This window comes from Glycine max, chromosome 13, assembly GCF_000004515.6.
Source record: "Glycine max cultivar Williams 82 chromosome 13, Glycine_max_v4.0, whole genome shotgun sequence".
In the NCBI taxonomy this organism is placed as follows: Eukaryota; Viridiplantae; Streptophyta; class Magnoliopsida; order Fabales; family Fabaceae; genus Glycine; species Glycine max.
In genome coordinates this window covers 35,968,876-36,032,289 of record NC_038249.2, presented here as the reverse complement: position 1 = coordinate 36,032,289, position 63,414 = coordinate 35,968,876, and the positions used below count along the sequence as shown (strand labels likewise).

General features: G+C 31.4%; 9 protein-coding genes and 2 pseudogenes across 12 annotated transcripts; 6 read left to right on the top strand and 5 right to left on the bottom strand.

Annotated features, from left to right (window-relative positions):
- Window positions 1-3,791: 3,791 nt before the first annotated feature.
- LOC100786365 (F-box/FBD/LRR-repeat protein At3g14710) lies at window positions 3,792-6,984 on the bottom strand. Its single transcript, XM_014765868.2, has 3 exons — window positions 5,819-6,984; window positions 5,054-5,197; window positions 3,792-4,923 (listed from the first exon to the last, which is right to left on the bottom strand). The coding sequence occupies exons 1-3, from the start codon at window positions 6,887-6,889 to the stop codon at window positions 4,633-4,635; spliced, it is 1,506 nt and encodes a 501-aa protein (XP_014621354.1). The 5' UTR covers window positions 6,890-6,984; the 3' UTR covers window positions 3,792-4,632.
- Window positions 6,985-11,269: 4,285 nt separating this feature from the next.
- Window positions 11,270-14,597, bottom strand: LOC100785310 (FBD domain-containing protein). Its single transcript, XM_041008390.1, is given in 5 exon segments — window positions 11,270-11,671; window positions 11,790-11,933; window positions 13,172-13,491; window positions 13,494-14,119; window positions 14,467-14,597. Coding segments are annotated over 4 exon segments (1,368 nt in total). The 5' UTR covers window positions 14,107-14,119; window positions 14,467-14,597; the 3' UTR covers window positions 11,270-11,380.
- Window positions 14,598-18,869: 4,272 nt separating this feature from the next.
- LOC100784246 (probable purine permease 11) lies at window positions 18,870-20,009 on the top strand. The gene has a single exon (XM_014765897.3). The coding sequence runs from the start codon at window positions 19,014-19,016 to the stop codon at window positions 20,007-20,009; it is 996 nt and encodes a 331-aa protein (XP_014621383.1). The 5' UTR covers window positions 18,870-19,013.
- Window positions 20,010-21,596: 1,587 nt separating this feature from the next.
- LOC100783713 (receptor-like serine/threonine-protein kinase At1g78530) lies at window positions 21,597-24,318 on the top strand (annotated as a pseudogene).
- Window positions 24,319-24,459: 141 nt separating this feature from the next.
- Window positions 24,460-28,592, bottom strand: CHI3A1 (chalcone isomerase 3A1). 2 transcript variants are annotated; one of them, NM_001251461.2, is made up of 5 exons: window positions 28,188-28,579; window positions 26,253-26,354; window positions 25,306-25,461; window positions 24,991-25,205; window positions 24,460-24,866 (listed from the first exon to the last, which is right to left on the bottom strand). In NM_001251461.2, exons 1-5 carry the CDS (start codon window positions 28,399-28,401, stop codon window positions 24,708-24,710), a joined length of 846 nt encoding a protein of 281 aa, NP_001238390.1. In that variant the 5' UTR covers window positions 28,402-28,579; the 3' UTR covers window positions 24,460-24,707. The 2 variants fall into 2 exon arrangements, with proteins under 2 accessions (NP_001238390.1, XP_006593488.1); XM_006593425.4 differs by having other exon boundaries at window positions 24,469-24,866; window positions 26,253-26,351; window positions 28,188-28,592.
- Window positions 28,593-30,595: 2,003 nt separating this feature from the next.
- Window positions 30,596-32,139, top strand: LOC100784427 (glucan endo-1,3-beta-glucosidase). Its single transcript, XM_003543127.5, has 4 exons — window positions 30,596-30,800; window positions 31,358-31,386; window positions 31,482-31,716; window positions 31,865-32,139. Exons 1-4 carry the CDS (start codon window positions 30,749-30,751, stop codon window positions 31,888-31,890), a joined length of 342 nt encoding a protein of 113 aa, XP_003543175.1. The 5' UTR covers window positions 30,596-30,748; the 3' UTR covers window positions 31,891-32,139.
- Window positions 32,140-36,559: 4,420 nt separating this feature from the next.
- LOC100783538 (solanesyl diphosphate synthase 1, chloroplastic) lies at window positions 36,560-40,953 on the top strand. Its single transcript, XM_003543125.5, has 6 exons — window positions 36,560-37,159; window positions 37,462-37,595; window positions 38,201-38,328; window positions 38,484-38,587; window positions 39,790-39,917; window positions 40,065-40,953. The coding sequence occupies exons 1-6, from the start codon at window positions 36,922-36,924 to the stop codon at window positions 40,611-40,613; spliced, it is 1,281 nt and encodes a 426-aa protein (XP_003543173.1). The 5' UTR covers window positions 36,560-36,921; the 3' UTR covers window positions 40,614-40,953.
- Window positions 40,954-42,533: 1,580 nt separating this feature from the next.
- LOC100782998 (cytochrome P450 72A68) lies at window positions 42,534-46,235 on the top strand. The gene is made up of 5 exons (XM_003543124.5): window positions 42,534-42,957; window positions 44,180-44,397; window positions 44,676-44,920; window positions 45,241-45,628; window positions 45,701-46,235. Exons 1-5 carry the CDS (start codon window positions 42,681-42,683, stop codon window positions 46,130-46,132), a joined length of 1,560 nt encoding a protein of 519 aa, XP_003543172.1. The 5' UTR covers window positions 42,534-42,680; the 3' UTR covers window positions 46,133-46,235.
- Window positions 46,236-47,165: 930 nt separating this feature from the next.
- LOC100782454 (cytochrome P450 72A68) lies at window positions 47,166-53,151 on the top strand. The gene is made up of 5 exons (XM_003543123.3): window positions 47,166-47,576; window positions 51,006-51,223; window positions 51,557-51,801; window positions 52,129-52,513; window positions 52,585-53,151. The coding sequence occupies exons 1-5, from the start codon at window positions 47,243-47,245 to the stop codon at window positions 53,014-53,016; spliced, it is 1,614 nt and encodes a 537-aa protein (XP_003543171.1). The 5' UTR covers window positions 47,166-47,242; the 3' UTR covers window positions 53,017-53,151.
- A 3,250-nt stretch (window positions 53,152-56,401) lies between these two features.
- Window positions 56,402-60,599, bottom strand: LOC100527597 (uncharacterized). 3 transcript variants are annotated; one of them, NM_001251542.2, is made up of 5 exons: window positions 60,291-60,597; window positions 59,972-60,193; window positions 58,269-58,379; window positions 57,699-57,753; window positions 56,402-56,841 (listed from the first exon to the last, which is right to left on the bottom strand). In NM_001251542.2, the coding sequence occupies exons 1-4, from the start codon at window positions 60,417-60,419 to the stop codon at window positions 57,715-57,717; spliced, it is 501 nt and encodes a 166-aa protein (NP_001238471.2). In that variant the 5' UTR covers window positions 60,420-60,597; the 3' UTR covers window positions 56,402-56,841; window positions 57,699-57,714. The 3 variants fall into 3 exon arrangements, 1 of the variants encoding a protein (NP_001238471.2); XR_005887708.1 differs by having other exon boundaries at window positions 56,524-56,841; window positions 57,699-58,379; window positions 60,291-60,599; XR_005887709.1 differs by having other exon boundaries at window positions 56,524-56,841; window positions 57,699-58,379; window positions 59,956-60,193; window positions 60,291-60,598.
- Window positions 60,600-62,012: 1,413 nt separating this feature from the next.
- The window catches only part of LOC100783182 (11-oxo-beta-amyrin 30-oxidase-like), a 2,776-nt pseudogene continuing 1,374 nt past the window's right edge, over window positions 62,013-63,414 (bottom strand).

Sequence of the window (63,414 nt, the reverse complement as noted above, 5' to 3'; positions counted from 1 at the left end):
CTTCCTCCTCCTCCTTTCTTCAATTTGTGAACATTATCATCTTAATAGTGTTTTATTGTGGTAGAAAAAACATGAAGTAAAATTAAAAATTCATTAATTGCACCATTAAAACCCATTATCCTTCTCTTAATAACAAATAAATGTGCATTTAAAATTCACTTCTTGTTAAATGTATTACTAATTAATAAAATTTATTAAATAAATGAAAAATAAAATAATTAAAAGCAATTGTCTAAAGTGCCCTTATTTAATTTGGGAGGGAAAAGCATGCAAAAATTTCATTACTTTATAGGGTTAAATATATTTTTTGTCCTTGCATTTTAATATTTTTTTCATTTTCATCTCTACAAATTTATTTTGATTTAGTCTTTGCTAAATGTTTGTTTTATTTTTCGTCTTTAATAAAATTATCAAACTCGAGAGTTTACGCAGACTCATGAAAATTTCATAAACTCGACTCGTAAGAATCTACTTCATATAAAAATAATAACAAAATATCTATAAATAACATACTAATTAAACATTTCAACCATATAATAAAACAAAACAGTAAATCATAAAGTTTATAATATTTAAATAATCAAGTCTAGTCTAGTAATAATACATCACCACTAGACAATAACTTGTAGAGGTTATAGTAGTGATAGATCATTCTTATTGAAAGTTTGATGTTATTAGATAACAAGGGTATAATATTATTAAAGGTGAGAATTTTGTATTTGAGAATAGCACGATAAATGAAGGTATGTTGAAATGTTAAATAGATAGAAAATAATAATTGAAAAAGAGTTTACTCAAGATTCAACTCGCATAGAACAAGTGAACTCGTAAGAGTTAGTGAATTAACTCGAGAGTTTGATAACTATAGTTCTTAAAAAAAAATTATATTACATTCTTTCACTATTCAAAATAAGTTTTTTACTGTATACAGAATACTATAATGACAAAAAATAAAATAAACACATTTTTCAAGGACTAAAATGATGAAGAGTGCTAGGAACACTTTCTAATACATTCATTCAAAAACACTATCTATGATTGGTTAAAATTTATTAAAAGCTACAAAATTAAGAAAAATAATTATTAAATATCATATTTGCTACCAACAAAATTGTTATTTTCAATCAATTTTAATCAATTAAAAATAGTGTTTAAAACAATTTGTCTTAAAAAATTATCTTTGGCATTTTTTATAGGTACATATTTATATAAATGACACATCATAGATAAAATTAAACAAACAAAACATGATAGATCTATTTCGATTGCTTCCTTAACTTAATTAATCATCATATATAATTGAAATTACTAAATAACTATTTAAGTGGAACAATCCGGTTCAATCCAACTTGAAGCTAAGTGAGTCGAGTTTATTTTGTATGATTGTTGAGAAAAATTTTATTTTTTTGGACGTGAGGAGACGAACCATAACTTGTGTGGTTCATAAATGAGGGCCCATCGGTTGCATATAACTAACTAAGGGCGGGCTTGTAAGTTACCTATGACACGCACGTGTCTCTGTATCAAAAGGGTAATTCATGTTTAAATATGAATGAACTTAAACAAACTAAGTGCTTGGTTCTTTACGTGAGAAATTACGTTTCAAACTTGAGAGTTTAACTTTCATAAATTATCAATATTTTTTTATTTAGTTAACTAATTAAAGATTATTTTAAATATGACTTTTTAAAATATTTATTATAAAAATCAACAATTTTATCATACAAAATAATTTATAATTAAATGATATCATAAAATACTTTTACGGTGTTAAAACATTTTTGATTGAATTGTTAAACTTAAACAATCAAGTTGTAATTGTAATTTGCCAACTCCTATATCTAAACTATTACTTTTTTTTATCAATAACTTCTTTTATTGTTCATATATTGTTATTGTAATATTAAATGAACTTTTAAATATGTTAGAATGATATAATGTTGTGCAAAATATTGTACATGTAATCTATCTAACTTCAGTGCCCATAAAAAGCCAAAAAAAAAAAAACATTTATGAATTGAGCCTTATTCGTTACATCATGTGGAGGAGCCAATAATGTTGACTACTTTCAAACTCAAATGGTTAATGACTGAATGAACCTTCAAGTATTGGACTATTGGGGTGAGACAGTTGTTTGTGAGCATGCTTATGGCTCAGTACACTGACTACACTGAAATAAAGTCACAAGTTGTAGATAGAAGTAAATTAGACCACATATATATACACATACATGATTGTGTTATGAGCTGGAGATTCCGTGTGTGGAGAAATTGAGCTGTGATTGAGACCCTTCTATCTGTTTCTCTCTATTTCACATCTCTTCCCTCTTCATATGGTTTCACTCTCACTGCACACCTTAGAGCCTATAAATATCTAAAGTGTCCAATTTGTTTTTTCATATTTAAATCTTCTTCATCTTTCCCATTCACCTATTACAGGCCATTCACTTAATGTTTGACATGGAATTCAGCACCATGTTCTGCATTTATGCTTCTTTTCTCTTCATAGTTCTTTTCAAGTCATTGCTCACGTCATTCTCTTCCAAACACTAGAAATAGCCACTCCCTCCCGGTTCCATTGGTTGGTCTTTACATTAGAGAAACCTTTCAAATGTGTTCCCAAATAAAAAGGTTCATATCATTTCTTTCACTTGCAAACATACACATGCAATTCCATTATTCATTTCTTGTAAAGTTGCTATTGGTTGTCCATGTGATGCTCTTTTGCATATTCAACGCTACTTAGCAAAAAAATAAGTTATACTTCTTCCATTGTTTGGTAATTTATATTACATGGCAATCACATGAACTAGTTGAAGGATTGGAGAGGTGCTACATAAAGTGGAAAGTGAAAATTTGATATGTAACCTTTTTATTTTTGTGGCAAGGAAAATGTTTGGGTTTCGAGAATACATTTGAAAGGTTTCTCCTATGTAAGGTCGACCTATGGAATCAGGTGGGAACAGCTACTCCAAGGTTTGTAGGGGAAGGATTAAAGCAGTTACTTGAACAGAACAATGAAGAGAAAAGGAGCAAACAAGCAAAACATGGTGCTTAGTTCCATTTCAATATTTAATGTTAGTGGCTTGTGATAGGTGAATAGGGAAGAGGATGAAGCAAAATTGATGATCAGTAAAGTAAAGCTATCAAAATTTCCCTTGTGTAGCAGCAAAAGGCTCCACTTTCTTAATGCAGGAAGATTCATAATGTGGATAAGAGAAAACCTCATCTACTTAAGGGTATTAATCAGCTCAAATATCTTACTTTCATGACAACTTGATCATTTATTACTTGCTTCAAACTTCGGTTATTCTGTTTCCTACTTTCATTTATCATAAAAGTAATAGCCCTTTTGTATAGTTCATACTTTGTGAAATTGTGATACAGCAGCCTTTGCCCTGCAAGAACAGGTGAATATACCATTGTGCAAGCACTGCCATCTCGCTGAAGAGCTTTTCCACTCAGTAGTGTGAATTTAATAGACGTGATTTCTCGTTCAAGGTCACCCTCATTAGAAAAATCTGTTAAATTGTTGGTAGTAATAATCTTAATGGCAGATTTATATGATTCATTTGATTGGGAGTTCCAGATTGCTATGGAAAACCTTTCATCATGTAGAGGTGCAAGTGATGCACGAATTTGGTACCGAGTATCGGATATTATACGATACGAATATGATACGACGATACGTAATTTTTTTAAAATATAGAATACGATACATTTAGGATATGTATTAAAAAAATTAAAATCAGTAATATATTTATTAAACATTAATAAAAATAAGATGGAAATTGCAAATAACTATGATCCAAAAATCTGGAAAGATTAATTAAATCATCAAATATACTTAAGGAAAAATTATATCTTGGTCTTATCAGATATATAAAAAATTGTATCGGGACGATTTTTCCTTTTTGAATTGGTCTAAGACTAGATACGTGTGAGATACGTATTCAAGGCGTATCCGAGCGTATCGATATCGGATACGTATCCGATATTGGTACATTGGCCAAAACAGAATATTCGTGCTTCAGAATGTATACTCATCGTCTGCATAATCACTCACATCCTCTCTAGCTTCAAGCCCTTTGAGAACTGGGAAGCTAATGACCCATGCACTGTTCTGGGATGAATCATAATGACAACTTGTTAAACAAAGAAACTTTGGATACTTCAATTGGCAAGGTGAAGAAGCACTCTGTTTCCAAAACAGAACAAACTATCATTAAATTGTACACCATAGTTTGAATCCCTCTCATTAACATTCTAAAAAAATTAGCAACCAATATTTGTCTATAAAAATAAAATAAAATTAGACACCATTGATATATGCCCAAAAATAAATCTACATTTTTGCTACAGGATTGACCAAGATGCGTTCATGTAATCTGCTAATAATCATGTCATCTACTCCAACCACTGTTTGCACTGTAGGAAGCTGTTTTGTTACATCATCCGAAGTTGGAGCATTTAAATCAATGACTAGGAAAAGCACTTGATACACGATTTGTCACAGTGCTCAATAATTAAATAGAATAGCACACAATGAAATAATGATTCCCCCTTACGTAGAAACAATATTTTTTTGCAATGCTTGTAGTGAAGAGACTAAGGATAGATAACAGTTGTGGCTTCAGGAACCGTTGACATGAGAAAATTCAATCATGACAAAGCTGGAACGCTTTGGAAAAGAGAGTATCTGCTCCTTAACTTTCTCCATGTCAATATCTGAATACTGCAGCCAAAATGCTGTGCTTAAAGTCATTCTTTCCAAGACTGTTGCATTTGCCATCACGAATTTCGCCAGAAGAAGTTCATGCTCATGCACATTAAATCCTTTAAACTGAAAAACTTTGAGGCTAGACAAAAAGCATTGAGGCACTGATGCAGATGTCAACATATCTTCATTTAAGTCAAATACTCCCTGAAATATTTTTTATTTTGTGTAAAATGAGTCATCCATCATTTGTATTATTATATATATGACTAACAGACACATAAACAAGAACTTTAATTGAATTTCAGTGAACCAAAAGCAATAGTTCAAAACTTACATTTTGTAATATAAGAGTATTAAGCATGGGAGAATTGTGGAGTAGGTTCAACAGAGCTTCACCGGTAACCTCATTCAGTAGCAGATAAGTCAACTTTCCAAAAACTGGTAGATGGGTGAAAATATCAGCAGCATGCACTAAAACCTGAGGCAAGGAAAAAATTGTTCAAATTCTCAATATCATCATTTTTTTCTGTTTTTCCTTTTTTTTTTTCTATTGAAAGATTAAAACTAGTTAGGATATAGGTACGTGGCAGGTAGAACGTCGAGCAATTGAGGTTTTCTGGATGTTACCGGCATTTGAACCTAGTCCTTTATGAAATTGTCTTAAGACAATTACCATACAAACCAAGAATACCGTGTCTAGTAATTAACGTTAAATTGTTTGGATATTATGTCAACACATTTTTCACAAAGCAAAAACTTATATTTAAATTGTATAATCTTAATTAACCATAAATAATATAAGAAAATATATCATTGAATAATCTAAATTAAAAATAACCTTTTAAGAGTGTACTGTATAAAAAAATTTACAAACTTGCACAGGAGTCAAACGTGGCAGTATTGATCTTGCCGCAGCCACGACCTTCCTTACATTTGAGGAACTCTCCTTTAAAATTATCGTTATTTTATACTAAATTAACACGTATTGCAATCTCATCATAAAACATGTTAGGCAACAACAGGAAAATAACCATTCCACATTTCCACTCATCTCTCTGCAAATTTCCATTATCATATCATGAAAACAAATTAAGCATACCTTGTACAATAGTAATTTCAATTGTTCCACTTCACAGATTTGTGTGAGAAGCTTATGTACTTGAAACCCAAGTCTTCTCATGCTTTCCTTTCTATCTTCATCAATGACAATCACTACAGAAGCAGTGCGAATTAATAATGTATTTAATAGAATGATTTCCTGTTCAAGATCACCCTTATAAGAGAAATCTGTTAGATGGGGAGAGAAAATCTTGATGGAAGATTTGCATGATTCATTTGATAGGGAGTTCCACATTGCTATGGAAAACCTTTCAAGTAGAGGTACTTGGATACAAAGATTCTGCTTAGTTGACCACTCACATCCTTTAGCTTCAAACACTTTGAGAATTGGGAAGCTAAGAACTAGATCTTTTGAATAAGTGGAGGATTCATGATCACTCACTAACTTGATCCCCGAAAGGCCAAGAGTTTGAAGGTTTGGGAGACATGCAAAGATTGGAACACTAAGAGTGCATCTCATTTGAAGCACCAATTGTACTAAAGAGTTGCAACTAAAGAGGGTATGCGAAGGAAAGAAGATTTTATTAGCATATTGAATTTCAAGCCTTTGGACTCCTCTTTCCAATATAGAAGAGATCCATGCACTGACCTGGGATGACTCATAATGAAAACATGTTAAACAAAGAGAGAAACTTTGGATGCTTAAATTGGCAAGGTGAAGAAGCATTGTGTTTACAAAATACTCATATTGTTCCTTCTGCATCTTCTTCCCAGAACAAATTAGCACACCATCATTCAACTTTAGGTTGGTGATGGATGTCCAAACATCAATCCACCTTGTTGATAACACGCTTGTTTGGACTGCCTCCATCGTTGGAAGGAAAGACAAGATATGACCAAGAATGCTGTCATGTATTTGGCTTATTATGTCTTTTGCTCCATACTTGAGCTGTTTTGTTGTACCATGCATTGTTGCAGCATTTGAATCCATTCCTACTACAAAGAACCTGGTACGTACACGATTTGTGACAATGTTAAACAATTTAATTTTGGATAAAACAAAATGTCTATACCGTATAGAATCATAACTTAAAGCGTGCAAGTGCAACATTTAATATACAATGCAAAGTAACAAGTCTAAAGGACATGTCTGAAAATATAAGCCTGAAAGATTAAGAGAGTTACTCAATTTCTGGGTTGACAAATTTGAATATACGGCTCCTACGTAATTTTGTAGTTAAAATCAACTATCCAATCATCAATATATATAGTTAAAGGAAATAAAGTACCTACTGTTAACTACCTCAGCAAAGATGTCAAAAAGCATGAATATTGGATTGGCAATCGTACCCAAGTGGACGCATTTGGATTATATTTATTAAGTGTTCTAGAAACAGAGTTGATAAGAATGAGATTAACAAAGTCATTAGGCAGATTTCCATGTGATATAAATTCACTGTAATATATTTTTTATACCGAGTTGCTTAATGTCGTTATGCAGAGGCAGATGTTAGTTTTAGGCGAGGGGCCATGCACTTGATTTTTTTATAAAAAAAACATAGTTTAGTATCTATGTTTGATCTATGTAATTTTTTTTTTTACACAGCCAAAAGTAACTACTGGTTGATTTTTAAGAAAATTGATATAAAAATAAATAATCTTAACATACATGTGAGTTTATGATTAAATAATAATATTTTTTACGTTATTAGTACATATACTATTTTTTGTTGAAATTATTTATATCTTTACTTATTATTTAATGATAATATTTTTATGATATTCTTTAAAATTATTTATTTCTAAATTATTAATGAATTTAAGTCATTCAAATAATTAAACAATTTTAATTTGTAGTTATTCAGTCATTTAAAGAACATAGAAGGCTGTTTTTAATTATTCTCTTTATTATTCTTATTATTACAGAAAATTTTAAAAATACCTTAAAATGTGTGTGGCTCATTTTTAATAGGATCGAAATATATACAGAGAATATATAAGTGTGTAAAATAAAGTTATTATTTAATTTTATTATGAAAAATTGAAGTCTTACATAAGTTAGGTATAATATTAAGATTGAATATAAAGGAGAAGATAACTTTCTTTCTATTAATTAATTTTTAAGGTTAAATTAAGTTAAAATTCACATTAAGATGATATTAAAATTTTTTCTTTTTTTATCCGTAAGAATTGAACATAATACCAACTCATATCATGTTCAACCAATTGATAATATATAAAAATATATTTTAAATTTATTAAAAGTGATAGGTCAGAGATAATATTAAAATAAAATATATAAATAAATAATAACTCTTATCTTATGAATTAATTTTTTTGTGAGATAGACTTAAAAAAAAGTATAAGAAATTTCTTTATGAATATCTCTTTAAAAAAAAACTAGTATTAGAAAAGATAGGCAGTCCCTCGTAACACCCAGTGAAAACAATGAGCTTGGGCAGTTTTTTTTGTTTACTTTTGGATAAATTAAGATGAATTTGGACAATTTAGGGAGAGCCACCCGGCACAGAGCATCAACTACAGGTAAAGTGAAAATTTCAATTAACAAAAGCCACCATTACTTGTTTGATTCATGCTTTGTTTCAGTAGAAGACACTCCAGCAGCCTGTCAGCCACCGCTTGACGTTGAATTGAATTGACATTATACAACGGATGATGGACCCTATTCTAAGACGCTGAGTGGACAAACCTGATGCATCAAAAATGAATTATACTAAATTTAGTTAAAAGAAGAAACAAAAAACATCAATTTGGTCTCTAAAATAATACTTTTTATGAATAATTCTTAAACTAAATAAATTATATAACTAAATTTTCAAGTATTAAAAATTACATTAAGTAATTTTTTAAAATATTTTAAAAAAAATAATTAGTCTATAAGTAAAATATATCAATATAAGAATCAAAATTGATAAATATTTAGTCATTTTGATATTTTAATGATTAAATATATAATTTTATTACTTGAGGTAATAAATTAATAGTTTCCTCTATTTACTTTTGAACCCCTACCGAAATGAACGTGGCAATTTAATCCACTTTTAATCCCAAACTAGTACGTTCTTCACCTATACAGTTGTATGGTGGCTTTGTTTCAGAGGAAAAGCAAATAATGATTTCACACTTAAAAAGTGCATTTAGTTGGGGAAAAATTTATGTTTTCCGTTAATCATAGATTATAATTTGTAGTTTCTTATGTTTGATATCAATTTAAAAAAATTACATTTCTAAAAAGAGATATTTTCTTAAAATATTTTTAATTAGTTTCCCATAAAAACTTTCTCATGGGTGAAAATCTTACTTTTTGGAATAATTTTTCTTTTAATATAATAAAAAATATTACCTTATTCTTTTATTAAGTTATTTAATATGATAAAAATATTATATAACTTTTTGATTCATAAAAAATTTATCTTAAAATTCTAATAATTAATCAAACAAATTTTTTTATTTCCAAAAAACATGACTTTTAGGATTTATGATTTCCAAAAATCATGATTTTCGGATATGAAAAAATTTCTCCCTTACCAAATATTCCTTTAATGCTTGATTTGATCTTCACAGGACTACAAAAATAGAACATTAAGGTTGAATCAAAGTAGTTGTATGTCAAAGAATTGTGTTACGTTTGACCTATTTTAGTGAATCTAAATTTCTAAATTCTAATTCACAAGCTGATTGTTTTGAATTTGGGTAAAATACAAAGGATGAACATAAAGGAATTAGAATCCTTAACTACTCTTATCATCATACTTAATATCTTTTAGAAAAGTAGGTACATATTGTTAACAAAAATAATACTAATAAATTCTTTTAAATTATTCTCAATTATATAGTTCATACTTGTACAATATCTAAATCCTTCTTATCTTGGTATATATTTGATTTGTTCCAGTGTCATTCTTGCTGGAAGTCTACCAAGAGTCACTCATTTTTCATGTCTTGTACACGAGTGATTACTCCATGCCCTCCTTAACATCTGTTGCTTAGGTTTTTGAGTAGTCTTTGGACCCTCCAAAGTTCTTTTTTTAAGAGGAACTTGAGTCAATTTCACTAAAAGAGGAAGCATTGCCAAGTTAATCCTTATAATAAAACTCAATTTTAGTAGTCATTGGAAACAATGTTGACATTCCAACCTATACGAAGGAACAAGCCACAAAACTTTGTGGATAAACATCTAAGAAACACAAGGACTCATCTGACGTTAAGGACGTAGACAATCCTATGGAAAGCAAACACCTGAGGCACTAATAGTGAATAAGACATTCTTTGTGAAAAAGTGATGATCAATGCAACTAAAATAAATAATGGATACACCAAGCTCCAAGTAACAATAATTAGATTCTTAACTTCAATTTCGAAGAAGAAATCTATTAGTTCATTAGGGATTCATCTACACCAAAGTGTTCCAGCCATCACTTGAGAAGTTTTACGTTAGGATCTTTCATAATATCATGGAGAATATCTATTTTAATAGGATTCTCTTTGAGACTAGTTTTCATTCAAAGATGAAATCATCATGAGACCTCATAAGATCAGAGTACAGATAAAAGGATTGAAAGGACAATAATCATGCAATCTGTAAAGTCACATGTACTGGGGGCAGGCAAGATTGTGAAATCCAAAAAGATGTCTTCACCAAATTCCCCTAGACACAAAGATTAAATTCCTTCTTCTAAATAATGTCCTATTAGTTTTCCAAGATAGTAAAAATATGTGTTTCCCTCCTTTGTATCTGAACCACCCTTTTTCAAGTCAAGTTGAAGGATCTAATTTCTAGATGTGTGTTTCTTTCTTTCTATCATAGTTTTACTTCGTATCCTTGTAAAATTCAGTAGGTTTATTCTAAAGTTTTTTTGTGTTAATTTGAAGGCCAAAACTGCAAGTAAGGGAAGACTAGTCAATGATATTTTACTCGGGAGATGATGGAATCAAGAAACAAAGTAACCCCAAAGAAGGGTAACTTGAATCATATCCATTAAAAGAATAAGACGACAAAGAACTGATAGGAAGGCAAAGATTTAGTTTGAGATTGTTTTTACATTTTGTCCACAATAAGCGAAATTCTTCTTGTTGAGAAGGATTGTAACATCATAATTTTTTTAAATTTGTGATTAAGTAATTAACAATAATTAATAAATAAAATAAAATTTTCATCCAAGTGAAAATTTAATTAAATAATATGTTATTTTTTGCATGACTTTCAATAGAGACTTTTGCTGAAACTAAGATTGCGTTGCAACTAGCAGTATAAGACTTCGTAAGCAAATAGTTAAATAGCCTGAGAAATTAATTATAATTAATAGAAATCAATTATATTTTTTTTTACTGGAAAATCAATTAAAATTAGGCCTTTGAGAAATTCTGAAAAATCTCAAGGCGGCGATGATTAAAATATTTTTTATTATAATATGAAATTCATCGCTTAACAAACAAAACTTTCCTAAAGTGGATAAGATTTTATCTGTCATTACGAGAATAATTTTGTAGCTATCCAAATTTATTTTTAGGTGTCATCTACACTTAAAAAATTAATTAACATAATTCTCCATGCTAGTCATAATTTAATTACTCACTCTCTTCAGTAACTGTTAACATTAGAACATTGTATCATGACAAAGTTGGAACACTTCGGAAAAGAGAGTATTTGCTCCTTGACTTTCTCCATGTCAATATCAGAATACCGCAGCCAAAAAGCAGAACATATAGTCATTTGCTCCAACATTGCTGCATTTGCCATCACAAATTTCACCAAAAGAAGCTCAAGCTCATGCACATTAAATTCTTTAAACTGAAAAACTTTAAGGCTAGACAAAAAGCACTGAGGCACTGGTGCAGAAGCCAAGACATCTTTGTTTGATTCAGATACCCCCTGAAACATTTTTTAGTGTGTGTACAATCAGTCATCCACCATTTGTATTTTATGCCAAAGAGTTCATAAACAAGCACTTAGAATTTCTGTGAACCAAAAGAAAGAGTCTAAAACTTACATTTTGTAAAACAAGAGTATTAAGAATTGGGGAATTGTGAAGTATGTTCAACAAAGCTTCACCAGTAACCTCATTTAATTGTAGGCATGTCAACCTTCCAAAAGCAGGTGGATGGGTGAAACTATCTCTGGCATGCATTAAAACCTGTACGGACCAAGAAAAACTTGATCAAATTTTCTTAATTCATTGCGTGTAAGGCAGGTTGGTTAGATTATTGAAGTGTGTAACTAAAACTTGATAGGACAGTTCAACAAAAAAATACACAACATGAAAAACTATCTATCTCATAAAACGTGCAATACAGAGGTCATAAGAGAAATGTTGTCTTTTCATGATATATTTTTATTACAGTATTTTATAAAAGATATGAAATAAAATTATATATTTAATATTTTTAAAATATAAAAGAATATGTAATACTTTTTATTTAATATGTAAAAAAAATATTAATAAAATTAGAAAAAAAGTACTTAAATTTATTTTATATCAATCACTTTCGCAAGGAAAAAGCATACATAAGTTAATTAGTTGTCCTTGAAAGATGGAGAGTTTCTTCCAAAAAAAAAGATGGATAGTTAGGTAAGAAGCGTGCGCAAAGCTCCGCCACTTTATTTATACTTACCACTGACTAACTCCCAAGTTTTTTTTTTATATATAGTCTACAACATAGTTTGTATTATAATATTTTAAGAGGAAATCCTGTTTGGTGATCTAAAGTTATATCTATCACTATTTCAAACGTTTTAGTTATCAAATCAGTTACTAAAAAAAATTGCCATCACTTTGGTTCTCTAAAATTTTTGTCACTGAATTAATCTTTCAAAAAAATAATTTTTTTACCAAATTAATTTTTAAAAGATTTTTTTTGTCGCCACTTTATTCCTCTTGAAATATTTAATTTGGTGAAATATAAGATCTTTTGTCTAACACTAAATTAGTAAATTAAACCTTCAAGGATTTCTTTTTCTCATCACTTTAGTCCTATAAAAGGAATAAAAAAAATGATATTTAAGATTTCTAAGAGATTAATATAGTGACAAATTAAGCTTTTCAAAGACCAATTTAGTGGCAAAATGTTTACAGGATTAATACGGTAATTATATAGGACTAATACAATGACTTAATTTTTTAAAAAACTAATGATGTATCATCCTTATAACTTAAGTGGCCAAAATGATTTTTTTAAAAAAAGTTATAAGGGAAAAGCTAACAATCTAAATATTTTTCTCTATAGCATAGCAGGTACCTCTTTCTGCAGTTGAAATCCATTTCCAGACACATGATTCTTATCATAAAAATGTTATTTATGCAATCACAGGCAAATAACTATTTCACACATCTCTGCAAAATTCCTATTCACATATAATGAAATCAAAGCATACCTTGTAAAACAATAGTTTCAATTGCTCCACTTCACGGATTTGTGCAAGAAGATTATGCACTTTAAACCCAACATTTTCCATTCTGTCCTTGTTGTCCTCATCAATAACAACCACAACATATACACTACGAATTGATGAATTCAACAGAATCACATGTTGCTCAAGATCACCCTCGTAAGAGAAATCTGTTAGATTAGGGGCAAAAATCTTGATGGCAGATTTATGTGATTCATTTGATAGAGACCCCCAGATTGCTATGGAAAACTTTTCAAGTAGAGGTGCTTTCATACTAATGTTCTGCTTAGTTAACCACTCACATAAACTGGGAAGTTAAGAATTAGATCTTCTGAATAATTGAAGGATTCACTCACTAACCTGACCCCAGAAATGCTAAGGTTTTGAAGATTTGGGAGAGAAGAAAAGATTGGAACACTAATAGTACATTTCATTTGAAGCACCAATTGTACTAGAGAGATGCAACTAAAGAGTGTATGGGAAGGAAAGTGGACATCATCAGCATACTGAATATGAAGATTATGGACACCCCTTTCAAAGATAGAGGAGATCCATGCACTTATCAAGCTTGAATCATACTGATAGCATGTCAAACAAAGAGAGAAATTTTGGATGCTTGAATTGGCAAGGTGAAGAAGCACCATGTTCACAAAACACACAAACTGTTCCTTTTGCATCTTTTTCCCCAAAGAGTGGAAACTATCAATTAACTGTAGGCCAGTGATGGATTTCTAAGCATCAATCCACCTTTTTGATAACACACTAGTGTGGACTGCTTCCATTGTTGGAAGGAAAGACAGAATGTGGCCAAGAATGCTTTCATGCAACTTGCTAATTATGTCTTCCCCATCAACAGCAGTTTCCTCAGTGGGAAACATTTTTGCTGTTTCATTCTTCTGAGTTGCAATAATTGAATTCATGACTTAGAATCACCTAGTGCACAATGTGTCAAGTTTTCACAAATTGTCTAAATATGAATAATTACAAGGAAATAACACAGATTTATGTACAATTTTTATCATAACTTCAAGCATTCAGAGTAGATGTTTAATTAACATATCAGTAGAGAGACAGAGGAATAAAACTATTGAGCAAATTTTCCCATTCTGGCTTATCTTTAGAATGTGTAAGAAACAGAAGGGTGTATGAGGTGAGATTTAACATATCGTTTGAATTTCCAGGAGCTTACTGCAAACTTTTTCACAATTGAAAAGAAAAAACATACTTCTTGAAGAGAAGAACATGCAATTTGAAGTAGATGAAGAAGACTTAAGACTCACCTTAAAGAAGAAAGGTTAGAGCATTCCAGAAAGTCTGGACTGAGAATAAAATAAAATGAAAACTATTACTTTAAGGTAGAAATAAATGCAACATCCATCTAGCTAAATTTGCTTCTGTAAACCACAAATACATTCTATAAACAAAGAGCTAGCACATCTCTTATACCTTTCTTTCTTTCTTTCGTCTTTTTCTAAATTATATTCACTGGTCCACTTTTTCTTTTCCTCCCCCTTTCATCCTATTTTTTTAACCGAAAATATCTCTCTTATTCTTTCTAACTTTCAATTGCCTTAATTGGATCTTAACTTTCCACACTTCAACCATGAAAAATGTCCATAGACACTTAAATCATAACGGATAAATAGAAAGAGGAATACAGATATAACCTGACAAGAAAAGATAATAAATATTTATAAGACATTTGAAATATAAAAATATTTAGGATATGACTAACTAATATCTTTCTTCAAGGTATTGATCAAAGAATTAAAGAAAACAATATTTATTATAAAAAATATAAAAAATAAATATAAAAACAAATAATAAATAGTATAATTTTACCTATTCTAATAAAATAAAATTATTTTTAATTTACTAACCAATGTCTAATACACCCGTTATCATTAACCAAATATTTTGGTATCATTATTCATTATAATTAAAGCTATATTTGGATTTCTGTTGAAAATATGATACATGAATTTTAAGATAAATTTAATGGTCCAGAAACTCAATTTCATAAAAGAAAGGGTTTAAATGTTTTTACAGATCTTATTTTATCTTAATTTGCAACCGTAAAAGAAACATGGAGGAATTCTGTTTCGTTGATATAATGACTCTTAGACTTGTTTAAACCAAGCCCCGACATTGAGCTTGAACTCAATTCTTCCATTTTCATTAAATTTCTAAATCAACGTATACACCCACATCAAGAAAATGCGGACACAATAACTCGACGTGTTAGTAAATTGACCTCGTTCTGATCACGGACGCATTTAAGCCCTTCAAGCTTGTATGGATTGAATATTATGCCGTGAAAAAAGCTATTCTTCCTAGTTTTTACGTTCATTTTAATTGGCCATGCAAAAGGTACGTAGAGCAACGTGCCTTCTAGTCGGTCAAGCAAACTTGCACTTCAACTTATCATTTTTTTTTCTTCTTAAACAACATTTTTATCCTAAAATAAAATAAGGACTTTGTAATTTTATTTTATTTTAAAAAAATATTTTTAAATTTCATATATTTAAAAGAGTTGATGAAGTCAGAGTAATTGATTAGGGAATTTAAAAATCCAGTTTATAAAAAAAATGTGATTATCCCATCGAATTTCTAAAAAAAAACATGACAAATCAATGGGTTATTAATATTATTGGTATGTTGTCAAACGATTTTTTAAATTTTACAAGAAATAAAATAAAGCAAAAATATATAAAGGGGTAAAATTAAAAACACTATATTTATGAAGACCGATTTTTTTTTTTTACTAAACAAGCATGAGTGTATAAAACTCACGTCATTGGTGAGTCTTTTTTTTTTTCTTTCAAATTCTCAATATCATTTAAATATTCAGTATAAACTTTAAAAAGTGGAATTAAGATTTTTGATAAATTTTTTGAATTGGTTATAAAAAAATATGCACAAGCTTCTTGCACAATTCCGTGAAGTGGAGCAATTGAAATTATTGTTTTACAAGGTATGCTTTGATTTCATGCTATGTGGATAAGTATTTGTAGAGAGACGTGTGGAATAATTATTTTCCTGTGCGGTTGCATAACATGTTTTGTTTATTTATTTATGGAAAGCACTATTTGTTACGAAAACATTTGTCATGTAATTGCACGAAGATGGTATAGATCGAATACCGCCACTTTTGATTTCAACAAAATCAATTTTTTTTATATTACATAAATACTTTTTTGTTTTTTCCTACTCCTATATTAATCTTTTTCAATTTTTCAAAATTATACACAGATATTTTTTTATACATTAAACTAAATTTATTAATGTTTAATAAATAGTGTCATGAATTATTTTAAGAAGAGGTTATTATAAGTGTTAAAAATAAAAATATTTATTTAATTTTACTAAATCTCATAAATGACCAGTATAACTCAGTAAGTGTTTAGTTACTTTCATCTTAAGTTTATTTGAAATAAAAAAAATTAGAAATCAATATAAATTTTACATCTCTATTCTTTATTTTAATTCAAATCATTAATTTCATTTCATCTTTTTTTTTTTACTTTCTTTAAATAAAACAATGAATTAGTGGAATCCGTACTATATGGAAGATAGAGGGCCACGTCTAAACACTAGTTGGTTGCACGGAGGTTGTTAGCACGTGAGTGGACAGAGAAGTGCTGCGTTTGTGGTGTAAAGGTTAGGTTGCAACATAAAATGGTAGAAGACTTCTTAGTTCATACGCTCAACAGAGATATTACTTTTACTCATTCGTCTCTTATAATTATTTTATATAAAATAAATAAATAAATAAAAATAGTATTTACGTATAACATATATTAAGTAAAAAAATCATTAATATTTCATTTAAAATAAATTATATAAGAAACATATTTCTACTATTCGATTCAGTCAAGTTTGTTTGGTGATGAATTGTGTAATTTGTTTTTAAAGTTCATGTAGTGAATTTTTTAATGGCATTATTTTAAATTAATTAGTTCAAAATTTAAAAATTAATGAAACAGTTAATATTTTTAAAGAAAAATAAAAAAAATGAAATGAAACTCTTAAAAATATAAAGCAACAAAGTAAAGACTTTTTTATCCTATAAATACAAAAAAAAAATTACACAAATAATGTAAGTTGAAAACTATTTATCTAAAAATACAAAAACCACTCTTCATGATAAGAAATCAATTTACCAAACCAATTTCTTACCTTTAATTTTTTGTTTTTTACATTGAGAAATCGGCCAATTTTTTTTTTCCAATTGTATGTATATTCTCATTCTTTTTCTAATACTATGATTATTAAATTTTATTGAAAATTATCAATTTTAGTTGCTTTCAGTACTAATTAAATGAGATATATGACCCTTTATAATTGATGGTTTTTAATAAATTTCAAGTTAATCATAAGAGTGTTAAAAAAATGTAACATTTCTCATTTTGAATATTTACCACATAAAACAGTAGTCACAATACTGCATGGATTTAGAATAAGCACTACATCTAAATGAAAGTAAATAACTACATATATTTAACAGCATCAACATTAACATAGGCGAAGAGCAGAGTGATATATACAAACTTTGTAACAGGATTTTCTAATTAACTGCACCTTTCTGCATCAATGGTGCCTAACTTTGCGTTTAAACTTTCTGTCCACTACTTCTCAAACGAACAATTCTTGTTTAGAAACATCCTAAAGCCTCCTCTCAAAAAAAAAAAAAACCAAAAAAATCCTAAAGAACAGAAGGTGAGGCAAATACAGCAAGCAGCCAAATTTAAGAAAATAGGATCAGTAAATCCTTATACAAATAGGAGTTATTTAACCAAAACAAGAATAATTATACATATTTTTTATTTAATAATTATTTTGAACCTCTTCTAATTTCATTTCCCCAACTTTGATTGATGCAGAAAAACTAGAGACATGATCTGCAAACCTACGCCATGCACAAATGTCACATAGATGAAGCACCAAGGGTTGATGAGCTCTTTTAATATCATAATTACATAATACAATTTTAGATCAATAATAAAAGAGGTTTCCTTTAGATTTGAATCTGATTCCAATTTGACACCGTCCAAATGGAAACCTACTCCTTGCCGCCTTAAAGGGGAAAAAAAATCCAAACTTCAGATTCCATTGTGAAACTATGTAGACATCTCTATGCTTAAGTAAAAGAATAAACAATTCAAAACTATGAACATAGAAGGTTCAGTTAGCATTTTAAAAATAGGAATTTGAGCAGTAAAGTTTTCTTCCAATTATGGTTATATCCTATAGATTTAGAGGATCGTTTTATTTTACACCAAGTAAGTGCTCAGACAATAGTGATTCATCATTCGCTATACAGATTTCAATGGCGGATAGAGAAATTGAAGCCTCACCACGCTACCATCCAGGTCACTTTTTTCCCTCATCTACTTCAGTAATTTCCTAGGCTCATGGTGCACAAGGCAGAGCATAATGAGCAGTGTTAAAAAAATAAGACATCAATATTTTAATTGCCATCTTTAATATACCATCTTTAATTTTTCTTTCAATTCATGATCTTTTCAATTTTAATTGCTCAATATTTCACTGAATCCAAATTTTCAGAACGCAAGGACTAATAAGGTTGTATTTGTTTAAGCAATGTGTGTGTTTTCTCAAGCAAATTAATGTTATGTGACAAATTAGAAACGATGTTCTATAATTGGGTATTACAGAACATAACCTTGTTGCAGATAATGATGTCAAAGAATCAATTGCAGTAGGTGTTTCAACCACAACCGATGAAGATGAACCATCATCGCTCTTCCAGCTTAGCCGTTGGAGATGGTGGTTTTTAGTAGTAATCAACATAGCCTTACTCTTGATGGGCCAATCTGGTGCAGTCTTGTTGGGGAGATTCTACTTTGACCAAGGTGGAGAAAGTATATGGATGGCAACACTAGTACAAACTATAGCATTCCCAATCCTTTTCTTCCCACTCTTCTTCTTTCCTCACCCCAAAAACCTTTCTAACACCACTCACCTCACCATGCACTCTTATACTCTCACTCTCATCATGGTTTACTTCCTCTTAGGTATCCTCTTAGCTGGAGATAACATGATGTACACAATAGGCCTTCTATATCTTCCAGTGTCTACCTACTCCCTCATTTGTGCATCACAACTTGCTTTCAATGCCATCTTTTCCTTTTTGATCAATGCTGAGAAACTCACCATGTTAATACTTAACTCAGTGATTCTTCTCACCATATCAGCTTCACTTATAGCACTTCATTCTGACTCCTCAGAGGATAACACTAAGAATGTTACAAAGAACAAGCACATGGTTGGTATTTGGTGCACTCTTGGTGCATCAGCAGGGTATGCCCTTTTGTTGTGCCTCATGCAGCTAACATTTGAGAGGGTCTTGAAGAGGGAAACGTTTTCTGTGGTCCTGGAGATGCAAATTTGGACATCTTTTGTTGCTTCATGTGTTTGCATAGTGGGACTTTTTGCCAGTGGGGAAGGGAAGGGCTTGGAGGATGAAATGAGGAGGTTCAAAGCAGGAAGAGAGGTTTACATGTTGACTCTTGTTGGAACTGCTTTGGCTTGGCAGATTTGTTCTGTTGGAGTTGTGGGGCTAATCTATCTGGTGTCTTCTTTGTTCTCCAATGTTATGAGCATGCTGAGTTTGCCACTTGTTCCTGTTGCTGCAGTGCTTCTTTACCGTGAGCAAATGGATGGTGTCAAGATTGTGGCCATGTTGTTGGCCATCTTGGGTTTTAGTTCTTATATTTATCAAAATTATTTGGACGAAAATAAGCCCAAAGAAACAGCAATTCTTGCTATTGACACCCCAGAAACCTCTATTTCTGGATAGATGTGGAATTTGTTTAGTTTTTCCACTACAGATTGGGGTAAGAAGCTAGAAATGAAAATTTGAAATTCTGTTTGATATACAGACTTCTAAGTGTGAATTTTAGTCTTTAACTTCATAAAATAACATTAAGAATTAGTAAATGTCGTTTTGATGGAAGAAGAAAAAAAAGTAAATTGTAAAGTCAATAATTAAAAACACCTACAATCTCAAACATTAAAGTGAGAATTTACTCTTAATTATTTACTGTACTTTATTAAAGTAAAACATTTATGATGAAAGGATACACGATTAAATTAATGTTTACTCGAATTCACAAAATTTCATATTAGAATTTCAAAAAGGGTGTTCTACAAAGTTTTCATTCAGACTACCGACAGGAATCTTGTGTGACCTTAGGTACAAAATATAGAAGCTTTTATTATAATATTGAAACACACAACAAAAGTTCCTAACCAAAGTAATAGTACGAGCTTGCGGAACTCTTGGAAGCTTATACGCCAATCATTTTCACTAGTGCTTACTCCAATGATGTGTATCTCGTCGGGCTTAACGAATTCTGTGGTCACACCTAGATAGAGAGGTATGTTGAAAGTCACACATGACGGATAGCCATGAGAAAAATGAGACATGTTGAAGTCCTACATAGAATAAAGATAGTGCCGAGATAAATTATATAAGCAGGGAGTAATCCTCATCTTACAAGCCGATTTTGTAAGGTTGAGTTAAGTCCAAACCCATTTTCTGACATATAAGTAGAGAGCAATCCTCACCTTACAAGCTGGGAGTGAAGAAAATAGTGACAGCATAGCCATTCACATGATCATTGAATGTTATAAAACTTTTACCTGATATGTAGCACAACCACCATGCCTACTTTTTTCTTTTTCTGTCCTTTTCATCATACTTTTTATGCTTCAATAGCTGGGAACATTCCCATATTATAATAAAAGTAATATGGTAAGGATATGACAAAATCCATTCACACTGGTTTAGAAAATTTTCCTCTGCCAGCTTTATATAATGTATTATTGACTTTGTTTTGGTGATGCCACAAAAGTCCAAGTGTTTTCACACATTATTTTTTGGTTGAAAAAAAATTAGGGGAGGGAATAATGCCCCCTACCTAAGGTATGAAAAATCACGAGACTCAAAGATCACTTATATAGATACTTACATTTATCTCACCTAAAAAAAGAGTGGAGACTCAAATTTGCGACTTGTCAAATACAAGACCCTGTCATGTTTCACTTGACCAACCCTTCAGGTTTTGTTTTCACACAATAATACAGACATTTTTTACAGGTTTATCCACTTACCTATGTTTTCCATGAAAAACATGCTAGATGGGTGGCATGTCACAACCTTCGAGTCCATAATAGTTTGTTTGGACACGAGAGAGCAGATAATGATGGACAGACAAAAAATAAGGTAGGCCTTCTTCATGTCAAACTTTATTATTAGATATACTTTTTTTCAAAAGTTGCTTCTTCTATTTTTCCTTTCATCATCATCATCTTCAGTGATCTTTCTTTTTTGGTCTTAAATTTAGGCTCCACCATTCTAGGATATGATATAGCGAGTAAGGAAATAACTCTGAATTTTCTATGCTGGTTTTTGTCCACTAACACAAGTTACCGATTTTTAAAATTATATTATTTACCTAAATGATTTGAGATTTTGAATTCATGAGAGTAATGTTAATGAAGTTCTGAAATGTTAACAAGGTAGCAAAACTTTGTCCAGTCCAGTGCGTGAGATGGCAGCTATGTTCATCTTCAGAAGCAGTCATGGAAACCAGAAATCAAATACTACAATACTAGCACAAAACTACAGTGAGATTTCCTCTTTTCTTGACATGAATTTTCTTACGTTTATGAAAAAAAGAAGTGCTATTTCTGCATATTGTGTGCAGCAATTTTCAACCCGTCCTCGTATTCTAGATTCTGCAAGTTTAGACAATCAGAAACCCTGAGACAGTCCATGGCTTTTCATTGGTTATTTTAATTCTGTGTCTTCAGGTTCTTAAAATTTCAGCATAATTTTAGCACCAAATGAAGAATTCCCTGGTTATAGCCTTTTCCATAACCATATGCTCCATCGCTTTTGTGATATCAAAGATTGTTATCTCAGTCCTCCTCTACAAAAGATGGAGAAGAAAACATTTGATTCATGAAGAAGGTTATCCAGGTATTGAGGCAAAAGGGGGTGTCTTCTACTTTTGTTCTTGCAGAGAAAAAATAAGACACTAATATGCACTGATTGGATAATGCAGGAGGGAAGATAGTAATATTTAGGTCCTCAGGGCTTAAATCTCTCAAAGCTGATGTGATCTTAAAGAAGACACAGAAACTAAACAGCAAGGACATCATTGGATCAGGTGGTTATGGTGTGGTTTATGAACTAAAACTAGATGACTCCACAGCCTTGGCAATAAAAAGACTAAATCGCGGAACTGCAGAGAGAGATAAAGGTTTTGAGAGAGTTGGAAGCAATGGCAGACATAAAGCACCGCAACATTGTGACACTTCATGGATATTACTCTGCACCACACTACAATCTTCTCATATATGAGCTAATGCCCCATGGAAGTTTGGATTCCTTTTTGCATGGTATGTATTTGTTTGTTTCTAACATTACATTCTGAGACTTTTGGTAGGAGTCAAAAGGGGAAGAAATGGAAGGAAATCATGAACATTTTGATGCATTATAGTTTTTACTATTGACTCTCTTTTATTCAAATTTTTGCTCTATCCAAGTATTCCTAGTTAAAAATTCAAGACTAGGATGAAATGGTGAACTTCTTTTGTTATTCAGCAGCACATTGCCAATTTTACAACATGTGATGCATTGATGGAAATGCAAGTTTTTTGTGTTATGTTTTATGCTTTTGGAATTTTGTCAATGATAATTGAACTGAGTTTTCTAATAGCAAAGTTGAAAGTGATGCAGGGAGATCAAGGGAGAAGAAGGTTTTGGATTGGCCAACCAGATATAGAATAGCTGCAGGTGCAGCTAGAGGAATATCATATCTTCACCATGATTGCATCCCTCACATTATCCACAGAGACATAAAGTCAAGTAACATATTGTTGGATCGAAATATGGATGCTCGGGTTTCTGATTTTGGATTAGCAACGTTGATGCAACCAACTAAAACTCATGTGTCAACAATTGTAGCTGGAACTTTTGGATACTTGGCACCTGGTAGAGACACAAACCTGACTATACACAGTTTTTACATTTCACACTACTTTTTGCTTCAAATTGATGACCGGGTTTGCATGCAGAATATTTTGATACAGGAAGAGCAACACTGCAAGGGGATGTTTACAGCTTTGGAGTTGTTTTGCTGGAGCTTTTAACTGGGAAAAAACCCAGTGATGAAGCATTTATGGAAGAGGGAACCATGCTTGTCACATGGGTAAGACAAGAATTCTTGCAGATTTACTTCTATGATTATATTCATAAAACAAGTTTGAAATCAATATGGGAATAACCTATATATAACTTAAAATTTTAATCAAGGACCATGTTTACTTTGAGGCTTGAGCTCTATCATTGTGAAATTGCTATCATGGTAGAAGGGTTTGAAAGCCAGAGAAAAGCATATCATTCTATTGTATCGAAACTAGTAAAACACTAAAAACAAAGCATTGAAGCATTGACCACGAATATGAATTTCATTAATCTATTGTACAGTTGAAAGCATTACCTATTGTGCTATTGAAACTTGAAAGGACAATATAAATGGCATACAATATAATACATTTTACTTGCTTTTACACGTACCTTTATTCCCGTGGAGTATAAAACACATCCCACTGAATATTAAAATGGAATGTGTTTTTTATGTTAGCTACCAGGAAATTTATTATTGTATCAGGTGAAGGCTGTTGTTCGAGACAAGAAAGAGGAGTTAGTTCTTGATAATAGCCTAGGGTCTTGTTCAATGCAAGAGGTCAACAAGGTGTTCAGCATTGCAATGATGTGTCTTGAACCGGATCCCTTGAAGAGGCCAACCATGGCCGAAGTTGTCTCTTTGCTTGAGCAAACAGAAGCAGATAAACTCATTACTGCATCCTGATGTTCACATCAAAATCGTTACTCTGAAGTTTCTGGAAAACCATCCTACAAGCAGTGGCAGATCTAGACTCCAAGTTAAATGTAGTTTGGGAATGCCATGCTCAAGAGACGGTGGTGGGGAATTAAAGATATGAAAAACTAGAAAAATGTACAGTAAAATATTGAATTTTTAAAATGAAAAAAGAAAATTGATGGGGCCTTCAACAATTTTTTTGTAATTATACAGGGACCGAGAGATTTCAACATACATCGTGACATGATTAAATTCCAATTGACCAACTTGAATGTGTCAGGATTAAGACCAAGTAGAAGATGTAGCTTGGGTCAGAGAAGCACATGTATGAAACACTAATGAAGTGTTTCCTTCTAGGAGAAATAGGAAATTGGAATTGATCCAAGTGTATATTAATGTCCAAATCAAGTATTTAGATCAGTAGAAATAAACACTGGAACTAGGTAACAGCTTCCACTTGTACACTAGGCATACATCAGTAGACCATGGAGCATGCTTACATAGATATCAGGAGAATATAGGCTACGGCAATATATTTAAAGATCGAAGAATTTCAAGAAAATATGGATGTATGCAACTTTATCAAGAAACGCTAAACTTTTTTATTTCAGTACTTTTGACAAGCTTTCAGCCACTGAAGCTTTCAAGGAGGGAGAAACCGGACTATCTCCAAGGAATACATTAAAAAGAGCAGAAGCCACATTTGCAGATTCGATTGTAGCATCCATGGTAGATGGAAGCCCATTTGAGGAGACAGAAACCTGAAATCTCAACGAGTTTAGTTGGAATATTGTAGATAAAAAAGGTAAAAAGGAGGGAACATAGATAGAAATGATGTCAATAGTCTAAAGAAAAATCTCAATAAAAACATGAAAGTAAACTTACAAGCAATCCGGAGGGGTTCAACCATGTCAAAATTATGATAGCTCCTTTCTTAAGAGGGCGATCTAGAAAGACACCACGGAAAGTTGTCAAAGCAGTTTCATCTGTGGTTGTGGGTTGTTGAATTCTTGGTGATATGGCATCACTTAAGGCATCCCAAAAAGTTTTACCATCAACATCTCTGACTAGAATAATTTGCAATGATTTTTCGAAGGAAGCTGCAATCATATAAAGGCATATGTTTATCAAATTATTCACTGTGAGTATGACTCTTTTGAGAGCATTGTATAAAGAAATAAATGAATATAAAGTTGTTACATTGGAAAATGGTCTCGAACAAGGAAGAATTCCCTTGAATAGCTTCTTTTGATTGCCCTTTCCAAGCATTCAATTCAAGGGCGATAGATTGATCTAGATACAAACCTGCAGCATAGACCTTGACACCAATAATCGCAAAAACTTTTTCTCTGTATCCTGAAATAAGAATTATTAGCCATCAAAGTTTATATATAAGTTATAACATTGAAAAGAAAGCATGACTACTTTATGTGAACTTACTAATTTCTACTGGTCTTCAGGATGGCAATAATCACTGGCTGAAAAAAAATTGCCATACAATACTGACGGAAGATGATTAAATAAAACACCTTCAAGTTTATATTTGTACTAAATTTGGCTTCCCCATGCAACTATTTGAAAAATTAATATATATTTATTTCGTCGTATCAAATATGTAGTGCCTCGTAGTTAATCTCAGTTGTTCACTATATATTTTCCAAATGTCATCAGTTTTCCTGTAATTACTGCACGATACAGACATTTCACTTTGCAGTTTCTCACAAGAGTTTGATTTTTGGCTCAAGGCTATTATCAAGTCCCAATGCCACAATCAATGGCATGAATTTATTTGGAAGTTCATGTCCAGGAAAATAAGTTCATCATGATATCAATTATCAAACAATTTAGTCTAAAGCACAAAATAAACAAAATCAATCCTGCTCCTCATATTCATGTGAAATTGCTATACTATATTTAATATTAACAGACCAAATTATGGTTGCAGTCATATTAATTTTTTCTCACATGTTCAGAGCATTTTTATCTTACTCTTTTCCAAAAGTCATGTGATACTATAACATGACTTTTTGATATAATATATATCTTTTCTTATTAACAGATCAAGTGATGCTTGGCCATATTTTCACGCGTTCAGATTATTTTTATCTACTCTCTCCCAAAATTCATGCGGTACTATGACAACTAACCTGTTCCAAACAAAGTTAATGAATTTGAGCAACCGGGAAAACTCAAAGATGTCTGGAATTTCACATTTGTTGCTGGTTCCTCCACGTATTCAGCATTTACTGCTGCAATTGCAAGCAAATTAGACATCAATTTTTATTATATGTTAGCAAGACATGGTGAACGAAAGAGAATTTTGTAATAAATGATTCACAATAACTGTATTCTGTAATACACAGTTCATTGTTAATATACTTCACAAATCAACCTCTCGCCAAATGATAAGCCTTAGCCCACGTGAAATCTAAAATGGGTACCATAACAACCTTAAAAATTGGAGCGATGGAAAAGGAAAAAGAATAGGATCTCTCATGGTTCATGGTTGTTTTACTAACTTGGCAAAAACAATTAACTGAAATCCATCCTCATTAAACAACCGGCCAATAGTTCTGAATAAAGTTGGATTGGGATAATTTTGTCATCATAGGATTATACTTTGGCAGAGCAACTTGGTATGACAAATTAAAAGCCCATCATCATCTTACTGAAAAAGCTGCCAATATAGTATGGTAGGCAACACCTTAATTAATTGTGACTAATCTAGATAGTTTCAATCAAGAGTCTTATGTAACAGTACATGCCAACAGACTTCAAAGTTTTAAACTCCTAGAGGAAATTTAAACACAATAGCACCCTGAAAGTGAAGTCTAGATATAAACAAAATGTCATTCCTAGATGTATACAAACCTTGACTATTAATTTAAAAGTTTTGGTATGTTTCTCATATCCAATTTAATTTGAATTCTCTCTTTCTCTCTGTCCCTGTCTCTGTCTCTCTCACACACAACCATATATACATATATGCAGTGTCACAGGGTCCTATATTTTAGAGACTAACAGTGGCAATGTGTTTATGTCTGTTAGAGCCCGTGACTCATAGCTTAGAATTTCTGTTCAACAGCAAGATACTCCTACCACCTTACTTTTTTTACTTGTTTTTTTTATCAACAAACTCAGTGATGCAATATAAAATGAGAGATATAGATGCTTATTTTAGGGAATCTTAAAAGGTTTCTAGATTCAGCAAAAGATATACAGCAATGCAGCATCCATTGAAGTAATTTCTTGTTTTATGTGCATCTTATATGGCTTTTTACTTGCATGATCTGTACAACAATTAGTTATTTCTTATTACCGCCTATTTTCCTCACACAAGATGCCACAAGAAGTAACAGATACTATTTTGAATATAGAATACAGAAAAGCAAATGCAACAGCCTTGTCCCTGCTCACATTTATTCCTTGTTTAGTTATGCAAAAGGAACTAAAGAGGACAATTCACCCAACTTTAAGAACTGTTACAACTATTGAAGATACAGTTCAGTGAAAGTCAGCAACTAGCCCAAAAGAAAGTATAATATAATAACAATAACAACAATAACACCAGAATCTCCCCTACTATTTCCTTTTCCTTTCTCTTTTTTGATCTTGGCCTTCTTAAAGGCGAATATTTGTTGTACAGGTACAAAGAAGCAAGTTAAAAAGATTGTAGCACATCTCAAAAATAAGTTCCACTATAACCATCCATATAATTTAATTAAATATGCAAAAGGTAATTTTCTCTATGAAACATGGTACCAGACAGGACTCAAAATCTACCTTTAGTTTAACAATAAAACCAACAAACAAAAAAGACATATTGTACACAGCAACATCAATCTAAGATTCAAGGCTATATAATAATCTTCACAAATGCAGCACTGCCCTTAAAGTTTATTCCCCAGTCTGCATTGTTCATTTTCCAAGAAAGTGCCAACTGCATTCCTAGAAGCAGTTGAAGAAAAAAACTAAGTAACAGATTAAAGCATAAAAATTGGAACAAAAAATGAGGGTTGATGAGAATTGACAAAGCAAAAAATACTGAAAAAAAACAAATGATAGTGACCACAGAACCTAACCAGAAGATGCAGCAGCTTGTGCAAGGAAATGGGGTTGTCTTCTACTGCTCTTGTGTGAAGAGAAATGCATAGGTTTAGCTGATAAGAGTAAGAAAGAGTGACCATTGTTCAATGCCAGTGTTGAATTTGAGATTCTTCTGAGAACAACAATTCTGGTGGAGTATGTGGATGGTGAAAAGCATAGTGATGTGGAAGCTGCTACAGCTCCAAGCATTTTTTTTTAAGGAATAGGATTGTGTATGCTTATGCCCAGCAATGATTCTTCTTGGTAATAAAATATTGAAATAGATTAATATATGTATAGACTATAGAAAAAGATTGGAGCAATCTGAATGCTGAACTGAAAGACTATCACTTCGGTCTTTCCGCCTGTGTTACTAGCACTAAGCATAATCTAACCGTCATCTAGTTGAAGTGAATGTGATTTTCTTTTAGTATTAAAACCCGGTCCAACAGCAAACCGGTGGTCTGACCGGATCCGGTCTACTATCAGACCCGTCATTCAGTCAACAGCAAAACCGGTAATTAAGCCGTTGGCCCAGGTCGGTCACATAACTTTTTTTCCAAATTACTAAAAATGCCGTTGCTTTTTGTTGCAACGTGATTGTTGAATTATTTGCTCTAGTAGTTGTTTAATTTATTGTGTTTAGGCTTGATTGCTTTAGGTACTTGATATTGGAATTCCACTTATGAATAGTAATTTTTTCTTAAGACATTCTATAAGACGAGTACAATTTTTTTTTAACACATCTCACTAGTTCAACCAACCATTGACCAATGATCAAGTGTCTTGTCGGGTTGGTTTTTAAACTATGATATATGGTTTTACGATTAGATTTTTCCTTTTCTTTTTTCTTTTTTAACTAAAATAATTACTTTTGTCCGTATATGAATTATTGCCTATCAAAAAGTTACTTTTTTATTTTTTTACTAAAAATTACCTTTATCTAGTTATACGAATCCTGGTCCCAAGTTGTCAATTATAAAGAGAATATGTTTGCTGGTCCTGACATTTTTTGTCTTTGTTTTGTGGGGGAGCTCTGTGTTGGTGTGTGTGAAATTATGTTTAGATTGAAAATTGATGAAGGATTGCTTGATCAAAACTGAATACAACTTCATAGAATTAACAGAAGATTGAAACTGAATACAACTTCATAGAATTCATTTAATTTAATTATTCACCAATAGAGTTCTTTCTTTTAGGAATCAATAATTTTTAATTATACTTTTAAATTTTTTAATGCATGAGAATTAATTGTTTTCAACCTTTTTTAATTTTTTGTAAACTCTAAAATTGTTATTTTTTTATTTTAAATTCCTAAGAGGAAAAGACAAAAGATTGAGATGGAGGAAATATTTAATAAATACTTTAAAATATTTTTATTTCCTATAAAAAATTGTTTTGCATCCCTCTAAAATTAATATTTGTTTTTTATCCATATAAAATGAATTCACAACTAAATTAACCGTGTTTTTATCCATCATTTATTAGTATCTTTTTCAAATGCATTAATGAATTCACAACTAAATTACACGTGTTTTTATCCATAATTTATTAGTATCTTTTTTAAATACATTAATGAATTCACAACGAAATTCTAACTTTTAACGCGGTTAATTTTTTAAAAAAAATCCATTTTATCATAATAATTTTACAAAATAATATTTTTCTTTCAAAATTCATTATTTTAAAAGACAAAAAAATGAGATGGAGGAAATATTTAATAAAGACTTGAATATGTTTTAAATTTTTATAAATTTTCTTTGTTTTTCATCTTTTTAGAATAAAAATATTCGTGTTATCCGTATAAAATGGGTGAATTTTAGTTCTAGTCTGTATAAAATATTTTTTATTTTCATTTTTCAAAAATCTGAAATTGTTATGTTGCAAAAAAATGTAATATATATCAAAAATAATATTTATAATAAATTATAAATTAATAAAAATATATATTAACAGATATTTATATTTTAAATTATATTATTTTTATTTACACAGACTTGTTATGAGACTAATTCCTGTGTAAGTTCTATAACTATTGACAACTAATGAATAATAGTAATAATATATAGCGTTAGGACGATTACGAGTTTGGAACAGAAAATAAATAAAACGCGAAATGGGAGCAGCATTCTCCATAAATGGCTAATAATAGTGGGTCATTGGTTTTCCCCACAACGGTTCTTTCTGCAATAATGGGATATTACTATTATATGTCCAATGAGAAAGTGAGGAGCCATCACTCACCGCCACTATAATCACTCATTCACAATTCACATCAGCATCAGCATAAAAATTAGAGTCCCCACCACAACGTTAATTTCCATTTGCTGTTAATGTAACCCTTATGTTGATTGTTGACCTCACCTTAGTTTTCACCCACCATCTTTTTTCCTTTTAAAACATCACATCCTTTCCCACTACACACACATACTCATACACTGCACACTCTCTCTACTTAAACTTCAGCCTTTGCATATCTCTCTCTCTTCATCATTGTGCTCTAGTAATCACACTAGTAGTCAGTAGCAGTAGTACTTGTACCCATAACATAACAACCATGGCTAATGTGTCCCTTCTCCTTTTCCTTTTGTTCTTGTCTCTCTCATCAGGTTTGTGTCAGATGTTATTTACTTTTGTGCTCTGATGTTATAATGAAAACTAACCAACATTGCTCACATTTACTTTTATTTTGGAGCTGATGAAAACGTTACTAATTTTGAAAGCTTTTCTCACTCTAACTTTCAGATCTGTACTGGGTTTTGTTGCTTCTTAAATTTCAATTGCCAAAATTGAAATTTTCCTAGTTTTTATGTCAAGTGTTGGTGCCTCATTAAGTAGCATTAGCCCAATGCTGTTGTTGCTTCCTTGATGAATGATCTCAAAGAAACTTCACTTAGCAATAGGTTATAAGTTTAACTTCTATACATTGTCTTTATAAACAATTTTTTATAGTGATAACCAATCAGATCGTGGCTCTTATGACTTTTAAGTAGTTAATCGGCTTAGCACTGCAATGTAATGTATGTACATTGGTGACATTAAGTCTCTTCCTAGATTTCTCCTTTGTTGCCATGAGAAATTGAGCTTCCATTATTCTAGTGTATGAAATCACAAACTAAAAGCACTCTTATTTCCCTTTTCCCCCCTTTTCTTATGACTTATGCAGGAGGGAATTTGATCATGGCTAATGGGCAGGTAACTAAATACAAACAATTTTCCCAAATGCCTTTAAAAGAGATTATATATATAATCTTCTTATGGAAATTAATTGGAGTGTTATTGAATCACAGAAAACTTGGTGTGTGGCAAAGCCTTCATCAGATCAAGCAACCCTTTTGGCCAACCTCAATTATGCCTGTTCTCAAGTTGATTGCAGGATTCTTCAGAAAGGATGCCCCTGCTCTTACCCTGACAATCTCATGAACCATGCTTCCATAGCCATGAATCTCTATTACCAATCCAGGGGAAAAAACCACTGGAATTGTGATTTCAGGGCCTCTGGAATCGTTGTTGTCACTGATCCAAGTATGTCACATCATTGTCTTGTTTAGCAAAGATTTTTCATGAATGAAGTATTAAGCTTGATTTAATATAAGACTAGAAACTAGTGACTGATGTAGTACATGTTTGCTATTCTAATTGTGGCCTCTTTTTTTCTCATTTTAAATTGCAGGTTATGGTAACTGCATTTATGCATAGAAGAAGGGTGGAGTACATAAACTAAAGTATCCAATGTAAGCAAAATTTGTTGGTGAACTTATGTGCTGCTGTAATTTTGTGGTGTATGTAGTTGTATTTAATTAGGTTGTAATATAAATGTATGCCGCATTACAAGAAATCAAAATATGCCCTTTCTTATGTTGGAAATTTCAATAACCTAAGTTGTGTTTACGGAATGCAATATGCGGTGAAAGGAAGAAGGATTGTAAAATCCAATTTGTTGTCTCATCAGGGATTCAGGGTTTGTACTTTATAGTGCTCAAATTCATAAAAAAAAAACAAATGAAGTGAATGAATACTGCACGAATGACAGTTACTACTATCTACTCACTTTTGGAAGTGTTTCTCTTTTCTAAATAATGCTCAAGATAAAAAATTATGCAGGTAATCCATAATTATTAGAAATCAAATCATGTTAAATAGATGAACGTCAGTAAATATGAACGTAGAGATTAAAATCTAAATTCATAGTCATAGGCATTTAATATTTTAAAGATTACTTAAAGTAATTTTACAAAGGGAGAGTAATATTTAGAGGACCAAAATAATAGTTTGTTTGATTTTTTTAATTAATTTACATCTTTTAAAAATAATTTAATTAATCATATTAAATATGTTAATTATTTTTATTATTATTTTAAAATTATCTTTTTTATTTATTTATTTACTTAATTGTTTTTTTATTAATTAAGTAAAAATATTTAAGAGAGAAAATAATTTATACATCTAAAGAAAAGAATCTTGTAAAAAAAATTAAAAAAATCTTATAATTAGAATAAAAAGTGTCTTCTAATTTTAGAGTACTACTTTATTGATTTACAATCTATTACATCTCATTCCTCTCTGTTACCATGATTTTCGTCATATATCCATTTTGCTAACTGTATTTTTATGGAACTCATGACAAAGTTGATAATAAATAAATGTGTTGTCCAGATAAAGATAAAGTTTTCTTTTACAATGTTTATTTGGTACTTTCCGTTTCGCTTTTAATTGTCAGATTTTTTTGAAGAACTATTGTTCTTATTTATGACTGAAATAAGAAATTTCATAATTATTTTATTAAAATAAAAAAAATATTTTATTTATTGTATTTTCAAAGAGGAAAATGTTACTCCATAAGGTTCATAATACTGGAAATGAATACGCTGTCTAGATCTATATTTCTCCCTTTACAATGTTTCTTAAGGTTTTCATGTACAATTCAAGAAAGGTGATAAATTTTCTTCAATTTAAGAAAATAATCTTGGACTCGAATCGAAGACTTTTTTCAAATAATCGTGTTTGACTCAATTAAGCTGAAATAATCACATAAGTTGATTTATGTATGGTGATATTGATGAAAGTATTTAAATTTATGTATTTGTTAATTGGTGTTGTTATGCATTTATTTATTATATTTATGAATTTTAATTTTTCAAATAAAAATATCAAATTTTAAAAATAAAATAACTAAAGTTATTATGCATTTTTTTCATTACTGTATGTAATTCTCTATATTATACAAGTTTAATAGTGTTTAAAAAATATTAATACATAATTATCGTTAATATCATATTATATATCAAAATTTTATATTTTTTATTAGTAAATATTAATTATTAATTTGTTGGTTTTGGTGTTTGGCATAACAAAAATTATCTCTTCTCTATCTCTTGCAAACTAATTTGTAAGTTTGCTCGTTTTTGTTATAGAATTTTATGTGTTTTGTATAATAAAAAATAAGTTTAATTATAAATTTTATTATTTAATCATTATTATTTTTGTAAATTTTATCATTTAAGTTTTATTTTTTAAAAATTTTATCATGCAAATTTTTAATTTTTACACATTCTATCATCACTTATAAAAGATGAATGATTTTGACTTTTTTATTAGTTTTAATTGTAATCTAGAAAAATAATTTTTTTACATTACTCATAATCACAATTATTGTAAAAAGTTATTTTTTTTATATCAATTAGGTTTAAATATATTGGAGATCCTTGAAATATGTTTAAATTTTGCAACCGATCCCTGAAATTTTTTTACTTGTTGGGTCCCTAAAACTTCAAAAAAATTAGTGGAAAATCTCAACTGTTAGTTTCTATCAAAATGTGATGAGGTATCTATTAATTGAATACTTAACATCTAATGACGTCATCCAACCCTCACTATGCTGGCTCGTGATGCTCACTCGCCATCAAATGCTCCGCTACCAACCCTTTCCCACGCCCCAACCACTTCATCTTCCCCCACTCTGCTACCACCCAAGCCACCACCACTATCGCACATCCATAGTCACCCAACTCAATCAGTGTATGCGCGACACCACCACCTCTATAATTGTGTGTAACCCCTTTCCCTACATCTCTACATCTCTGACACATGTCATATCATTGATACCTCTAACATGGTTTCACACATGTATTGCTAATGTGTCCAACTACCAGGCACATCATCATGTTTTGGATGAAAACTAATGGAAGGTATATACCACAAAACTTTTGAAGTTTCAAAAACCCAACGAGAAGCAAAAAAATTCCTGACATTAGTTGCGAAATTCGAATATATTTTAGGGATCTCTAACATAATATTGATTATGATTATAACCGAGGTATAAAAATCTAGAAAAATGTCTTTTTTTTTCATTACTTTGTTACCAACGTGATGCTAAAATGCAAAAAAAAAAATTAGATGATAAAATTTGTGAAATATTGAAAGTTGGATAATAAAATTCGTGAAAAAGAACTTGAATAATAAAATCTGTAAAATTATGAAAATTGGATGGTAAAATCAACAAAAATAAAATTTAAATGATAAAATTTACACAATAATAAAAATTTGGTGATAAAATTTGGAATTAAATATGCTCTATCTAACTATCTCTTGATTCTCTAGCTTCACTAGTCAGTTTCAGATTTTTGTTGAGATGGTTACAAATGGAACTGCAATTCCAGTTCGACTAATTTTGTCCAAATTAAATCGGGTCTAGAAGTTTGACAAACAGTGTACTTCATGTAACAAGTAAGACTAGTTTGGCACACGTAGACAAAAATCTCTCGTATATTTCCATTAGCCCTTACGTGATTGGCTGTAATACTTATTGCCACACAACGATATTTGGACACAGCATATTCTTGAATAATATCACGTCGATCAAAAGAAATGGCAACGTGGCTGAATCCTCAAACTCAAAATCGGTGGTTTTTTCATGGGTACTTTAAATACTTATGTCGATGTTTTTCTCTGGCTCTTGTTTGACCACATCCAACAAGCAATTTTCTATGTACACAGATTAATTTTCTAAAAAATAAAATGTACACTGATTAATGATAGAGATGCGTTCTTCAAAAGAACTTTCCTTAAACAGTTTTTTGGTCGAACAGATCCAAAAATATCTGTACCATAAATTAATATTTAAAAAATAATCAAATAAATCTTTATAAAAAAAAGTGTTTTGGGAATAACAGATAACAAATCAATAAATAAAATATTTTTAAAAAACATTAGGTTAGAAGATTAATTAATAATTTTATACTTTTCAATAAATCTTTCAACTTTTAATTTCTTAATCATTTTTCTTACCACAAATGTCTTAACCATTACTCTTACAAGTTACAACAATGGTTAATGAAATTGTTAGAAAAAAAATAAAGCATTCGTCATATATTAATTTTTGAATACTAAAGAACATGTTTAAAATTTTAAGAATTTAATTTGAAGAAACTGATATAATGTTTATATGATTTTTTTGCAATTTTGTTGTTATATTTGATATTATATGATGAAACACGTGAATAACATGATGCATGATTATTTTAACTTAACAAGTGTTCTAAAATTTAAATCTTAAATGTGAAGTGACGATAAATATGTAAAAAGAAAATTATATTATTTATAATCTTACCCAATTCTAGTAAAATTATTTCTTGTGAAAAATATTTTCCTATGAAAAAAATTTGCACATGATCTCTATCTAAAAAAAATATTTTATACTATTACTTAATCATATATTTCTTTTTAATACTAATAATGATTGATACAAGTGATATAAATTATTTTTTTAATTAAATAATTCAGAATTTAAATCTTGATTAATTATTAGATAAATATATATTTTATGTGCACTTACAATTTTTAATAAAAAATAATTTACACCTTACGAAAAGAAGTGTTTCTTACCAATATCACGAAGGAGAAAAAAAACTCACCTAATAAAATGTATGAATCTTATGAATACTTTAAAAGTCTCATTTAAACAAAAAATTTTAAGTGCTTGATTGTTAAACCATCTTTATACTTTATACTAATAACACGGTATATGAAAATTTAACTCAATTTAATTTTCATATACGCAAAACTAATATATCATGAGAAATTATAAGTAACTTTTATTAAAGATTAATTGAAACTTATGAAAAATGATCAAATTTGTAAATTTCATTTTTTATTTAAAAAGTGTCATATAATTTTGAGTAATGACGTATAAATCACTTTTTTATTTTAAATATCTCATTAATATCTTTAATTTATCTTTATCTTCTTTTTATCGTTTCATAAACTTTATCATATCTAAAAAAAAAAGTTATTTTTTCTATATTGAGTGTATCCAACATTTTGCTATAATTTTATATAAATTTTAACATGCGCTGAGTTCTCTTAAATTCATTGTTAAAATTGGCTTGTGACAAAATGACACAGGAGAATTTGAGCCATCCTAAGCAAGCAGCATGAGTCACAGATTTCATTCTCTCTCCAACTGATAAGAAACGTAGTTCCATGTGGGCTCTTAGGATCCACTCACTTAACTCTAAACTCGTCGTGTGTGTTCCTTCTTTCCACTTCAAACTTGTGACCCAGAAAAAAGACCCTTTCCATTCTCCTCCTTTTCTTCCTCCTCCACTGGCTGCACCTCGCTGCCGTGTCTCTGCCTAGCGTGAAATTGGCCTCATTTCCCATCTGGGTCCTGTGAATTGCGATTGGAACCGCGTTTTCCCCGCTTCTGGGCTTGGCTCAGAAGTAGTCAGAATGATGTCTGTCACAGGCAAAAGCATTGATTTTGCTGGCAAAAACTTGGTCTCTTGTGGCTGCTCTTCCAATGCTTCTTCGTTTGATAGGTACACTGTGAGGAACTATGCCAAGCTGAATAGTAATAATTCTAAAGGGTGTGGCAGAGATCATGGGGCTCGTAAATTGGTTTGTTGTAAGAAGAGGAGCACTCATTGTCGGGTTTCTTCTATGAAGACTGCACAGCCTACGGTGAATGGTACAATATTTGAATTTGATTTCTATGCACCCTAGCGTAAACTATTTTTTTTTTACACTGTCAGGCAATCAGAAATCATCGTTGGTATGAATTTTAACTTTTTAAGGTTCATATGTTGCATTTGTGATTGATTGAATGACGGTGTAGAACTGTTTATACTTTCAGGGCATGCACTATTTTGTTATAAGACTATAGAAGTGATTTATGTTGCTTACTTGTTTGAATGAAGAAACATGGTAGGTGTTGGTTACTTAAAGCTGTGGTTCTAGGCATTGAAAGTTTTGGTTTGGTTTTTTGTGTAGGGGGGACTCATGCATTTGAAGGCCTTACCACAGGATTGGACTTGAAGGGTTATTCAGAAGACCCCATTTCCCCTGCTAGGCTTTTTGAAGTGGTTGCCGATGATCTGCTAACTCTCAATAAAAATCTTCAGTCGGTAAGTAATGCTTTTTGGGATTGATCCTTTGTGGTGTTTTATTTAGTGTGAATGATTTGTAACTGTTACTGTCCCATCTTATTAACTCTTGTGTTGTTATTCTGTCTATGGTGAGTGAAATTGCCTTCAGCTGACCAGAAAAGTATACAATTTTTAATGGAAGGCATCATGAGGCTTAGGCACTTGAATGATGTTCCTTCCTTGTTCTGTCATTTGACATATGGCTTTCTGTTATCGTTGTTTTTGTTAACCTTTATTGAATTCCTTATTTCAATTCTGTTTGATAATATGTTTTTTTGTATCTTGATACCAGTTTTCTAATTACATTGTTTCTGGATTAGTGTTGTTGAATTTTATTTAATTTTTAATGAGATTGGATAGTTTTTTTAAGGCCATTCTGAGTTGTTTTTATAGTAAAGTCACTACACACTTGTTAGACCTTTTTCTTTTGTAAGAATATTTATCCAGTCAACTGGTGCCAACTCCTTATCATTCTCATTGCCTTCTGAACCTTCTTGCTTTTTAGCTTCTTTTGCTTTGCAAACAGTGATGACTAGGTTTTGGTTGCCTAACTTTTAATGTATCTGATGAAGATGCTTTGATAGATTGTAGGAGCAGAAAATCCAGTTTTGATGTCTGCAGCTGAGCAGATTTTTAGTGCTGGTGGAAAGAGGATGAGACCAGCTTTGGTGTTCTTGGTGTCAAGGGCGACTGCAGAGTTACTTGGCTTGAAGTAAGAACAGAATTCTCTCTCTCTCTCTCACACACACGCGTGCATGTGCATATACACACAAGCACAGGCACAAGCACAAGTTCTTTTTCCTGACCAGAAAGTTCTATATGACAATAAAAAATTTGAAAACTTCTTGTTGAAATGGATGATTCCAGGGAACTTACTGCAAAGCATCGACGTTTAGCAGAGATAATTGAAATGATTCATACTGCAAGTTTGATACATGATGATGTACTAGATGAGAGTGACCTTCGACGAGGTAGGCTTGTGATTTCTCTTTATATACTTATTTAGTTTTCCTGACTTCACTTAGATTTCTGGTTATCTGTCTTACTTGGCAAGATGCATGCTATAAAGCAATTTTGAATTTGCTCATACAATAAGGTTGTTTTGATTTTAAGCTGAGATAACCATGTTACAATTTATTTGATCAAGAATTTCCTTTAAACATCATGTTTGTACAAAATCAGTGATGCACAGTCCTGCTTCATGTTTGGAATGTGTTTCATGAAAGTCCTTGATCTGGTCCAGAACTTTGTTACTCAGTGATGATTTTCTGCATGATAAGACCATGCACACACTTTGTCTACTCTTTACTGAGGAGACAAAGAGCGAGAAAATAAAGGAGAGAACTAAAGCAGATTTTGTTACTGAAAGAGGAAAAAGTGCAAGCTTCTTCAGTTTTTGTGATGTCTTGGAAAGGACTTGCTATTTATACATGTTAATAAAGAATAAAAAAATCAGTCTGTGTCACTTTAGTTTTCAATCATCTGTTGAGCTAATACTTGCTAGAAGCCCTCCACCCACCCAAAAAATGAAATAAAATAAAATGGACAAAGGAATATGAGAGAACACACTGGTAAAGTCTGTATCATCAGTGGTTCAGTGCTTCAATATTATTGGTTCCATAGAGTGCATCTCTTTAAGTTTAAGCAATTATAGCAAACCTAAATAGGATTGTATATTGCAAGCTTTGGTAAAATGTACCCTTTTGATCGGCTTCTAGCACCATTCTGTAGCATAGAATTGAGAACAAAGATAGAATATATTTCTTAATACATCCTCATGGAATTGTTTCTAGTGCCTTTTAAGGGAATTCAAGTAGAAAATGAAACACAAAAAATGATATGTTCTCCTAATATACACATTGAACAGATCTTTAAATATCTTGCTTGGGTTGAACTTGAACATCCCAGTTCCCGCTTTAATACAATCATTTTGTTATGTACAGGACTATAGGTATCATGTGCAATTTAAACTTATTGTTTTGTTAATAAAAACCCTTTAAAATTGCATAATGGAGAATTGAACTTGATTAATCTGTATTAGTCTTACATTATGTATTAGGCCAAAGCTATGTATCACCTTCTTAAGGAGTGACAATAATTTTTCTTTTGTAACTCCTCTACTGGTTTTTGTTTCCCTCAATTTGAACTCAACGTGATTGCTATGTACTAATAGGGAAGAAAACTGTTCATCAAATGTTTGGAACAAGAGTTGCAGTGCTGGCTGGAGACTTCATGTTTGCACAGTCATCATGGTATCTAGCCAACCTTGAAAATATTCAAGTCATTAAACTCATCAGTCAGGTAAGCTCCATCATTGTACCTGTTTAAGACACCATTTTTCCACAAGTGATTGATGCACCTGAAGCCAAGTACATAGCAGATGGTGTGAAGAGATGCAAAATTTCATTCTCTGAAGTTCTTTTGCATTACTATCTGGCACTGTAACAGGTGATAAAAGATTTTGCAAGTGGGGAAATAAAGCAGGCTTCAAGCTTGTTTGATTGTGATGTACAACTTGACGAGTATCTAATTAAGAGCTATTACAAGACAGCATCCTTGATTGCTGCCAGCACAAAAGGAGCCGCGATCTTTAGTGGTGCTGACAGCAGCGTGACTGAGAAAATGTACGAATATGGAAGGAATCTTGGTCTATCCTTCCAAGTTGTGGATGACATATTGGATTTCACTCAATCAGCCGAGCAACTGGGAAAGCCTGCTGGCAGTGACCTTGCCAAGGGCAACCTGACTGCACCAGTAATTTTCGCACTGGAGAAAGAACCGAAATTGAGGGATATCATCGAGTCTGAATTCAGTGAGGTTGGTTCCCTTGAGGAAGCCATCAATTTGGTCAAGAGTTGTGGGGGCATTGAAAGAGCACAAGAGTTAGCAAAAGAGAAAGCCGATCTTGCAATTCAAAGTCTCCAATGCCTACCTCAGAGTGTATTTCGTTTAGCCCTTGAAGATATGGTGGCATATAACCTTCAACGGATTGCATAAGCTTGTGCATGCTGATGACACATTGTTAAAGAAAAAACACAAAAAGATTCTTTTGGTCCTAATATAGGGATGAGAGAGCCTTGAACTTTTTGTCATTTCAAGAATTTCAAGCAAATCTACACTTGTGCTACTTTTGGGGTACTTTTATAGTCATTGAAGGGCAAAGCAAGCGCGCATTCTCATCATTTAATATATTTGCAGCTTCCTGCAAAGTACAAGAACATAATATATTCCATTATTGTATCAATACAAGTCTGCAGTATATTCTTTCCCCCCATTCTTCCTTTCTGGGATCTTGAAAACAGTAAAATAAAAAATGATAATTGATGTTTCTTTTTTTTTTTTTTCTGTTTCTTTTTCTTCTGTATTTTCTGAGGGTAGTATAAAATTTGGCTTGTAAACTCAATCTCGTCTTGGCCTTGCTCATTCATTGTCATACTTTATTCTATCTTATCATTGCAAAAGATTTTCAATTTTTAAGTATTTGCAATCATAAAGCTTGGTTATGTAAATTGAATCCTCTGATCAATTTATTTATTATACAATCATAAATAATACAATTAAAATAATTTACCATTGCTAAATGTTGGATTTGGTGTGGACTTTTCTCCAAAAACCACATGTAACGCTTATGTTATCAATTTTGTTAGGCTATTTCATCCACAAAGTTGGATTTCCAAGGAATTAGTCAAACTGATAAAACTAAAACTAATACAAAGTTGTGGTGAATTTATTTGGATCTTTTTTTTTTTAATTCAATCAATAATTATTTTTGAGCTAATTGAAAGTCCAATGCTGAGTTAAAAATATGCTAGACAGGCACGAATGGTTACATCCAATCCAAGTCAGACTTTTGCTATCTACACCCCCCTCAATTTACAAAATGCACTCTCCTTTTCAATTTTTATGTAAAAAGTAAATAGAATAGTTTCTTCTTTTTTTTTTGTGAAAGGGATAAAATAGAGTTCAAGAATGCTTAATCTGCCAAGTGCCAACAAGCCAAGACGAGAAATATGCTACTAGCAGAACTGTTGCGACCACTTCCCCTTCCTACCCAAATTTGGGAAGACATAGCCGTGATTTCATCACAGGCCTACCTACCCTCTACTCATTCTTATTTCAGGTGGCAGAGATTTTATGAACCATATGTACATTGAAAGAGAATCCACTTACTCTAATGATTAGAGTAATTAATTAATTTTAAACATTAAATTTTATAAAAAAATAAATAATAAAGATGAAAAATAACTTTAAAAAAATTACTTGTAAAGTCAATGAATTCCTCCTCATATATATGTATATATAATGAGAAGATAATTATAATGACAATAGTTGCTATTTGAAAAGTACAAAATTACAATTTTTAATTATATAACTAAATATGACTGATTGAGATTTAAAATTCATTTCTTAAAAAAATAATTTAAATTATACTAAACAAGATATTTCAATTAGTTTTTATTTTTTTTTAATTATTTGTTTAACAAGTTTTTTAATAATTTATAGAATTTTTTGAAATATTAATTGAAGTAACATTTTTTAGAATGTTAATTTTTAATTTTTTATATTTTCTTCTATTTTTATCTTTAATATATTTATCAAATTTTCGGATTATTTTTTTTAATAAATCATGATTTTATTATTTTTATATTATTTTATATCTTTTAGCCATTTTAACAAGTTAATTTCATTAAAGACATCTACAAATTAATTTTTCAACTTTCAGTTAATTTTACTAAACATAACCTTAAAATTTATGAATAATTGTATATTTAAAAATCTCTTGTGTTTTACTTTTCTTAGTATAAAATTCCTTATTTAATATATATATATATATATATATATATATATATATATATATATATATATATATATAATATTTAATCAATCCTAATTAATTAATTACATTTGATAGATTCAATGTTTATATATAGATTTATTATATGAATGATCAAAACTAAAAATGATTAAAAGAGGGGCGTATAGCACAAAGCAAGTCACTTGGTGATTGCCGGCAGCATAATAGCACTATATGAAGACTCTTGTTGAGACACGAAACACAGAGAAATGGAAGCAGCGTGGATCACAATTCTGGTACTGATATTGATCCTCTCTCTGATAGGCGCATGGAAGTTGCTGAACTGGTTATGGCTCACACCCAAGAGACTAGAAAGGCTTCTGAGAGAGCAAGGCCTTCAAGGCAATCCATACACGCTTCTTGTTGGGGACTCCATGGAGGTTATCAAGATCAGAAAGGAAGCCTTATCCAAACCTATCACTCTCTTCTCTCATGACATAGTGCCGCGTGTCTCTTCCTATGCTCAACACACTCTCAACAAACATGGTATATGCTTATGCCCATCATTCTCTTTTTTGCATTTCTAATCTACTTGCCTCTTCACTTTTTTATTTTTTATTTTTTATCCGACTACTGTTTAATTGACTTTGTTTGAAAATTACATGTTTAAACATTAAAATATTTCATTCACATATATTCATGGCTTCCTTTTCCTGTCACTTTAGGGTGTGTTTGATAGAGAAAAAATAAATAGAGAACGGAAATAGGTAACTAAAAGAAGAAAAAAAAAGAGAACATAAATAGAGATTTTGAGTGGAAATATTGATCATTTGGTTTAAGAAAAAATAGAAGAGAAATAAAAAAAGGATAAAGTTGTTGTTTAGTTTTTTTTAAAAGAAAAAAAAGAAGAAATTCAAAGTAATTAATCATACCATTTTATCCTTACAATCAGTCATTTTTTTAGACCGTTGTCCACATATAATAGATTATGTATTCAACATAATAAGTTCACGCATTCGTTTCGCGCTTTTCTCGTCATTTGGTTTAAAGGATAATAATAGATATGATAAAAATAAAAAATAAATTTTAAATTATAATAAAATATAAAATATGTGGATCTTACGTAAAAATTACAAAATTTCTCTTTATTTGTTTCCTTCAACCCTGAACCAAAGGCAATCTAATTTTGATAAAGTTTTCAAACAAAGTTAATTTTCTCTCTTTTCTTCTGAGTTTACAAATGTGCTTTCGTCACATGGACCCCACTTTTTTTACAAAGGAATCTGTCACAATAATCTGAGATAAGACCCCAATCGGAATATTAAAACTAGTTATTAGATCAAACACTACTTTTTGTAATGAAGCATGTAATCCAAACCAGTCACATCCCATTAGTATTTGAATGGGTCGAATTTTGGAGATGCTTTATCATTAGGAGTGACAAGAAACTAGGTGCATATTCAATCATCTAGAATTTGACATCACATCATGATAGAATGGATGAACAACAAGAATATTGGAAGAACTTTGTGACAAAAAATTAAACTAAAGCAGATTAATGCATTGTTCTGTTTTGCAAGGTGTAGAAAACTAGTTTCACTAACTAACCTTAGTGTGTACCAAAAGTTACCCATGGTTTTTTATTCATGTCAAATTTAAATAGCGCACACAAAGTTTATTTCCCATTCTCTTCTATTCTTGGAAATTTTCTCTTTCTTGTTCATATCTAATTTAAGCCTTTATTCTTATTGTTGTTGATGGTATGCAGGCAAAAATTCTTTTATCTGGTTTGGACCAATACCAAGGGTGACCCTCACAGATCCTGAGCTAATCAAAGAAGTACTCAACAAGATTTATGACTTTGGAAAGCTTAAATTGAATCCGCATGTCAAATTACTAGTTCCTGGTCTTGCAAGGCTGGAGAGAGAAAAGTGGAGCAAGCACAGAAAGATAATCAACCCCGCATTCAATTTAGACAAGTTGAAGGCTAGTTTCTTATTAGTAGATATAGATCATATATATTGACTTGTGCGCCTTTGAAAAACATGTCAGAAAAAACATTGGAATTTGTGCTTCACATGTGTGTGTTTGATTTGCATGTGAAAATTACTCTCCCAAAAAATGTATTCTCTTGCAAGCAAGAAAAATGTTTGATATGGCAAAGCTTGAGTTAGTTCAGCAACATGATGTGAAGTCTGAATGTTTATGTGCTTAATTTGACATGGAAAATCTTAACACCTTGCTATTTCTTCATTACACCACAGAATATGTTACCACTATTCATCAAATGTTGCGATGATCTGATTAGTAAATGGGAGGGAATGTTGTCTTCAGATGGATCAAGTGAAATCAACGTATGGCCTTTCCTTCAGAATTTGGCTAGTGATGCTATTTCTCGAACAGCATTTGGAAGTAGTTATGAAGAAGGAAGAAGAATATTTCAACTTCTAAAAGAGCAAACTGAACTTACTATGAAAATTATACTCAAAGTTTATATCCCTGGATGGAGGTAAGACAAATATGTATTGACTATTTGATAGACTTAAGTTATCAATCTTATTGGATGAGCTTTAATTAACTAAACTAACATTACCATATTTCATAAAGGATTACTACTCTTATCGCTACAGATTCATATAAATTTCCTTTTTACAACAACCATTTTAACAAATATTTGTGACATGAATGTGTGGCATCTCTCAATTCAGTGAATTGCAACTTTGAAAATCAAACTATGTTTACTATTGGCAGAACCACCATTAGAAGTCTAGTTGATATTGAAAAAAGCATTTCCCTTCATATTACAGGACCGATTATGTTTACTTGCAGGTTTGTACCTACTACTACTCATAGAAGGATTAAGGAAATAGATAGAGTTATAAAAGCTTTGCTTATGGATATGATTAACAAGAGAGAGAAAGCGCTAAAGGCGGATGAAGCCACTAAAAACAACTTGTTAGATATACTTCTGGAGTCAAATCACAAGGAAATTCAAGAACACAAAAATAATAAGAATGTTGGATTGAATCTTGAGGAAGTTATTCAGGAATGCAAGCTATTTTACTTTGCAGGGCAGGAGACCACTTCAGTTTTGCTTGTTTGGACAATGATATTATTGAGTAGGTACCCTGATTGGCAAACACGCGCAAGGGAGGAAGTCTTAAAGGTTTTTGGAAACCAAAAACCAAATTTTGATGGACTAAGTCACCTTAAGATTGTAAGTTTGTATTTTTCATCTTGATTTTGAATAGTATGCTTTTGGTATTTACTATGAATATTTTTGCAACAGGTTACCATGATTTTGTACGAGGTTCTTAGGTTATACCCACCGGCAATTGGTCTTGTTCGAAAAGTTAACAAAGATGTGAAACTTGGAAACCTATCATTACCTGCTGGAGTGCAGATTTCCTTGCCAATAGTTTTGGTTCACCATGATTGTGAGCTTTGGGGCGATGATGCTAAAGAGTTCAAACCGGAGAGATTTTCTGAAGGACTTCTAAAGGCCACAAATGGAAGGTTTTCATTTTTTGCCTTTGGAGGGGGTCCTAGAATATGCATCGGACAAAACTTTTCCTTTTTGGAAGCAAAGATTGCTTTGTCGATGATTCTACAACGTTTCTTGTTTGGACTTTCTCCAACCTATACTCATGCTCCAACTACCGTTATTACTCTTCAGCCCCAATATGGTGCTCATCTCATTCTAAGAAAGGTGGAAATATAAAAAATTAACAATTAGCTCATATTGTTTGGTTTGTATTATACTCTTGAAAAGTTTATAATGTAATAATATCTCAAGAAATTCAATAGACACAAACCTTTTCATATAAGTATTATTAGTTTATTTTCTTTAGTATTAATGTAAGAAATGCTTATGATTTCTTGTAAGCACACAAATTTAGCTATCTATATATACCTATCAAGGTTTTAAATTATGGTTCCAATTAGTTACTGTTATTGTCAATGTTTGACATTAATTGCAGGAAATTGCTAACAAATATAACTGATATACAGATCCCTTTATAGGAGACGTTTTATAAATCAACTTATATATAAGCTAGTTTTATCTTATAGAAAAGTTTGTTCCATTTACTTTTTTTTTTTCTTATACATTCATATGGAAAGTTGACACCAAAATTATTCTCAGGTCAAAGCCTATCATCCATTTACCTACTTCTTGTGACGGTTTCTGTTGGTAGGTATAAATTATTTTCGTTGTAGACCAACAATTTTAGTTCAGCATGATTGTGAGCTCTGGGGTGATGTTGCTAAGGTGTTCAGACTTCAGAGATTTTCTGAATGAGTTCTGAAGGCGACAAATGGCAGAGTTAAATTCTTTCGGTTTTGAGGAGACCTAAAATATGCATCGAACAAAACTTTTCCTTGTTGGAAGCAAAGATTTTTTTGTCACTGGTTTTACAATGTTTCTAGTTTGAACGAGTGCAAGTATTTTTTCTTAAATTACAAATACAAAAATGAGTAAAGTGATATTCTGCTTAAACTTTTTTCTAAATATTCTACTTATACTTATTGCTTGTGAAAAAAGTGTAAAGTCTTAAATGAAATTTTTAAATTTTTTTGTTACATTCAACATTAATGAAGAAATTAATTATTGGTTATTTTTGTATTGAATAATAATATTTTATGAAATAATTAGAAAATGTGCTTAACCTACTGCCTGCTGTACTTTTATCTATGATAGTAGTTGCAACCGGATTTATAAAATTAATCCTAGCCATTCGTTTTCGAAATAAGATGGTAACCATTGAAAAAGTTACTTACGCAAGGTGCCTAAGGAGTTTGGCTTTGACACGCAAAAACTTGCCATGAATATATGAAGTATCTTCTTCTCTCTTTGTTTCATGGTTCATCAACTTTCTCCACCGAGAGAGAAATGGAAGCAGCATCATGGCCGACAATAATTCTACTACTGATCATTATGATATGGGCATGGAAGATGCTGAACTGGTTATGGCTGAGGCCAAAGAGGCTTGAAAGGCTTCTGAGAGAACAAGGCCTTCAAGGCAACTCATACACGCTTTTTGTTGGGGACTTGAAGGAGTTTGGCAAGATGCGAAATGAAGCCTTATCCAAACCCATGAATCTCTTCTCTCATGACATAGCGCCGCGCGTGTTATCCTTTATCCAACACACTGTCAACAAGCATGGTATTATGTTTCTCATTATTCCTTCTACTCTTCGGTTTTGAAATTGTTAACATGACAAAATAATGCATGGGAAATTAGATTTGGATTGCTTAGCATGTAATCGGGGATCGAGTAGATGAATTTTTCTCTCTACGCGTATATACATTAGAGGGATAGGGATAGGACGATAGGTAAAGGTACCTTATCCAGTTATCCGCAAGTATCTACACTTTAAAATTAAGAGTAAATATCATCGAAGTTCGTGGAGCAGCTAACGTATTGCCTCCGGGAGAGAGAGTGCGAAGAGAGATAGATAAGAGAATGAAGAGAGAGAGAGAGAGAGTTGACTTTTATAGTTTTTTTTTTTTAAGCTCCTCCACTTTTCAAACTATACTAATTAGCTTTATTGGTGGGCATAGCATAATTACTACTTCAATATGTGCAAACCAAAGGAACATAATAATTGTAGTAGCATAATAATTAAAGGGTGCCATCAAATTGCTTAAGCTAAGAAGAGAACTCTGCCCTTTATTGGTAAGACAAAAAAATACAGGCAGACCTGTATCTTATTTCTTTTCTTCTTTCTTTTTTTTCCTTTTTTGTCTTGAAAAAGTTATTACACTACTAATCAGTGGAGGCATAGTGATCAAGTTCAATGTAGTAGATTGATCCATATAGTCAAACCCAAGGATGACAAATCTAGCAAAATCTATAAGAAGGGAGCCCCATTCTATCCCTAAGGAGCTCCTGAGCAATGAAAGAAGGGGGGCTGTCCCACCAAGTGTAACCCAACAACTGTGCACCAAAAGAGGCAAGATTGTGTGCACAAGTGTGTGCCTCCTTATAAATGTGAGAAATCTTAAATCTAAAAGTTCTAGTTAGATTAATACAATTTAACGAACGATTATACAAAGGCCAAGGGACGCTCTCTGGATGAGAGAAGGTTCGAACTAAAAGAGAAGAATCTATCTCCAATTAAAGAGGATGAAAGTTCCTTTCCTTAGCCGTTTCAATAGCCAAAATAGCTGCAAAACTTCAGCATAAAAGGCCGACTGAATTGGTGTTCCAGTTGCTATAAATTAATAATAATTAACAAGTGTTTTATGGACTAAATCAGAATTAAATCATATAGAGAGGATTATGTAAAGTACATTGATAACATGGAATTTAATTAAAAATATACATATAGAGAGGATTAAATCCGAATTAAATCATATAGAGAGGATTAAATTGTTACTAATTTCCACATTCAGGGACCAAAATTGTCATTTACCCATATAACAAAAGCAGAAGGAGGAATTTAACAAACTACAGCTAAAAAGTTCTCTTCCAAAACACGGCTATGTAAATATGCTGGAAACATAGAAAAATAACAGGGTTAGAAGTTTGAACTTCAACCCATGAGGGTGATAATATATACACTGATTGAGTGCCCACTAGGTTGATAAACTCCAAAAGCTACGAAGCAGCTACAGTGGATTTAATTGATAAGCTGGTATTTCAAATTTTATTGGTTAGTTTTAGGCATTTAGACTTATAGATCAATAATACCTATAACTCCTACTTTTTCAAGAGACACTTGCAGCAGTGCAAACTAATCTCTGTGGGGGACACTTTAGATACCAAACTTTTCTCTGTTAATACTTTTAAGTCTACATAGACAAAATTTAATTTTTGTTCATTTACTTAACCATCACAATAATTTGAGATAAGACCAATCAGAATACTAAAGCTAGTTAGACCAAACTACTTTTTGTACTTTACATTGAAGCATGTAATCAACACCAGTCTCATTCCATTGGTAACTGAATGCTCAAATTTTGAAGATGCCTATCATTACGAATGACATGGAACTAAGTGCGTGTTCAATCATCTAGAATTCAACATCACATGATAGAATGGATGAACTGATGAAGAACAAGAACATAGGAAAAAATTCAAGGTATGAAAATTTAAACAAAAACAGATTAATGCTTTATTCCTTTTTTGTATAATGAGGCAAAGGTACAGGTAGGAAAGGTATAAATATGCATAAAAAAGAGGAAACCATATTGCACAGAAGTATTTGTCCTTGCATGAGGATGTGCTTCTATTCGTATGAATTCTCTGCTTGGTCTTTTCTTTTGAATGGGAAAGGAAGGATCGCAATTGCCAATTTGAGCACATAAGAACAAAGTTTTGAATGAAATTGCTAACTTGAAGTTAAAGATTTAGATGAAGCAAAGAATGCAAATAGAGAAAGAAGAGAGGTTGGATTTCAGGTAGGGGACTTGATTTATTTGAAAGCTCAACCATTGAGGTCTTTGGCAAAAAGGGGTCAATGAAAAGCTGAGTTCTAAGTTCTATGGTCCTTATGCCATTATTGAGATAGTAGGGCCAGTGGCTTACAAGCTGGAACTGCACTTGGAAACTAAAAGTACATCCAATTTTCCATGTCTCCCAACTAAAGAAAGCAGTGGCTGTTGATGTTCCTTTCCAACAACTCTCCAAATTCCTCTCAGACGATTAGGAATTACTAGTGACTCCTAAAAAGGTGCTGGCCATCAGGAAGCTGCTCAATGGATCAAATGAAATTCTCATCAAATGGAATAATCTGCCTGACCATGAGAACACCTGGGAGGAATTTGTTCCTGTTATTTTCTTTTCTGTTTTCACTCTATGTTGCAAGCTTATTGGTAGATATTAGTCTCAGATTGTAATGAGTGATTTCCATTTTTCTATCTTTCTATTTCAAGATCATTTTACAGTCCCATATGTATTGTGTTATGTTTGTTTAGATTGTGCATATGGGAATATATGCTTAAAATTTTTACAAAATCAATTAGAAGCCTAGTATATGGTGTCCATTTTTGTATTAATGTGAGAGGAATAAATTTTGGCCATACAAACATTGCATAGACGGTTCAGATATTAAAGGCTAACTAAAGTATAGACTTATGAGTTGGGAGAGTAGAGAGTGAAAAAAAGGAGAACAATGGTCCTGAAGATGGCCTTCTGGTATATGAGAGAGAAAACATAGGTGGCAGCTGAAAGAGTGGAAGGAGGAGAGACGGAAGGCATAACTAAATGGACCAATGGAATGCAGGGAATGTCTTAGTAGGGGGGTAACCAAATAAGGAGGGATTGAAGAATTTTCCTAATTGGTGCTTGTGTTTATCTGAGTAAGGAGCTGGTCCTTCCCAGAATTGGGATATAATTTTCAGTTTTCTTTAGAGTCCTTCTATTGCATGGTAGAGAGGGGTTTCCTTTGATTTCCTATAATTTAAAAAGACAACTTGTTTGACTAACCTTATTGTGTAGTTTGTATCAACAGTTGCCATGGTTTGTAATTCATGTCAAATTCAAATAGCACACACAAACTTGCCCATTCTCTTCAATTGTTGAAAATTTTCTCTTTCTCCTTCATATTTAATTTTAAGTCTTCTTCTTATTGTTATTGATGGTATGTAGGCAAAAATTCTTTTATCTGGTTTGGGCCAATACCAAGGGTGACCCTCACAGATCCTGAGCAAATCAAAGATGTACTCAACAAGATTTATGACTTTGGAAAGCCTGATATGAATCCGCATGTTAGGTTACTAGCTCCTGGTCTTGTAAGCCATGAGGGAGAAAAGTGGAGCAAGCACAGAAAGATAATCAACCCCGCATTCAATTTAGAAAAGTTGAAGGTTAGTTTCCAATTACTAGATATAGATATTATATATTGACTACTATACCTTTCAATAACAAGTCAGGAAAACATAAATTTGTTCCAACATGTGTGTGTGTATGCATTTAATTATGCACGTGAAAATTACTCTCCCCAAAAATGTATTCTCTTGCAACCAAGACAAATATTTGGTATGGCAAAGCTTGAGTTAGTTTAGCCTGCAAGGCTGCAACACATACTTTTGCAAGCAACATCAGTTGGTCTATAAGTAACATGATGCAATGTCTGAACGTTTGTGCTTAAGTTGACACGGCGTATTTTAACACCTTGCTATTTCTTCATTACACCACAGAATATGTTACCACTATTCATCAAATGTTGTGATGATCTGATTAGCAAATGGGAGGGAATGTTGTCTTCAGATGGAACGAGTGAAACAGACATATGGCCTTTCTTTCAGAATTTGGCTAGTGATGTTATTTCTCGAACAGCATTTGGAAGTAGTTATGAAGAAGGAAGAAGAATATTTCAACTTTTAAAAGAGCAAACTGAACTCACAATACAAACTTTCTTGAAAGTTAACATACCTGGATGGAGGTAAGACTAATATGTATATATGACTACTTGATAGACTTAAGTGATCAAGCTCATTGGATGAGCTTTATTTAACTAACTAACCTTAGCAAACTTTCATATATATTGTGATTAGAAAATAATAATTTTAGTTAAGAATCAATGATTTTTTTTTTTTACAACAACCAGTTTACTAAATTTTGTGACGTAAAGGGATATCTCACAATTGCAGCTTGTGAAATCAAACTATGTTTACTATTGACAGAACTACCATTGGAAGTCTAGTTGATATAGAAAAGAGCATTGCCTTGCGAACAGGATTAATACAGAACTGATTATGTTCACGTGTAGGTTTGTACCTACTACTACACATAGAAGGATGAAGGAAATCAACAAAGATATAGAAGCTTCGCTTATGGATATGATTAACAAGAGAGAGACAGCTCTAAAGGCGGGTGAAGCCACTAAAAATAACTTGTTAGATATACTTCTGGAGTCAAACCACAAGGAAATTCAAGAACAGGGAAATAAGAATGTTGGAATGAATCTTGAGGAAGTTATTGAGGAATGCAAGCTATTCTACTTTGCAGGGCAGGAGACCACCTCAGTTTTGCTTGTTTGGACAATGATTTTGTTGAGTATGTACCCTGATTGGCAAACACGCGCAAGGGAGGAAGTCTTACAAGTTTTTGGCAACCGAAAACCAAATTTTGAAGGACTGAATCACCTTAAGATTGTAAGTTTGTATTATCATCTTTATATTGAATAGTATGCCCTTGGTTTTTACTATGAATATTTTTGCAACAGGTTACCATGATTTTGAATGAGGTTCTTCGGTTATACCCACCAGTAGTTGGTCTTGCTCGAAAAGTTAACGAAGATGTGAAACTTGGAAACCTATCATTACCTGCTGGAGTGCAGATTTCCTTGCCAATAGTTTTGGTTCACCATGATTGTGAGCTTTGGGGTGATGATGCTAAAGAGTTCAAACCGGAGAGATTTTCTGAAGGACTTCTAAAGGCCACAAATGGAAGGGTTTCATTTTTTGCCTTTGGAGGGGGTCCTAGAATATGCATCGGACAAAACTTTTCCTTTTTGGAAGCAAAGATTGCTTTGTCAATGATCTTACAACGTTTCTCGTTTGAACTTTCTCCAACCTATACTCATGCTCCAACTTCCGTTATTACTCTTCAACCCCAACATGGTGCTCATCTCATTCTACATAAGGTGGAAATATGAAAAAATAATTATTAGCTCATATTGAAAGTTTATAATGTAATAACATTTCAACAATAGAGATACAAACCTTTTCATATCACTATTATCAGTTTATTTTCTTTAGTATTAATGAGAAATGCATATGATTTCCTTTAAGCAGACAAATTTATCTATCTATATATACACATCAAGGTTTTAAATTGTGGTTGTAATCACACACTGCTATACGGTCGTAGTTAGGAGAGAAAATCTCATTATGAGAGACCTTTTTACAAATTACCTTATTTTATTTTTTCTTATTTACTTCTCTTATAAATTATTGTGGAAAGTTATCTAAACAGGCCATAAAGATAGTAGAAGGATGCCACATCAAAGTCCATATCAGAAACTTTCAAGAATTAATCGAGCTATCACAATATTTCCGCTACAGCTTTATGAAGAGATCACTTCTACAATCCACAAATAACGAAGCTTCACCCAAGCTTACCATCACTATAGTTTTTGGATGATACCATATCCGCAGTACATAATAAAACTAATAGACCTCTAGGCTCAACTTGGAAGAGTGGTCAAAGAATTTGAACCCAAGGTTTTAAATAAGCAAAAAAAGATTGTAAACTGCAGTTGCAGTCTCAGTTTAGGTAACATTAGGCACAATCGTGGTCTTAATACAGTCATCAACCATATTTTAAAAGCTTGCTGATAGATGGACCTTAAAGGATCGAAAAATACTCTAAAAACCAAATTGAAAAACTTCATCGTATGGCATATCAATATCATTAACAGTATGGTCAAAATCTCAGCCATCAAACATATTTTGCTATTACATACGTATATTGTAAATTATAGTTTTTATTTTGTTTCTCTTAAAAATAATGAGATGTTGACATATTCTCTCCGCTTGGTCCTTTTTTATAAAATTTAACCCATAATATTCCATGCATTATTTTAAAACTAAAATATCCCTATTTAAATGAAAGGTTAATAAAAGTGATTCAAGCCATATGTTTTTTCTTTTGGTGAAAAGATATCTAACCCATCCAAGTTCTAGGGTATTTTTAGCCTCTTAATGCTCATCCAATCACTTGCCCTTGGCAACTACAATTGCACCTGTCAAGGATTTTAGGTCCCTACAACCACAATTGCAACAACACCAATCGCATTTCACAATTGTGGCAAAATCGCGACTCCAACCAGAAATCAAAATGCTGATTTGATCTTTATTGCAAAAAACATTTCATCCCAAAAGCCATCAGAATACAAATATTGAAATAGAATAAAGAAAAGCTCTTCACTTTATTTTCATGGTTTTGGATTAAAAAAAACATACATTAAGAAATGAAATTTAGGGCAGTTTCCCTGAATTCAAACACGAGGGAAAACATGTAAATTCCTTGAAGCTGCCCCCCAAAAAATGAGATCAGATGTTGGCCGGGTGAAATTGAGATCTCAAACAGCATTTGCTGAGAACCCATTGGAACGGCCCAAAAACAATTTTTCAAAATCCGAAACAAATAAAAAAAAATTGGCTGTTAAAACAACGAGAATGAATCAGAACTGAAAAACAATGTGCAAATCCTTCACATGCTTCTGCAAAATATTGCAGAGACAGAGAGAAAGATTTACGGTTCTGCTATGTGCCGGCAACGGAACTCGGACGCCATTGCAATGCTGCTGCGCCAGGTTCTCTCAAAGGCACTTGAATACCTAGCGGTGAATTTGTCACTATTTATATCCAGAACATAAGTCGTGCAAAATGTCCATTGTACACTTAATTTTAGGGTTTCTTACTTTCTTTCTCCTTTTTGAGTTATAAAAGACTGAAAAGTTTCTTCTCCGTTTATTTATTTCATACCAAGTTACCTACCGGTCCAAAAAATTACTACCTTTAAATGTGTTTCGATTTTTAAAAATGATTTATTTATTTATTTTATAAACAATTATTTATCAATAATATCTTGTGACAAAAATTAGTGTTATTTTGTTTTTACTTTATCTGGACTAAAAACATATAATATTGTGTTGAATGTCTTAAAAAAAGGATTAAAATTGATTTTTTTAAATGGAAAATAAATTAATATTACATTTTTTAATATTAAAAGCGTATTTAAATCAAAAGTAAAACTAATCGACACAAGGTAAAGTTCAAGAAAATGGTAATTAAATTGTGTATTTAAACCTAAATGAATAATCTTCCTGCACCTCCATTGTAAATGTTTATTAAATTATTTATTCCCATGTTTTTTAAATTAATAAATGGCTTAATTGCACTTTTTAGTTTTGACTGAAATTTTTAATTTTTGACAATTTTACTTTCAAAACATTAATTTGACATTTTATCTTCAATTTTTATAAAACTTTTGTGAATTTTATTGTCATTTTACTTCTAGCATAATTTTACTTTTTATACTTAACTTTTTATTTTTTTTTTGGAAAATTTTACATCCAACATTTTATTTTTGACACATTTTATCTTTAATTTTTTTGACAATTTGTACCCTCAATTTATGTGTTTATTAATAAAAAATAACTAGGTTAAAAATTACAAATTTCTAAAAAATTGGGATAAAATGTGTCAAATTAAAAATTGGGGATAAAATTTGTCAAACATTAAAAAATTGAAAGTAAAAAAATTAATTAAGCCTTAATAAATACATGTAAACTGTATAAACACTTTTTAGTTTAAGTAAAAATTTAAACACAAATTGAAATGAAAATGCATAAAGTTGTAACAGAAATATGTATAATTAATTTAAATAAATATACAAAATTATTGGTACTCCAGATTTAGAAAAAAAAATATAAATTAAAGTTATAAATAGTTGAGATTCGAAAGAAAAATAACAAGGAAATTTAAAGCAATGAAATAAGAGATTTTATTTGAAAGAAAAATAAAATTTTAAGAAACAATGAATAATTTGACAATTTTAAAAGTATAAAAATAAGCATTAAATATTGATAAAATTACGTGCAATAAGATAAAAGGAAAAACAACTTTTAGATTAGACACATCCAATTAAAAAGTTGTACATCATTAAAAAATAGTAAATATTTGTTATTAATAATGAACATTCATTTTATTATATAAACATGAACTAGTGAAATAAGAATTTAAAAATTAATATATATATATATATATATATATATAAGTAAATTATTTGAATCAAAACATTATCTTTATATAATGTGTCAAAATTCAAAATTTATATTTTAAACTAAGATTTATTAAAACTCTTTTAAATTTAATTATCTCAAAATAAAGATATTTTTAATTTGACTAAAATACAATTTTAGTCTTTATTTTGCACAATTCACAATTTTAGTTTAAAATAAAAGCATTTGGTGGTAAGGCTTTAGCATCGTCATCTATAGTTTATAGAACCTTTACTTACATTGCACTTAATGAGGAGCATTAAGCCAACAATACCAAAGAGAATTGTATCTGCACAACCCTCATAGCCACAGTTTATTTTGGTCACCACTATAATTTGAAGACATAAAAAGCAACGTTCAACATAACAAATAAAATAATCATAATGCGGTATAAATTGACATTGGGTAAGGAAAAACAAGGAAACCCAACCCAGCATATAATTTAAAAAGAAAATTGTGAATAAAATACATGATTCCTAACCAATTCTTCTCCATGTTAAGCTTGCATTCTATTCTTTCACCAGTAATTGATACTACACAGTACTCAAACAGACCCCAAAACATGTGTCTTATCTTGCCAAAAGGGAGCATGCACGTCAGATGTTTCTCTTGCAAATAGCACCTTCATGAAAATCATTGATGCTCCATGCATGTATAATTAGGTGCATTTCGCAAGATGACTAACCATAAGCACTGTTCAATAAATTGGCAAATGAATGGTGTTAAGTTTTTTTAAACCTATCACATAAATAGATAGAACACAGGAAACTATTGCATATGTGCAAGGTAGGTTTCACTTAAATGGCCAAAGCAAACAATAATTAGAACGTGGACAAGATGTTAGTGCCGAAACCATGAGGAAAGAAAAGTTATCTAAAAAGTGGCTAGATTATCACACCTTTACAAGAGGTCTAGCAAATTGAAGTATCCTATAAAAGTACAGTATTTGTTGACAAACCCTATTCCACTGAATTACAATCAACTGTGATTTGATAATCAGATTTCATGTTTTGTAAATTACAGACTTATTATTATTTAACATTTGTCCATTAACATACTTGATTATTCATCAACTCTTTTTCACTTATCTCTATCTCTTTGGCAGGGCATTAGCAGCACCATGAAAAGATATTTGTCCATTAATATACTTGATTATTCTTCTCCCTAAGTAAAAGATATTTCCAAATTCCAGTTACTCAGCAAGTACACAACTGGATCTAGCTGGTAAAGTCTTCCCAAGGAGATAGACAGAGAAAAACTGTTGGAAGACTATGTATTTTAACCTTCATAACCCATTCAATTCACAGCCTATTTATTTATTTATTTGCAATAAACGTTCCACCATATATCATGAGAAGAGAGGTAGAATTTCAACATCTACATTAATAAGCATAAAACCAGATAATTTTAAATCTAATAATATGCAGAAATTCATATGACAGATTTAATTTTCTCTATAGTAAAGATCATAGTGTTCATTTAAGACTGGAAAAAATTTCTTAAACACGAGACCAAAACAGACATCTCAAACACAATTGAAAGTAAAGTACCTCCTTTAAAATTTCGTCAACGGCCTAGTGGTCCAAAGCTATCAGGTGGCCATACCTAATAACATACAGTATTCACAAGATTCAAAATCAGCAAATAGAACAATTTTGTACCTGCCAACAAGAGTTTAATTAACATGCATTTTTTCCCTATCAAGCAAACTAATTTTAGTAAAGCATAAAAAGGTTCAACTAATTATTCAAAATGACCTGTGCATGTTTCAGGTTCCACTACAAAGATCAAATTATTCTAGGTTATGATATCTAGATCAGCAACAAATATCAGCAATTGTCATATGAATTATACTTGCAACTATAAAATCAGTAGATGTTTCCAAGTATCTGTGTGAGAAAGGAAAAAAAAAACTTAGCAGCAATTTATTAAAATAACAGTATCATTACAACCCAACCTGATGTCACTCTTAATATTTTATGGAAAAAAAATATTGGACCACATGAAACCAAGAGAATTGTGAAGTTCCAAAGATCTCAAGATAAAGGAGTGAAACCTAAAAAACCAATGCTTAAAATATAATATACAAGAATGTAGTATGTATGAGGTACAACAGTTACCCGGAAAAACACTTTTCCTTCTATAAGACCATATGGAACAGGACCAAAATGCCGTGAATCACGGGAAGCATAAATGTTATCCCCTTGAATCCAAACATGTCCCTTTGGCACCTGTGGACAAAATAATGATAAAACAAAATATAACAGCAATTAAAAAAATAAACTAAAATAATGAACAGAGAGAGCAAAGCAACAAGTTAAACATAAATTCCAAGCAGAGAGAAAGAGAGAGCTTGGGAAACAAATAAGATTATTGTGTAATAAGTAATTAACCTTAACAAAAAAACAGTTAATAATTAATTATAGCATCTTAAGTTCAGCAAACAAAAGTCATTGGATTGGAATGGTACCCTGACTGAAATGGAATGGACACAAATAAATTAGGGTGTGGGTTTAAAATAAATGAGTATAGCATTATAAAAAAGAACACATTAAAATTAAGAAAATAAAATAAAAATTGTCTCAGCCTAAAGCATAGTGAAATTTTGTGTCACGGAACTAGTCATCATAAGCAAATAACTCATCGTTTACCACAGCTATTGCCATAAAATAATGATGACATAGTGGACAAAACAGAAATTCATTCCATCATGCTAAGGACTCTGCTGCTAATGTTATACACGGGGAAGGGCTGCTACATGGCACCATATAACTTATTGTTAAGTAACAGTTGAATGAGTTGCCAAAAAGACTCATCTAAATAGGGACACAAGTTACACAACATATAAACAACCTTTTTATAAATCAGAAATTAACACATCAACCAAAGGCTTTCAATCTCATAACCAAAGCAACTTTCACACCTGCCTCTACTCACTATGATCCTACATGGTTAAACCATTAAGCCATTAGTTTATGACAATTACACATTAATATGTAGTAGACTCTACAATACAAATATTCATCTAAATTCAGAACAAGAAAACTAGGGGGGCATTTAGTTTCAGAAAACTTTTTCTGTTTTCTGAAGTTTATCCGGGAAAAAGAGAACTACAAAAAGTAAACAAAGAACAAAAAACAATAGCTTTCAGTATTTCTCATACAATTACCAACTTTTGAAAGCAGAAAACAAAGTGAAAACAAAAAATGAAAAACTGAAATGCTGTCGGAAATCATACAACCCCTGATTTTGCAACAGGTTGAATCTCATATTTGCTATCTAACACAATAAAACCATCAACTAGGTACATATCAAAGATTTTTGTTATCCAACAGTGTAAAGCTTTCTACACCATCATCCAATCAAAACCCATTGTGTATTTAAGTCAGTTGACTTTGACAATAGCCGCCTTAAAAGTCATATCAAAAGATGATTTCTAATTGGGGTCTGTTCAAATAAACTTCTCTAAAAACACTTACATGAAAAGAAAATAAGAAAAATGAAAAAAAAAAAAAAAAACTCCCTAACTAAATTAGCTAATGCACAAGCTAACTTGTAGAAGTTCTCTTTCATTAGCTTCTCCAAAAGATTATTTTTTAACTTATGCATAAGTTCATTTTAGAATTATTCTCATTTTTTCTTATTTTCTTCTCCTACAAGTGGTTTTGGAGAAATGCCCTTAGTTGACAATGTAAAAACTTTAAATGACAGACAGTGCATACCTATTAAACTCTTTTCACAATCATGTACTACAGGGTAAAAATAAAAACAGATTAATTTTGCAATAAGAGCACATGAAGAACAAACCATTAAGCACACACACCACTGCAACTTGAGCAGCCTCAGAGTGCAAAGGGTCGAAGTAGGTGACGGTGTCCCCTTCCACAGCGACGACGCGCTTCGTCAGCCTTATCTTAGGGTTCAGAGGGGACCGAACAAGCACCAAGTCTCCGTGGCCGATGTTCCCGAGCCGCGGCGAGAGGTGGTCGGCGAGAAGAACGTCGCCGGCGACGTTGAGGGTGGGGAGCATGCTAACCCCATAGGTCTGCAAGCAGAGGATCACGCAATTGGGTCAAAAGGGTAATCGAAAAGCACGAAGAGGGAGAGAAAAGCTTAAATCTTTGAAGGGGAATGAATAGTACGTGACATGGGGAACAGAGGTAGTTGCCGGTGAAGTGAAGCCAGCACAGGAATTTCACAGTGATGGCTGTGCGATCCAACGCCTCCTTCGCTGCGCTTCTCCATTGCGCTATGTAACCTACAAATCTCATCTCTCTCTCTCTCTCTCTCTCTCTCTACAGTCAAAGCCTGTTTATATTACACCATTTCCTTGGCGCAAAAAAGGAAAGAAAATCCAATGAAGCTGCAATGCGGCCACCAATTTATGGGAATGTTTTTAGGTCAGGTATGGAGTTTCCCAACGTTTCATCCACCGAACTTGAGACCTTTTTTATCCGTATTAAGTTTTTTTTTTTCTTTAAACTTTGATCAAGATTCAAGAAAATCAAGTTGAACAATGTTTTGTTATTTTTAATTTTGAACCTGTTTTTCAAAATATTTTTTAAATTTTCAATAAATATATTTTTATTTTTATTTTTTGTTTTCTTTAAAAATGAAAACATAAAACCCTTAAACAAAGTGATACCTTAGTTCTTAAACTAAAAAAACGGTGATAATTTAATTTTTGAATGAAAATTTTAATTTAATTCCTGAATCTATAAAATGTATCAAATTTACACTTTATTGTTAAAATTCATGCAACCATTATGTCGATCAAATATATAATGTTTATTGATTAGTTTTACAATAAATTATATTTTTTAAAAACTTATTTTGATATTAAAATATTTGATTATTAGATTCTATATAATAACATAACAATTGGGAGGGGTTAGAGTACCAGTATTGAATCCTGAACACAACACAATCTATTAATATAATATTTTTAAATTTTAATTTACTATTTGTATATGTTTTATAAAAAAAAAACTGCAAAAAAAACACACACACATAAAACATAATTACACAACCAAGAATACTCGTCACAACAATTAAGCTGAAGTGCATCAATTTTTCCTTCTCCTATCTAGGGTTCTTTACTTTAGAACAAATCAAAATGTGCAATGTCTTCATAGTTGCATATTAATTTTTGTGTTTATAGCGTAACTATTTGAAAAATAAAAATAAAAAACACATATTCAAAAGTTATGTCAAAATGTATATTAAAAATTGTGTGAAAAAAATAATTTTTAAAAATATATTTTTTACTCATAAACCTAACTTAAATCCATACACTATTGATCGAGTTGGTTAGACTTAAATTTAATCAAAAAAACTACACAAATTCAATTCAAATTATTTGTGTTGGGTCGAGTAATATGTTTAATGAAACCTAATCCAACTTTAATCATCATGAATACTTTTAATGATTACATTTTTTTTATATATTTAGGGATTTTTTTTTGTTTTTTCAATAACTAAATTATCTTTGCATTATATTTTCACATTTTCATAAACTAAAGTATTTTTAGAAACAAATGTCACCATTTATCCTATTTTAATGTATTTGTATTAAAGATTATTTTTTTTACACTAACAATATATGTATCATGTCTGTATGTGATGTGATCCTGAGTAGACGCCACTTCCAGTAAAGAAAGATAAGTCCGGTAGACGCCCCAAGGAGTACCTTGATAAGTCTGATAATTTGTTCAACAAGGAACCCAAAGAGAAGCTCTCACCAAATTTTATGAAAATGCCAAAAGTTTTATTATAAGGACTATTCTTAACACGCCCCCTCGAGCCAGGGCTCGTCACCACAAAGCGAGGGCTGGCGGCACCCACCGGACAGAAGCAGAATATGACTCTGATACCATATTAAATTTTATAGTGCAGCAAAGACATCCGAAAGGTCCCCTTAAAAACCGGTTCATAAGGGGGTGGTCTACCTAACTATATAAGCACTTATCATGTTCATGAATTACCCGATGTGGGACTATTCTTAACATCACATCATTCTTGATCGCTCGAGCAAAATAAATTAAAGGTGGGTATAACCTAAGAACCTCGTATAAAATCATGGTCACCTATGACAAAGGAAGATATATTCATTAGTAACATTAAAAGCACTTGTCATGTTAATATAACCATCCATGAAGTAAAACCATGTGATAGATACTTACAATTTTCAGGTGACTTAGCCCATTATAGTCTGGCTTTTGATTGCCAAAAACATGCAATACTTCCTCCCTAGCACGTGCTTGCCAATTAGGATATCTACTCAACAATACCATTGTCCAAACTAGTAAAACCGATGTGGTTTCTTGTCCTGCTATGTAGAATGCATTGCATTCCTCTATTACTTCTTGGCTAGTGATTGCAATATTCCTATTGTTTCCATGTTCTTGTATTTCCATACGGTTGGATTCCAAAAGCATGCCCAACAGGTCATTGTTCAAGATTTCACCAACCTTTATTGCATTCTCTCGTTTGTTGATGATACCTTTAAGTGATGCTCGTATATCAATATCGATTCTTTTCATCCTCTTATTTGAAGTTGTTGGTAGCAACCTACAATATAATTACTTTTTCAAATCAATTAGCCAATGAATGTTATATGTGTCAATCTAAAACTAACAAAGGTTTATAGCTCCATAGCCATTTTTGTGTGCATGTGCAAAATCTCTTTAATTTCCCATGCCCTTGTAAACTGGCTAGACATAAAAAGTATCTAAAGGAGTGCGGTTTTGAAAGGAAAGGAAACAGGGGATAGAAATTCCATTTTTAAATTAAGAGTTTGATAATGTTTTGTAAAAAAAAAAAAAGATTAATATATTAAATATATGCTAATTTATTTTTTTACCTAAAAAACATCAAATTATAAATATATATATATATATATATATATATATGTGAAATGACAAATTTACCCTCTTTTTTTCCTTTGTCTCTAAAATTTTACTCTCAAACATATTCCAAGATCAAGTTGCCTTCATTCAATTAGCAATGTCTAGCTGCTACACACCAAAAGAAAATGCTTAATTTTGATAACATATACGGATGTTAGTAGTCTTACCACCATCCTGGAATGTAAGCACTTCGTGATTCTTTTTCCTTCTTCATAACTGCTTCCAAATGCTGTTCTAGATATAATATCACATGTTAAATTTTGAAGGAAAGGCCACACGTCAATTTCACATTTGTCATTTGAAGATAACATCCCTTCCCATTTGGAAACCATATTATCACAACATTCAAGAAATATTG

Coding starts and splice junctions, on each gene's coding strand:
- LOC100786365 (XM_014765868.2), bottom strand. CDS start 6,889: ATGTTGCACTTGCACGCTTTAAGTTATGATTCTATACGGTATAGACAT. Junction 5,198..5,818: donor TGAAATTACTATTGTACAAG/GTATGCTTAATT, acceptor TCCTTGCCTCAG/GTTTTAGTGCATGCTGCTGA. Junction 4,924..5,053: donor ATACTCTTATATTACAAAAT/GTAAGTTTTGAA, acceptor AAAATATTTCAG/GGAGTATTTGACTTAAATGA.
- LOC100784246 (XM_014765897.3), top strand. CDS start 19,014: ATGGGCCAATCTGGTGCAGTCTTGTTGGGGAGATTCTACTTTGACCAA.
- CHI3A1 (NM_001251461.2), bottom strand. CDS start 28,401: ATGCTTGGAGCTGTAGCAGCTTCCACATCACTATGCTTTTCACCATCC. Junction 26,355..28,187: donor ACAAGCTGCTGCATCTTCTG/GTTAGGTTCTGT, acceptor TTGCAATTGCAG/CAGTAAATGCTGAATACGTG. Junction 24,867..24,990: donor TGAACCCCTCCGGATTGCTT/GTAAGTTTACTT, acceptor TTGAGATTTCAG/GTTTCTGTCTCCTCAAATGG.
- LOC100784427 (XM_003543127.5), top strand. CDS start 30,749: ATGGCTAATGTGTCCCTTCTCCTTTTCCTTTTGTTCTTGTCTCTCTCA. Junction 31,387..31,481: donor TGATCATGGCTAATGGGCAG/GTAACTAAATAC, acceptor ATTGAATCACAG/AAAACTTGGTGTGTGGCAAA. Junction 31,717..31,864: donor CGTTGTTGTCACTGATCCAA/GTATGTCACATC, acceptor TTTAAATTGCAG/GTTATGGTAACTGCATTTAT.
- LOC100783538 (XM_003543125.5), top strand. CDS start 36,922: ATGATGTCTGTCACAGGCAAAAGCATTGATTTTGCTGGCAAAAACTTG. Junction 37,160..37,461: donor TGCACAGCCTACGGTGAATG/GTACAATATTTG, acceptor TTTTTTGTGTAG/GGGGGACTCATGCATTTGAA. Junction 38,588..39,789: donor TGAGAGTGACCTTCGACGAG/GTAGGCTTGTGA, acceptor ATGTACTAATAG/GGAAGAAAACTGTTCATCAA.
- LOC100782998 (XM_003543124.5), top strand. CDS start 42,681: ATGGAAGCAGCGTGGATCACAATTCTGGTACTGATATTGATCCTCTCT. Junction 44,921..45,240: donor GTTTATATCCCTGGATGGAG/GTAAGACAAATA, acceptor GTTTACTTGCAG/GTTTGTACCTACTACTACTC. Junction 45,629..45,700: donor GACTAAGTCACCTTAAGATT/GTAAGTTTGTAT, acceptor TTTTTGCAACAG/GTTACCATGATTTTGTACGA.
- LOC100782454 (XM_003543123.3), top strand. CDS start 47,243: ATGAAGTATCTTCTTCTCTCTTTGTTTCATGGTTCATCAACTTTCTCC. Junction 51,224..51,556: donor TCAATTTAGAAAAGTTGAAG/GTTAGTTTCCAA, acceptor ATTACACCACAG/AATATGTTACCACTATTCAT. Junction 52,514..52,584: donor GACTGAATCACCTTAAGATT/GTAAGTTTGTAT, acceptor TTTTTGCAACAG/GTTACCATGATTTTGAATGA.
- LOC100527597 (NM_001251542.2), bottom strand. CDS start 60,419: ATGAGATTTGTAGGTTACATAGCGCAATGGAGAAGCGCAGCGAAGGAG. Junction 58,380..59,971: donor AGGCTGCTCAAGTTGCAGTG/GTGTGTGTGCTT, acceptor TTTTGTCCACAG/GTGCCAAAGGGACATGTTTG. Junction 57,754..58,268: donor AAGGAAAAGTGTTTTTCCGG/GTAACTGTTGTA, acceptor GTATGTTATTAG/GTATGGCCACCTGATAGCTT.